Here is a 60,948-nt window from a genome sequence, read left to right as displayed (position 1 = left end):
TGTGACCTTCGCAGAGTCACAGCTAAAAGCAAAATAATCAGAAAATTCTCCCACCCCCTCCATGGAAATCAGCTCGGCTGTGAAGGCCCCAGCAGTCAAACAGCCAGTCAGCACTCGGGGCCTGGGCTCACACACGAGGTGGATGACCCTGGATGGCAGGCTGTGATCCCGAAGGAGTCAACACCCCGCAGGGCAAAGGGCAAAACCCTCAAACACATTAAACCAGGGGCTAGGAAAGGCTGATTTGTTTCATTCTGATTGGCTCAGAAAATGAGCGAGTCCAGCACCCAGACACTGAGGGATCAACTCACCCGCCCACCCAGACACTGAGGGATCGACTCACCTGCCCACCCAGACACTGAGGGATCGACTCACCCGCCCACCCAGACACTGAGGGATCGACTCACCTGCCCACCCAGACATTGAGGGATCGACTCACCCGCCCACCCAGACACGGAGGGATCGACTCACCCGCCCACCCAGACACGGAGGGATCGACTCACCCGCCCACCCAGACACTGAGGGATCAACTCTCCCTCCCACCCAGAGTGATCGACTCACCCGCCCACCCAGACACTGAGGGATCGACTCACCCGCCCACCCAGACACAGAGATCGACTCACCCGCCCACCCAGACACTGGGATTGACTCACCCTCCCACCCAGACACAGATGGATCTACTCACCAGGCACTGAGGGATCTACTCACCCACCCAGACACTGGGATCTACTCACCCACCCACCCAGAGGGATCTACTCACCCGCCCACCCAGACACCGAGGGATCTACTCACCTGCCCACCCAGACACAGGGATCTTCTCATCTTCCCACCAGACATCGAGGGGTCTACTCACACCCACCCAGAGGGATCTACTCACCCACCCACCCAGGTAGAGGGATCTACTCACCCTCACAACCAGATACGGAGGGGTCTACTCACACCCACCCAGATGGATCTACTCACCAACCCACCCAGACATACGGGTCTAGTCACCCGCCCACCCAGAGGGATCTACTCACCATCCCATCAGAGGGATCTACTCACCCACCCAGACACAGGGATCTACTCACCCCCCCACCCAGACACAGGGATCGACTTACCCGTCCACCCAGACACCGAGGGATTGACTCACCCTCACACCCAGACACCGAGGGATCTTCTCATCTTCCCACCCAGACGCCGAGGGGTCTACTCACACCCACCCACAAAGGAATCTACTCACCCTCACAACCAGACACGGAGTGATCTACTCACCAACCCAGACAGAGGGATTTACTCACCCTCCCACCCAGAGGGATCTACTCACCCGCCCACCCAGACACCGAGCCACCTGGTGGTGCAGTGATTTCTATCCCCCCACCTCGCAGCACGAGGGGGCTGCAGCCCTGAAAGGTGAGTTCCCAGGCCGGGGCCAGGCTATTTTGAGGGGTGGGTGGGGGGGGGAAAAGAGAGTGTAGGATCTTTTACAGGGTTGAGAAATGATCAGGTGAGGCACTGAATCGACTCTTGCAGCACTTCGAGGTCTTAGAATGGTGGTTTACACTGCCTCCATCTAACCAAGTGACAGTGCAGCTCCCATAACCTCGCCCCACAGATAAACATGTAACCATCAGGAATACAAACAGGGAACGCCGGGAATACACAGCAAGTCAGTCAGGAATATAAACAGGAAACGCTGGGAATACACAGCAAGTCCGCCAGGAATACAAATAGGAAATGTGGTTTATTCCCGAGAGGTTTGTGGTGCATATCCAACATTCCCAGTTTGCCTTCTTCCCTCGATCGGATGATTAAGGCAGTTTGGGGCAGGTCTGAGGAGAGCTGAGGGCGAGGTGCTGAGACACAGACTGAGGCAACGACCTGGGCAGAGGCACATTACTCGACTTCTGTCACTTGTGGGGGGACGGAGAGCTCACAGGGGGTGGGCAACAGGTTACAATGCAGCATCTGCCCGTCATTCAAATCACCTCCCAGGGAGCTCAGCCGCAGCCAGCTTTCCCAGGAGCGAGAGGGGACAGGAGCAGCATCGTGAGCGACACTGTATTCCACTCAGTCCACGGAGACGATCCGTTTCTCCAGCACAGCCGAGGAACCAGACCAGGCAGTTTAAAAGGCAAGTTCACTGGTGTGACTGATCAGGCCAAGAGGCAGCGAGCTGCCGAATAGTGAGATCAGAATACCTGGGGCAGGTGGCACAGGGGACCTCGGGATTTTTACCCATCGCGAATCGCCAGCTCCAGAAAGCCTCAGACGGAAGGGACTAAAAATAAACGAGTCGGAAAACTATTTTTACAGAAGTGTTGAACAAAAGAACGGATTGGACAAAGAGAGGACCCGAGCTGTGGCTGAGTGTGGAGCTGCCGGCCACTGGCGCAGGTTAGAGTTTGATCTTGAAAGCAGTGGGCTGGGCTGATGTCGAGGGGCCCGAGGATTTGAAAAGCGCTTTCAGGACGGTCTCCGGGTCGACCTCTGCCGGTGGCTGATTGGACGGGCGAGGCTTGGTCCTGGGGATCTCGGGCTTCTTCACCGCCGGAGTGTCACTCAGTCTCCTGCAGAGAAGGTCAGAGGTGATCAGCGATTGAAAAAGCACGCACCATTATTCGCCCATCAGCAGGCACTGACCCCTGACCCCCCTCAGTTGGCACTGACCCCTGACCCCCAGTTGGCACTAACCCCTGACCCCCCCAGTTGGCACTAACCCCTGACCCCTCCCCCAGTTGGCACTGACCCCTGACCCCCCCAGTTGGCACTGACCCCTGACCCCCCCCCAGTTGGCACTGACCCCTGACCCCCCCAGTTGGCACTGACCCCTGACCCCCCCCCAGTTGGCACTAACACCTGACCCCCTCACAGTTGGCACTGACCCCCGACCCCCCTCAGTTGGCACTGACCCCCGACACCCCCTCACAGTTGGCACTGACCCCCGACACCCCCTCACAGTTGGCACTGATCCCTGACCCCCCTCACAGTTGGCATTGACCCCCCTCACAGTTGGCATTGACCCCCCGACCCCACCTCAGTTGGCACTAACCCCTGACCCCCCCAGTTGGCACTAACCCCTGACCCCCCCAGTTGGCACTAACCCCTGGCCCACCCAGTTGGCACTAACCCCTAACCCCCCCCAGTTGGCACTAGCCCCTGACCCCCCCAGTTGGCACTAACCCCTGACCCCCCAGTTGGCACTAACCCCTGACCCCCCCAGTTGGCACTAACCCCTGACCCCCCCAGTTGGCACTGACCCCTGACCCCCCCAGTTGGCACTGACCCCCCCCCCCCATACAGTTGGCACAAACCCCCACGACAGAGTGAACCCATCTCCTGACGGGGCTGAATCAGCGATCCAGTTCTGCGCGAGAAACCACTCCGCGTCCAGCAAGCCCCGTACGCTTTAATGGCCATTAGAAGCAGCCAGCACAACACTGAGCCACACAGACCAAGAGGCCAGAGCGCATGTGGACCGAGCCCAGGCAGCAGGACGGGCAGTACGGTGGGCTGGAGAGAGTGAATCAGCCAGCTCCCCGATGCTGACTCCGGCTGGAGTGCTCAGATATCAGGAAGCACACGCTCGAGTGTGTCCCGCTGGTTTCTGAGCTGCAGCAGTGTGAGATCGCCCCGCACTCACCTCCTGTGTGCTTATGTTTTGGGGGAGAGAACAGTCCCAAGGCAGCTTCAATGTGAGCTCTTGCCAGCTCCTTCGCCTTGTCGTGATACGCTGACAGCTTTTCATCAGTGCTCGAGTCAGGGACCGCGAGCGGCAGGGGTGAGTGTAAACTCCCCCCACACAGAGCCAGGACACACCAGCCTCAGTCCGCAGGAGGTGCCCCAAACACAAGACAGGCAAAGGGGGAAAAGTGTGGGAGACCCCCAGGAAACAGCCTCTGCCCCCCCATTACTGATCGCGATTCAGCCAATGGGAGGAGAGTGAGGCAGTAAAAACCCTTCCCCCAATGCAGCCATCTCACCTCAGGAAGCTCAAATGTGACAGATGTTTTAACCCCACTCCCCCCTCACCAACTATCCCTGGGTTACAGATTCCAGCCACCCCCAGAGGGCTCAGCCGATGAGTGTCAGCAAGGGTGTGGTTCTACAGCAGCTAAAAATGCCTCAAACCGCCATCCAGTGAGAGTCACTGGGTACAAATCACAAACATGCACCCCAGCTGATCATCCTCCCCAGCCACAGAACTGAGGTGAAATGTAGCTTCCTCACCACTGCCCCAGCTAACTCAGCACAGACCAGGGACAGCGCTGGAGCCCTGCTGGTCTGTACGGCCAGAGCAGGGATGGAGCTGGGGCCCTGCTGGTCTGTACGGCCAGAGCAGGGATGGAGCTGGGGCCCTGCTGGTCTGTAGGGCCAGAGCGGGGATGGAGCTGGGGCCCTGCTGGTCTGTAGGGCTGGAGCGGGGATGGTGCTTCGGCCCTGCTGGTCTGTAGGGCTGGAGCGGGGATGGAGCTGGGGCCCTGCTGCTCTGTAGGGCCAGAGCGGGGATGGAGCTGGTCTGTGGGGGGTTCGGTATTGGAGCAAAAGTAAAGATACTCCAGTCAACTTACAATAGGATTGGCTGCTCTGAGGTGATGACATTTCCATTTACATGAAGGTTGCATTTCATTGGCTGACCTGTGGAGGGAAAAAAAAGGACACATTTAGTGAGAACCCACAAAACTAAGCCTGGGTGCCGCATCAATACAGCTCCCTGAACTTTCCTCTCACCGTCCCACAGCCCTCACCCTCTGTGCAGCATCAATACTCCTCCCCGAACTTTCCTCTCACCGTCCCACAGCCCTCACCCTCTGTGCAGCATCAATACTCCTCCCAAAACTGCCTCTCACCGTCCCACAGCCCTCACCCTCTGTGCAGCATCAATACTCCTCCCAAAACTGCCTCTCACCGTCCCACAGCCCTCACCCTCTGTGCAGCATCAATACTCCTCCCAAAACTTCCTCTCACCGTCCCACAGCCCTCACCCTCTGTGCAGCATCAATACTCCTCCCCGAACCGTCCTCTCACCGTCCCACAGCCCTCACCCCCTGTGCAGCATCAATACAGCTCCCCGAACCTTCCTCTCACCGTCCCACAGCCCTCACCCCCTGTGCAGCATCAATACTCCTCCCCGAACCGTCCCCTCACCGTCCCACAGCCCTCACCCCCTGTGCAGCATCAATACTCCTCCCCGAACCTTCCTCTCACCGTCCCACAGCCCTCACCCTCTGTGCAGCATCAATACAGCTCCCCGAACCTTACTCTCACCGTCCCACAGCCCTCACCCTCTGTGCAGCATCAATACAGCTCCCCGAACCTTACTCTCACCGTCCCACAGCCCTCACCCTCTGTGCAGCATCAATACAGCTCCCCGAACCACCACCTCACCGTCCCACAGCCCTCATCCTCTGTGCAGCATCAATACTCCTCCCCAAACCTTCCTCTCACCGTCCCACAACTTTCACCCGTACAGATTTCTCCGAGAGAGGGGGATTGGAGAGACACCAGTCAGTGTACAGACATCTCCCTGAGAGGGACTGAGAGACACCAGTCAGTGTACAGATATCTCCCTGAGGGAGAGGGACTGAGAGACCCCAGTCAGTGTACAGACATCTTCCTGAGGGAGAGGGACTGAGACCCCCCAGTCAGTGTACAGATATCTCCCTGAGGGAGAGGGACTGAGACCCCCCAGTCAGTGTACAGATATCTCCGAGAGGGACTGGAGACCCCAGTCAGTGTACAGATATCTCCCTGAGGGAGAGGGACTGGAGACACCAGTCCGTGTACAGATATCTCCCTGAGGGAGAGAGACTGAGACCCCCCCAGTCCGTGTACAGATATCTCCCTGAGGGAGAGGGGCTGAGACCCCCCCAGTCAGTGTACAGATATCTCCCTGAGGGAGAGGGACTGGAGACACCAGTCCGTGTACAGATATCTCCCTGAGGGAGAGGGACTGGAGACACCAGTCCGTGTACAGATATCTCCCTGAGGGAGAGAGACTGAGACCCCCCCAGTCCGTGTACAGATATCTCCCTGAGGGAGAGGGGCTGAGACCCCCCCAGTCAGTGTACAGATAACTTCCTGAGGGAGAGAGACTGAGACACCAGTCCGTGTACAGATATCTCCCTGAGGGAGAGAGACTGAAACACCCCAGTCAGGGTACTGGTGCTGGTCTGCGATTAGTTGGAGGCTGGGTCCATGTTTGTTGCCGTGTTCAGCCTACCTACCCTTCCACAACGAATGATGAACACATTTGTCTAACATCTTGCCTTTTTACAGGAGCTTTCAATAGTGATGGAGGGTGAAAAGCACAGGTTGGTGCTGAGCAGCCATTTGGGTCTAGGGGAGGGGACTCTGCTATTAAAGAAACGGTGAAATGAGCCTGGGCGCTCTCTCCACGCAGGTCCCAGTGCAGACCTGCCCTGTACTTCAGCACTGATGAGGGAGGGTGGGAAGGAGGGAGGGAGGGCAGGAAGGAAGGTTAGGAAGGAAGGTTGGAGGGAAGGAGGGAGGGAGGGAAGGAGGGAAGGGAAGGAGGGAAGGGAAGGAGGGAAGGGAAGGAGGGAAGGGAAGGAGGGAAGGGAAGGAGGGAAGGGAAGGAGGGAAGGGAAGGAGGGAAGGGAAGGGAAGGAGGGAAGGGAAGGGAAGGGAAGGAGGGAAGGGAAGGAGGGAAGGGAAGGAGGGAAGGGAAGGAGGGAAGGGAAGGAGGGAAGGGAAGGAGGGAAGGGAAGGAGGGAAGGGAAGGAGGGAAGGGAAGGAGGGAAGGGAAGGAGGGAAGGGAGAGAGGGAAGGAGGGAGGGGAGGGAAGGAGGGAGGGGAGGGAAGGGAGAGAGGGAGGGATCGCAGTAGTCACCCTCCCCATCACTCAATGGACATCACACCAGCCAGTAGGCCCCACACCAGCAGACCAGCTCCAGACACCAACCGGTGGACCTCATACCAGCAGGATGGGATTTCGAGCAGGGATTGCGATAAATGATTTACCGTCTAAACATCTGTTGTTGTACTTCTTGTAAGCTGTGATGGCGTCATCCTTTCTGACGAAGACGACTTCTGCGACCCCCGGATGTACGAGGCGGGCTCGCTTCAGCGCGCCACAGACACAGAACAACTCCTAAACACAGGAGGGAAGGGAAAGAGTGAATCAAGGAGTCCGTGCTCAGAGAAACCCGCTGCTCCTTCTGGCTCACTCCTCAGAACAGATCTCCGCTCTGCTCCCCTTGCCCATCCACCCCGGGCACTCACACAGCCTCTGTGACCAGACACCCCGGCCAGTACTGTGGGGGCAGGAACGTTTGGCGGCTTATACACGCACCACAACTAAAATCCACTCTCATTTCACAAAATTCACCGCCCTCCCCGGGAACAGAGTTAGACTGCACTCACTGCAATAACCCAACCCCCGGGGAACAGAGTTAGACTGCACTCACCGCAATAACCCACCCCCCGGGAACAGAGTTAGACTGCACTCACTGCAATAACCCACCCCCCGGGGAACAGAGTTAGACTGCACTCACTGCAATAACCCACCCCCCGGGAACAGAGTTAGACTGCACTCACCCCAGTAACCCACCCCCCGGGAACAGGGTTAGACTGCACTCACCGCAATAACCCACCCCCCGGGGAACAGAGTTAGACTGCACTCACCCCAGTAACCCACCCCCCGGGAACAGGGTTAGACTGCACTCACCCCAGTAACCCAAACCCTGGGAACAGAGTTAGACTGCACTCACCGCAATAACCCACCCCCCGGGGAACAGAGTTAGACTGCACTCACCCCAGTAACCCACCCACCGGGAACAGAGTTAGACTGCACTCACCGCAACAACCCACCCTCCGGGAACAGAGTTAGACTGCACTCACCGCAATAACCCACCCCCCGGGAACAGTGTTAGACTGCACTCACTGCAATAACCCACCCCCCGGGAACAGAGTTAGACTGCACTCACCCCAATAACCCACCCCCCGGGAACAGAGTTAGACTGCACTCACCGCAATAACCCACCCCCCGGGAACAGAGTTAGACTGCACTCACCCCAATAACCCACCCCCCGGGAACAGAGTTAGACTGCACTCACCCCAATAACCCACCCCCCGGGAACAGAGTTAGACTGCACTCACTGCAATAACCCACCCCCCGGGAACAGAGTTAGACTGCACTCACCCCAGTAACCCACCCACCGGGAACAGAGTTAGACTGCACTCACCGCAACAACCCACCCCCCGGGAACAGAGTTAGACTGCACTCACCGCAATAACCCACCCCCCGGGAACAGAGTTAGACTGTACTCACCGCAATAACCCACCCCCCGGGAACAGAGTTAGACTGCACTCACCCCAATAACCCACCCCCCGGGAACAGAGTTAGACTGCACTCACTGTAATAACCCACCCCCCGGGAACAGAGTTAGACTGCACTCACTGCAATAACCCACCCCCCGGGAACAGAGTTAGACTGCACTCACCCCAGTAACCCACCCACCGGGAACAGAGTTAGACTGCACTCACCGCAACAACCCACCCCCCGGGAACAGAGTTAGACTGCACTCACCGCAATAACCCACCCCCCGGGAACAGAGTTAGACTGTACTCACCGCAATAACCCACCCCCCGGGAACAGAGTTAGACTGCACTCACCCCAATAACCCACCCCCCGGGAACAGAGTTAGACTGCACTCACCGCAATAACCCACCCCCCGGGAACAGAGTTAGACTGCACTCACTGCAATAACCCACCCCCCGGGAACAGAGTTAGACTGCACTCACTGCAATAACCCACCCCCCGGGAACAGAGTTAGACTGCACTCACTGCAATAACCCACCCCCCGGGAACAGAGTTAGACTGCACTCACTGCAATAACCCACCCCCCGGGAACAGAGTTAGACTGCACTCACTGCAATAACCCACCCCCCGGGAACAGAGTTAGACTGCACTCACCGCAATAACCCACCCCCTGGGAACAGAGTTAGACTGCACTCACCCCAATAACCCACCCCCCGGGAACAGAGTTAGACTGCACTCACTGCAATAACCCACCCCCCGGGAACAGAGTTAGACTGCACTCACCGCAATAACCCACCCCCTGGGAACAGAGTTAGACTGCACTCACTGCAATAACCCACCCCCCGGGAACAGAGTTAGACTGCACTCACTGCAATAACCCACCCCCCGGGAACAGAGTTAGACTGCACTCACTGCAATAACCCACCCCCCGGGAACAGAGTTAGACTGCACTCACTGCAATAACCCACCCCCCGGGAACAGAGTTAGACTGCACTCACTGCAATAACCCACCCCCCGGGAACAGAGTTAGACTGCACTCACTGCAATAACCCACCCCCCGGGAACAGAGTTAGACTGCACTCACCGCAATAACCCACCCCCTGGGAACAGAGTTAGACTGCACTCACCCCAATAACCCACCCCCCGGGAACAGAGTTAGACTGCACTCACTGCAATAACCCACCCCCCGGGAACAGAGTTAGACTGCACTCACCGCAATAACCCACCCCCTGGGAACAGAGTTAGACTGCACTCACTGCAATAACCCACCCCCCGGGAACAGAGTTAGACTGCACTCACTGCAATAACCCACCCCCCGGGAACAGAGTTAGACTGCACTCACCGCAATAACCCACCCCCTGGGAACAGAGTTAGACTGCACTCACTGCAATAACCCACCCCCCGGGAACAGAGTTAGACTGCACTCACTGCAATAACCCACCCCCCGGGAACAGAGTTAGACTGCACTCACTGCAATAACCCACCCCCCGGGAACAGAGTTAGACTGCACTCACCCCAATAACCCACCCCCCGGGAACAGAGTTAGACTGCACTCACCCCAATAACCCACCCCCCAGGAACAGAGTTAGACTGCACTCACCCCAATAACCCACCCCCCGGGAACAGAGTTAGACTGCACTCACTGCAATAACCCACCTCCCTGGAACAGAGTTAGACTGCACTCACCGCAACAACCCACCCCCCGGGAACAGAGCTAGACTGCACTCACCGCAATAACCTCCAGCCCCACCCAGGCAGCGCTGGATCAAACTCACCACAATGTCCTCCTCAGTCACTCGTGGATGGAGATTATTGACGGTCATTTTTGTTCCTTCTAATGGGCTGAGATTGAGCTGTGAAAGAGCAGAGAGAGACGTGTTACACCTTCAGTAACGTGAGCAAGGGCACACCCAGGGCTGGTTATTGGCTCCTGTCTGTCGGTTAACCAGGGTGTGCGCAGGCAGGAGGCGGACTGAGCTGCTGCAACAATTCTCTGGGGGCTGACGTGAATCTTGCACCAGGGTCCACCCTGGGTCATCCCCAGTCTCAGTGCTCGAGTCCAAGGATGGCAGTGCCCTCAGATACCAGCATCAAACGCAGACTTCAGGAGATGGAGGAGCACAAGGCAGCGTGCCCACTCTTGGTCACTATCCAGTGGACCCCTGCTAGAAAGTCAGGTGATGTTGGAGTAGGGCCTTGATGTGATGCCCCATAAAGTCAAATAGTCTGCTGACTCACACAGGGGAGGAAAGGCCACTTGGTGAGGTACTGAAGTACTTGAAGTGCTGTAACCTACAGGGCTACAGACCAAGAGCTGGAAAGTGGGATTAAGCTGGAGAGCTCGTTTTCGGCCGGCACGGACACGATGGGCCGAATGGCCTCAATTCTGCGCCGTAAATTTCTATGATTTTAAATGAATCTATGAAGGGCGGTCAGCACCCGTGGAGCAACAGCCCAGAGCGAGTCGGGGTTTTGAGGGCGGGCGGGAGGGGGGCCTTGTAAGAGAGAGTAAATTGGAAAGAACCCCTCAGTGCTGAATAGTTTATAATCTAAAAGCATCACTCAATGTCGAGCATCCTGGACCCTTCACCAGCCAAGGACCCCACAGGAGGACAAGGAGAGAAACCCACTCGTTCACAGCTTCCTCCAGTCAGGCGTGAACGGAATACAGAAAGACCCCGAGTTGCGAAATACATTCCACCGTCAACGGCCTTGGGGCTATAATACAGAACCCGTGTCAGGAGGGAACCTAACCGCGACCGCTCGCTTTCATTAAAGGCCTGGCACACGGGCTCGCAGGAACCCACTGACGGAGGTACAGTGTTAATTGGACCGGGGTACCTCCAGAGGCGGCGCATCATCAGCCGGGTCCTGCTCTGCTGCCGTTCTCGATACGTTTGCCAGGGGTCTGGAGCGAGTGAGGGTGAGAGGCACCGGCGGAGGAGCAGTGTACGAGTCGTTCTGGACCACTTTTGTCAGAGGAACAGGCTTTCCAAGGGAGAGCTGCGAGGCCGTGAAACCAGGCTGCATGGAAAGAGCAGAGGGAATAAAAAAGGAGGGTTATTCCTGCTCAAATACTCCACAGTAAATCGAACCCACGTACACACCCCATCTCAGTGACTTGTGTGAATCACTCTGACTGGATGATTCTTTGGACAGTTATGGTTCTTCAAAGCTGAATATTTAACAATTTAAAAATATACTGACCTTGAAACGCAGGCCTGTAACGGAACGTGGCACTGACTGGGTCCCTGTTCGAAACACTACTCTCAACTATCTAACTAAAATCAGATTGTGTAGCTAGGAGTCTGCTGAAGGTCCCATCTCAAACAGTAACCTCTTCAGAGAGCGCTGGACCCGTTCTGCCTGCTCAGCATTCCCAGTTTTTAAATTCACATTTCCAGCATTCAGCCCTCTCCTTGCAATCTGTCGTCGCTTTACAAGTTCGGTAGTTTTAGACCATTTAATGTCACCTCTGCCCTCACCCCCTCCCGAACTGGTCTTCATTCCAATAATTTCAAATCAATCAGATGGGACTGAGGTCGGTATCGGATCAGTTACTGCCGACAACACAAGTCCAATGTACTGATCAGCATCTCCAGTGTAACATGTCCCGGGTGATAACACGAAGCTTCACGGCCAGGTGGAATGGGCCAGGGATGGCGGGTTTCCATTTGGGTCAGGAGTTTGCTATTTCGAGTAAGTTGGAGGTCTTCCCTTGTAGAGTAAAAAGAAAGTCCTGGGTAAACCGGTACGATACTTGCAGCCGAGACTGTGGGAACCTGACAAGGCAGGAAAAATCCCAGCAGGGAAGGTCAGAAAACCAGGAGAGGAAATCAAGGAACTGGGCAGCTGGGAAGGCAATGAAAGCAGAGGGGAATGGAGAATCAGTTCAGGACTTTGTGTTGGCCTGTGAGTTTTTGTGTTCGCGAAGAGGGAAAGGAAACATTTTCCACTGCAGGCAGCCTGTGTCAACACCAAGCACGTCCTGGACGGGTAGATACAGAGGAGAGTTCCGTGTTGTCCTCTGAGGAGAGATTGAGTAGATCGGGCCGATACTCTCTGGAGTTTAGAAGAATGAGAGGTGATCTCATTGAAACATACAAGATTCTGAGGGGGATTGACAGGGTAGATGCTGAGAGGTTGTTTCCCCCTGGCTGGAGAGTCTAGAACCAGGGGTCACAGTCTCAGGATAAGGGGTCGGCCATTTAAGACTGAGATGAGGAGGAATTTCTTCACTCAGAGGGTTGTGAATCTTTGGAATTCTCTGCCCCAGGCAAGTCAATGACTGAACAGTTTAAAAGGCTGATTTATTTGGATGGGGCGGGGGCAGGAGCAAGGTGAACAACATGCGGAAGAGGAGCATTAAGTTAGGGACCCCTCCCGGAATGAAATCCAGCAGCTGTACAGGAGGCCAGGGAACACAATGGGCCTGAAAGTTCCCAACATGCCCAGGCCTGGAGCCAGCCCCTCAGGGCCTAGCACAGTTCTTACTGCTTCACCACAAGGCCTACCTCCCCCACCCCCAGCAAGTGCAGCCCTCTCCTTCTGGGAGAAACACATCTGTTCTACCAGACATCACCCCACCCCCCCCACCCACTCTGGCCCCCAACTTTGAACACCACCCTAAGCCAACAGCAGCTTCCTTCCACATGGCTGGGCCTCTAATGTAACAACCTACCCCGGTGAGATCCCTTTCCTACACAGGTAAGATCCCTGACACCTGTCTGCTCCAGTCAAAAATCATAGAATGGTACAGTACAGAAAGGGACCATTCGGCCCATCGTGCCTGTGCTGGCTCTCCGAGAGAGCGCTCCAATTAGTCCCACTCACTGCTCTTTCCCCATAGCCCTGCAAATTTCTCTCCTTCAAGTATTTATCCAATTCTCTTTTGAAAGTTACTATTGAATCTTCTTCCGCCGCCCTTTCAGGCAGCGCATTCCAGATCACGACAACTCGCTGCGTAAAAAATGATTTTGCCAACGACCTTAAATCTGCGTCCTCTGGTTACCAATCCTCCTGCCACCGGAAGCAGTTTCTCCGTAATCATAAAATGATACAGCACAGGAGGCCATTCGGCCCATCATGCCGGCTCTATCAAAACCCTTCATGATTTTGAACACCTCTATTAATCTACATGTCCCTAAAAATGCGCACCTCCCAGTACTGTGCCAACAGCCCCAGTATGTCACTGTGTTCTCCTGTAACAAACCACAAAGGGACTTCACAACATCTCTGTATGTACTTGGTTCTCTGAACAAGAAGAATAAAAAACTGTCGCACCCTCTTCGGAGTGAGGTGGTTTGTCACAGTGGCGATTTTCACGGGGTTGTTTGTCACGGGTATTGAATGTAGAATATCCTCTTCCTCCTCCTCAATCTCAATATCCTCTTCCTCAAGAACCTGTGACAAAAATACAAACGTGAGACCACAACCAACCCTGCTTCATGGGGCTGTTCAGGGCTAGTCTGAACCCAACCAAACTGCTCGCAAACCACAGTCAGACTGCTTCACATGTTAGTCAGAATCCAGACCAGAGTCAGGCTGCTTGAACAGAGTTAGTCTGACTCCAGATCACAGTGGGCCCGGTCTGAATCCAGATCACAGTGGGCCCGGTCTGAATCCAGATCACAGTGGGCCCGGCCTGAATCCAGATCACAGTGGGCCCGGTCTGAATACAGATCACAGTGGGCCCGGCCTGAATCCAGATCACAGTGGGCCCGGTCTGAATCCAGATCACAGTGGGCCCGGTCTGAATCCAGATCACAGTGGGCCCGGCCTGAATCCAGATCACAGTGGGCCCGGCCTGAATCCAGATCACAGTGGGCCCGGCCTGAATCCAGATCACAGCGGGCCCGGCCTGAATCCAGATCACAGCGGGCCCGGTCTGAATCCAGATCACAGTGGGCCCGGTCTGAATCCAGATCACAGTGGGCCTGGCCTGAATCCAGATCACAGCGGGCCCGGTCTGAATCCAGATCACAGCGGGCCTGGCCTGAATCCAGATCACAGCGGGCCCGGCCTGAATCCAGATCACAGCGGGCCCGGCCTGAATCCAGAACACAGCGGGCCCGGCCTGAATCCAGATCACAGCGGGCCTGGCCTGAATCCAGATCACAGTGGGCCCGGTCTGAATCCAGATCACAGTGGGCCCGGTCTGAATCCAGATCACAGTGGGCCTGGTCTGAATCCAGATCACAGCGGGCCCGGTCTGAATCCAGATCACAGTGGGCCCGGTCTGAATCCAGATCACAGTGGGCCCGGTCTGAATCCAGATCACAGCGGGCCCGGTCTGAATCCAGATCACAGCGGGCCCGGTCTGAATCCAGATCACAGTGGCCCGGTCTGAATCCAGATCACAGTGGGCCCGGCCTGAATCCAGAACACAGTGGGCCCGGCCTGAATCCAGATCACAGCGGGCCAGGCCTGGCATGATTACTATTTTGGCAGTGATGGACTTTATAGAATTAAGAGCGATTACAGCATAGATGGAGGCCGTTCAGCCCATCGCACTATGCCGGTGCTAGCTATTCAACTGGAGCAGTTTACTGCAATCCCATTCCCTGCCCTCCCCGCTGCAGTAAAGCTTTGCACGCTCTGTGCAAGAATGTCTCTTCACTCTACCCCTTGTACAACTGATAATCCGCAGTCTCTGCTCCTTTGTTACGAGTTCACCAACCAGTGGAAACAAACTATTTACCCTCTCAAAACCCACCGAGAGAGATTACAAGTGAAAGAACGATGAACATAAAACAATAACCAGACTGACGTCACACTGCCAGATGGCGGGCGGGTGTCACTTTACTGGGCTGAGTGGAGCTCACAGTAGTGACCTGATTCACTCTCAATGAAATGCTCTTCGACGTGTGTGTCATGTATCCCCTTCCATGAAACTGGATAGAACAGTCGACTAACAGATATCTGAGCTCTACAGAAAAGGAAGGCGACTCCATCCCAGTTGAGACACAAATACACTCCCACTTCACACACACACACCCCTTGACTGTGGTGCCCTTCAGAGTCAATTAGATCGCCAACTCTCACCGTCTAGGGTCACACCTAAAAAATGACCGTTTAGAGAAGGTATTGGAGGGAGGCTGCCCATCCCAGCAACCCAGTGCTGCAACCCAGCAGATCTTACCCCAGTGTTAGACAGTGACAGACCTGTACCCACCGGTACTTTACCCCAGTGTTAGACAGTGACAGACCTGTACCCACCAGTACTGTACCCCAGTGTTACAGTGACAGACCTGTACCCACCGGTACTTTACCCCAGTGTTATACAGTGACAGACCTGTACCCACCAGTATTGTACCCCAGTGTTACAGTGACAGACCTGTACCCACCAGTACTGTACCCCAGTGTTACAGTGACAGACCTGTACCCACCAGTACTGTACCCCAGTGTTAAACAGTGACAGACCTGTACCCACCAGTACTGTACCCCAGTGTTACAGTGACAGACCTGTACCCACCAGTATTGTACCCCAGTGTTACAGTGACAGACCTGTACCCACCAGTACTGTACCCCAGTGTTAGTGACAGACCTGTACCCACCAGTACTGTACCCCAGTGTTAAACAGTGACAGTCCTGTACCCACCAGTACTTTACCCCAGTGTTACAGTGACAGACCTGTACCCACCAGTACTGTACCCCAGTGTTAAACAGTGACAGACCTGTACCCACCAGTACTGTACCCCAGTGTTACAGTGACAGACCTGTACCCACCAGTACTGTACCCCAGTGTTAAACAGTGACAGACCTGTACCCACCAGTACTGTACCCCAGTGTTACAGTGACAGACCTGTACCCACCAGTACTGTACCCCAGTGTTATACAGTGACATACCTGTACCCACCAGTACTGTACCCCAGTGTTAGACAGACAGACCTGTACCCACCGGTACTTTACCCCAGTTACAGTGACAGACCTGTGCCCACCAATATTGTACCCCAGTGTTACAGTGTCAGACCTGTACCCACCAGTACTGTACCCCAGTGTTATACAGTGACAGACCTGTACCCACCAGTACTGTACCCCAGTGTTACAGTGACAGACCTGTACCCACCAGCACTGTACCCCAGTGTTAAACAGTGACAGACCTGTACCCACCGGTACTTTACCCCAGTTACAGTGACAGACCTGTACCCACCAGTACTGTACCCCAGTGTTATACAGTGACATACCTGTACCCACCAGTACTGTACCCCAGTGTTAGACAGTGACAGACCTGTACCCACCGGTACTTTACCCCAGTTACAGTGACAGACCTGTACCCACCAGTACTGTACCCCAGTGTTATACAGTGACAGACCTGTACCCACCAGTACTGTACCCCAGTGTTATAGTGACAGACTTGTACCCACCAGTATTGTACCACAGTGTTATACAGTGACAGACCTGTACCCACCAGTACTGTACCCCAGTGTTATACAGTGACAGACCTGTACCCACCAGTACTGTACCCCAGTGTTATAGTGACAGACTTGTACCCACCAGTATTGTACCACAGTGTTATACAGTGACAGACCTGTACCCACCAGTACTGTGCCCCAGTGTTAAACAGTGACAGTCCTGTACCCACCAGTACTGTACCCCAGTGTTAAACAGTGACAGTCCTGTACCCACCAGTACTGTACCCCAGTGTTAGACAGTGACAGTCCTGTACCTACCAGTACTGTACCCCAGTGTTATACAGTGACAGACCTGTACCCACCAGTACTGTGCCCCAGTGTTATACAGCGACAGACTTGTACCCACCAGTACTGTACCCCAGTGTTAAACAGTGACAGACCTGTACCCACCAGTACTGTACCCCAGTGTTATACAGTGACAGACCGGTACCCACCAGTACTGTACCCGTTATACAGTGTCAGACCTGTACCCACCAGTACTGTACACCAGTGTTATACAGTGACAGACCTGTACCCACCACTACTGTACCCAAGTGTTATAGTGACAGACCTGTACCCACCAGTACTGTACCCGTGTTATACAGTGACAGACCTGTACCCACCAGTACTGTACCCCAGTGTCATAGTGACAGACCCGCACCCACCAGTACTGTACCCCAGTGTTATACAATGACAGACCTGTACCCACCAGTACTGTACCCGTTATACAGTGACAGACCTGTACCCACCAGTACTGTACCCCAGTGTTATACAGTGACAGACCAGTACCCACCAGTACTGTACCCCAGTGTTATACAATGACAGACCTGTACCCACCAGTACTGTACCCCAGTGTTATACAGTGACAGACCTGTACCCACCAGTACTGTACCCGTGTTATACAGTGACAGACCTGTACCCACCAGTACTGTACCCCAGTGTTATACAGCGACAGACCTGTACCCACCAGTACTGTACCCCAGTGTTATACAGCGACAGACCTGTACCCACCAGTACTGTACCCCAGTGTTATACAGTGACAGACTTGTACCCACCAGTACTGTACCCAAGTGTTATGCACTGACAGACCTGTACACACCAGTACTGTACCCCAGTGTTATACAGTGGCAGACCTGTACCCACCAGTACTGTACCCGTTATACACTGACAGACCTGTACCCACCAGTACTGTACCCGTGTTAAACAGTGACAGACCTGTACCCACCAGTACTGTACCCCAATGTTATACAGTGACAGACCTGTACCCACTAGTACTGTACCCCAGTGTTATACAGTGACAGACCTGTACCCACCAGTACTGTACCCGTGTTATACAGTGACAGACCTGTACCCACCAGTACTGTACCCCAGTGTTATAGTGACAGACCTGTACCCACCAGTACTGTACCCCAGTGTAATAGTGACAGACCTGTACCCACCAGTACTGTACCCCAGTGTTATACAGCGACAGACCTGTACCCACCAGTACTGTACCCCAGTGTTATACAGCGACAGACCTGTACCCACCAGTACTGTACCCCAGTGTTATACAGCGACAGACCTGTACCCACCAGTACTGTACCCCAGTGTTATACAGCGACAGACCTGTACCCACCAGTACTGTACCCCAGTGTTAGACAGTGACAGACCTGTACCCACCGGTACTTTACCCCAGTTACAGTGACAGACCTGTGCCCACCAATATTGTACCCCAGTGTTAGTGACAGACCTGTACCCACCAGTACTGTACCCCAGTGTTATACAGTGACAGACCTGTACCCACCAGTACTGTACCCCAGTGTTATAGTGACAGACTTGTACCCACCAGTACTGTACCCCAGTGTTATACAGTGACAGACCTGTACCCACCAGTACTGTACCCCAGTGTTAGTGACAGACTTGTACCCACCAGTATTGTACCCCAGTGTTATACAGTGACAGACCTGTACCCACCAGTACTGTGCCCCAGTGTTAAACAGTGACAGTCCTGTACCCACCAGTACTGTGCCCCAGTGTTAAACAGTGACAGTCCTGTACCCACCAGTACTGTACCCGTGTTATACAGCGACAGACCTGTACCCACCAGTACTGTACCCCAGTGTTATACAGTGACAGACCTGTACCCACCAGTACTGTACCCCAGTGTTATACAGCGACAGACTTGTACCCACCAGTACTGTACCCCAGTGTTAAACAGTGACAGACCTGTACCCACCAGTACTGTACCCCAGTGTTATACAGTGACAGACCGGTACCCACCAGTACTGTACCCGTTATACAGTGTCAGACCTGTACCCACCAGTACTGTACACCAGTGTTATACAGTGACAGACCTGTACCCACCACTACTGTACCCAAGTGTTATAGTGACAGACCTGTACCCACCAGTACTGTACCCGTGTTATACAGTGACAGACCTGTACCCACCAGTACTGTACCCCAGTGTCATACAGTGACAGACCCGCACCCACCAGTACTGTACCCCAGTGTTATACAATGACAGACCTGTACCCACCAGTACTGTACCCGTTATACAGTGACAGACCTGTACCCACCAGTACTGTACCCCAGTGTTATACAGTGACAGACCAGTACCCACCAGTACTGTACCCCAGTGTTATACAATGACAGACCTGTACCCACCAGTACTGTACCCGTGTTATACAGTGACAGACCTGTACCCACCAGTACTGTACCCGTGTTATACAGTGACAGACCTGTACCCACCAGTACTGTACCCCAGTGTTATACAGCGACAGACCTGTACCCACCAGTACTGTACCCCAGTGTTATACAGCGACAGACCTGTACCCACCAGTACTGTACCCCAGTGTTATACAGTGACAGACTTGTACCCACCAGTACTGTACCCAAGTGTTATGCACTGACAGACCTGTACACACCAGTACTGTACCCCAGTGTTATACAGTGGCAGACCTGTACCCACCAGTACTGTACCCGTTATACACTGACAGACCTGTACACACCAGTACTGTACTCGTGTTATACAGCGACAGACCTGTACCCACCAGTACTGTACCCCAGTGTTAAACAGTGACAGAGCTGTGCCCACCAGTACTGTACCAGTGTTATACAGTGACAGACCTGTACCCACCAGTACTGTAACCCAGTGTTATAGTGACAGAGCTGTACCCACCAGTACTGTACCCGTGTTAAACAGTGACAGACCTGTACCCACCAGTACTGTACCCCAATGTTATACAGTGACAGACCTGTACCCACTAGTACTGTACCCCAGTGTTATACAGTGACAGACCTGTACCCACCAGTACTGTACCCCAGTGTTATACAGTGACAGACCTGTACCCACCAGTACTGTACCCCAGTGTTATAGTGACAGACCTGTACCCACCAGTACTGTACCCCAGTGTAATAGTGACAGACCTGTACCCACCAGTACTGTACCCCAGTGTTATACAGCGACAGACCTGTACCCACCAGTACTGTACCCCAGTGTTATACAGCGACAGACCTGTACCCACCAGTACTGTACCCCAGTGTTATACAGCGACAGACCTGTACCCACCAGTACTGTACCCCAGTGTTATACAGCGACAGACCTGTACCCACCAGTACTGTACCCCAGTGTTATACAGTGACAGACCTGTACCCACCAGTACTGTACCCCAGTGTTAGTGACAGACCTGTACCCACCAGTACTGTACCTGTGTTATACAGCGACAGACCTGTACCCACCAGTACTGTACCCCAGTGTTATACAGCGACAGACTTGTACCCACCAGTACTGTACCCCAGTGTTATACAGTGACAGACCTGTACCCACCAGTACTGTACCCGTGTTATACAGTGACAGACCTGTACCCACCAGTACTGTACCCCAGTGTTATACAGTGACAGACCTGTACTCACCAGTACTGTACCCGTGTTATAGTGTCAGACCTGTACCCACCAGTACTGTACACCAGTGTTATACAGTGACAGACCTGTACCCACCAGTACTGTACCCCAGTTATAGTGACAGACCTGTACCCACCAGTACTGTACCCGTGTTATAGTGACAGACCTGTACCCACCAGTACTGTACCCCAGTGTTATACAGTGACAGACCCGCACCCACCAGTACTGTACCCCAGTGTTATACAGTGACAGACCCGTACCCACCAGTACTGTACCCCAGTGTTATAGTGACAGACCCGTACCCACCAGTACTGTACCCCAGTGTTATAGTGACAGACCTGTACCCACCAGTACTGTACGCCAGTGTTATACAGTGACAGACCTGTACCCACCAGTACTGTACCCGTTATACAGTGACAGACCTGTACCCACCAGTACTGTACCCCAGTGTTATACAGTGACAGACCTGTACCCACCAGTACTGTACCCCAGTGTTATACAGTGACAGACCTGTACCCACCAGTACTGTACCCCAGTGTTATACAGTGACAGACCTGTACCCACCAGTACTGTACCCCAGTGTTATACAGCGACAGACCTGTACCCACCAGTACTGTACCCCAGTGTTATACAGCGACAGACCTGTACCCACCAGTACTGTACCCCAGTGTTATACAGCGACAGACCTGTACCCACCAGTACTGTACCCCAGTGTTATACAGTGACAGAGCTGTACCCACCAGTACTGTACCCGTGTTATAGTGACAGACCTGTACCCACCAGTACTGTACCCCAGTGTTATACAGTGACAGACCTGTACCCACCAGTACTGTACCCGTGTTATACAGTGACAGACCTGTACCCACCAGTACTGTACCCCAGTGTTATACAGTGACTGTACCCCAGTGTTATACAGTGACAGACCTGTACCCACCAGCACTGTACCCCAGTGTTATACAGTGACAGACCTGTACCCACCAGTACTGTACCCCAGTGTTATACAGTGACAGACCTGTACCCACCAGTACTGTACCCCAGTGTTATACAGTGACAGACCTGTACCCACCAGTACTGTACCCCAGTGTTATACAGTGACAGACCTGTACCCACCAGTACTGTACCCCAGTGTTATACAGTGACAGACTTGTACCCAGCAGCCATACATGTGCAGCTTTGTGATATTCACACCTCCTTGTTTTACATTTCATTAAAGTCTCAGTGGAGACAGCGGAGGTATGGAGTTAATGGCTCTCAATTTCCCGTCTACCTGCGGTGCTGTAATGCCAGCGAATGCTCACCTGGCCTGGGCTCTGGTCATTCACCACGTTGATTCGCATTCCCAAGGGATGAGACAGCACAGGAGCAACAGGTTTTTTCTGTGAATGTGAAATGAAAACACTCCAGTTATTACGTTAAGTACAGCAGCAGCTTTGTGCAGCCGACCAGAGGCACAGCACAAGCTGGAGAAATTGAAGAAAGACTTGCATTTCTATAGCGCCTTTCACGACCTCATGAAATCCCAAAGCGCTTTACAGCCAATTAAATACTTTTGAAGTGTAGTCACTGTTGTAATGTTAGGAGAAGCGACAGCGAATTTGCGCACATAAGATCCCACAAACAGCAATGATGATCTGTTTTGGTGATGTTGGTTGAGGGATAAATGTTGACCAGGACACCGGGGAGAACTCCCCTGCTGTTTGAAATAGTGCCACGGGATCTTTTATGCCCATCTGAGGGGGCAAAGCAGGTCTCAGTTTAATGTCTCATCCAAACGACATCACCTCCGACAGTGCAGCACTCCCTCAGCACTGCACTGGGAGTATCAACCTAGTTTATGTGCTCAGGTCTACGGAGTGGGACTTGAACCCAGGACCTGCTGACTCAGGGGCGAGGGTGCTACCCACTGACCCACAGCTGGCACCCGACACCCACACTGACTGATTTACACTGGTGCCCAGCAACAGTCCTGCCTGTATAAGGGACCGGCCCCAGTGTAAGGCATGCCCCAGTTGATCAGGTTGAAAACCCCACTTTGTACAGGAAACTTTCCGATATCCGGCACTGACGGGACCGAGCTGGTGCCGTACCATCAAAACTGCCGTACAAACCAGCGCTAATGTTAAAACATATGGAGCTTTGTGCTTCAAAACAGTCGGCCGCAGCTTAAAAGCGTCTCTGTAGCTAAGCAACAGCTTCAGCTAGACCTTGCAGAGCCTGACTGGGGAAAAAAAAAAGCAATGAGAAGTAAAAAAAACCTTATAGGAAACGGCTCCTGAATTTTGCTGGTAGATAGAGCTTTCCGGACATTTAACCTCTGGTTAAAGGAAAGTTTCCTGTATGGAGTTGTCCCGTCACAACCACCCATAAAATCACAAGTACAGCAACTGTGTGAGCAATGCAGGCTCGAAGGGCCAAATGGCCGACTCCAGCTCCTAGTTCTTATGTTGAAACTGTACCAAAGCTCATGTCCGTATACCCCTCCTCTCAGTGCTGTGATTACATGTTCTCATAACCCCCCCCCCACAAACCCCGGTCCAGTTTCCCCACTAAATCTCTATCCACAGATGGACACAGGAGGCTCACAACCATCTGGGGCCTGGAGGGAAGCAAAGGCTACTCAAGGGGCTGCTCTTCCAAGTCCCCTCCTTTCCTAAAGGTGTTGCCCCAAGCTGGGGTACAGTTCCCTGGGTGTTAGGGGCCTTCCAAGTCCACCCCATGTGGCCGTTTGGAACATAGGAACAGGAGGAGGCCATTTAGCCCCTCGAGCCCGTTCTGCCATCAATGCGATCCTGGCTGATCTGTGCTCTAACTCCATATCCCCGCCTTTGCCCCATATCCCAATACCTTTGGTTAACAAAAATCTATTAATCTCAGGTTTAAAATTAATAACTGATCTAGCATTAATTGCCATTTGCAGAAGAGAGTTCCAAACTTCTTCTACCCTTTGTGTGTAGAAGTGTTTCCGAACTTCACTCCGGAAAGGTCTGGCTCTAATTTTTAGACTCTGCCCCCAGTCCTAGACTCCCCAACCAGCGGAAATAGTCTCTCTCTATCGACCCCATCAGTTCCCCTTAATATCCTGAAAACTTCAATCAATCACCCCTTAACCTTCTAAATTCCAGGGAATACAACCCTAGTTTGTGTAATCTCTCCTCATAATTTAACCCTTGAAGTCCGGGTATCTTTCTGGTAAACCTACGCTGCACTCCCTCCAAGGCCAATATATCCTTCCTAAGGTGTGGTGCCCAGAACTGCTCACAGTGCTCCAGGTGTGGTCTAACCAGGGCTTTGTACAGCTGCAGCATAACTTCTACCCCCTTGTATTCTAGTCCTCCAGATATAAAGGCCAGCATCCCATTAGCCTTTAAAAAAAATCATTTTCTGTACCTATCCAGGACATTTTAAAGATCTATGTACAAAGGCGCCCAAGTCTCTTTGGACCTCCACTGTTTCTAGCTTTTAGAAAGTACTCTGTTCTATCCTTTTTTGGTCCAAAGTGGATGACCTCCCACTTGCCTACACTATCATTTGTCACAGTATTAATATCGCTTTGTTCTAGTGGAGTGAAGGTGCAATTTTCCAACCTAAAGGAAGGGTTTCTGAATCGAGAGAACTTTGGAAGATCACAGTTAGGGCGTCTGCAATGTTCTCACCGACTTCCCTTAAAACCCTGGGATGGAAACCATCTGGTCCTGGGGATTTGTCACTCGTGCCACTATTTTCTTTATTACTGTTAATTTGCTTACGTTAACTTTGGCCAGTCCCTGTCCCCGATTCAATATTGGTTTCTTTGGGATGTCCGGCATGCGATCCATGCCAACCTGTTGCACCAAATTAGAATGGAGGGGCAGCTGCGACCCGTAGCCTGCAATTCGTGCGCCACGTGGAAACTTCAGGACGCTTCGTGTGCCCCGGAGGCCCATGTTTGCAGCAAGTGCTCAAACTCGCGCTCAGGATTTCTGAGCTTGCGGGGCAGTTGGATTCACTGGAGGGCAATACGGGTGGCTGACTGTTTCCCTGATTGCAGGTTCTAAGTGGCGGTCACCCCACAGCCAGATAGAGTTCAGAATGGCAAGTGGGTGGCCACGCGGAAAGGTGGGAAGAGACAGGCAATGCAGGACTCCATTTGGAGCGTGGCACTCTCAAACTGATATTCAGCACTGAATACCAGTGAGGGTGACGACCCCTCGAAGGAGCGCAGTCCCGAGCCTGGCACTGTGAGGCAAAGGACTGCACAGGAGGGGTACAGCAAAGTGCAGGAATCCAGTAGTAATCGGGGATTCGATAGCCAGGGGACAGATGAGGAGTTCTGCTACCGTCGACGTGAGACCCATACGGTATCTTGCCTCCCTGGTGCCAGGGTAAGGGACATCACGGAGAGGGTGCAGAACATTTGGCGGGGGGGGGGGGGGGGGGGGGGAAGACCCAGAGGTTGTGGTCCATGTCGGAACCAACAATATAGGGAGGACAAGGGTTGAGGTCCAGCAGTCAAGAGTTTAAGGAGCTAGGGAGGAAGTTAAAAAGCAGGACCTCAATGGTAGTAATGTCTGGATTACTCCCAGTGCCACGCTCTAGTGAGAGTAGAAATACGAGGGTATGGCAGGTTAATGTGTGGCTACAGACGTGGCGCAGGAGGGTGTGTTGAGAATTTTCTTGATCATTATGTTTCCTGCCCAATGAAGGAGGCGGCATTGCTGGATCTAGTCCTGGGGAATGAAGTGGATCAAGTGGAGAATGTCGCAGTCAGGGACCATCTTGGGAATAGTGATCATAAGGTTTAGATTAGTTATGGAGAAGGACAAGGAGAAATCTAGAATAAAACTGGAGGAGGTCTAATTTCAGCGAATTAAGGAGGGATTTGGCCCGGGTAAATTGGAGTCAAAGACTGGCAGGCAGAAATATAATGGAGCAATGGGCAGCCTTTAAAGAGGAGATGGTTCGGGTACAGTCGAGGTACATTCCTACAAGGGGGAAATGGAGGGCAGCCAAAGCCAGAGCTCCCTGGGTGAAGGAGTTAGAGGGTAGGATGAAGCAGAAAAAGGGGACGTATGACAGATGTCAGCTTGATAATACAAGGGAGAATCAGGCTGATTATAAAACATACAGAGGAGAAGTGAAAAAGGAAATAAGAGGGACAAAGAGACAGTACAAGACTAGATTGGCGGCTAACATAAAAAGGAATCCAAAGGTCTTCTATAGGCATATTAACAGTAAAAAGGTTGTCAGAGGAGCGGTGGGGCCGATTAGGGACCAAAATGGAGATCTACTGGTGGAGGCAGAGGGCTGAGGTACTAATTGAGTACTTTGCATCGATGTTTACCAAGCAAGAGGACTTTGCCAAAGCTATGGTAAACAAGGAGGTTAAAGTAGATAAAGCAGAAGTACAGTATTAGAAAGTCTGGCAGTACTTAAAGTAGATGAGTCACCCAGTCCGGGTGCATCCTAGGTTGCTGAGGGGAGCAAGGGTAGAAATTGCAGAGGGGCTGGCTCCCCCTCATATTTTTTTGGGTGTGCGGCCCCTTTAACGCGGGAAACGCGCAGGACTGGCCGGGAGCTGTGCGGCCGCGCAGTTTCGAGGGAACATTGGTACTGGCCACAATCTTCCAATCCTCTGTAGATACAGGGGTGGTGTCAAAGGACTGGAGAATTGCAAATGTTACATCCCTGTTCACAAAGGGGAGAAGGACAAACCTGGCAATGACACGCTAGCCAGTTTAACGTCGGCGGTGGGGAAGCTTTAGAAACAATAATCTGGAAGAAAATTAACAGCCACTTGGCCAAGCATGGATAATAAAGGATTTCGAAAGGGCAAATCGTGTTTGACCTGCATGATTGAGTTGTTTGAGGAGGTAACGGAGAGGGTGGGTGAGGGCAGTGCAGTTGATGTTGTGCACATGGACTTTCAAAAGGCGTTTGAGAAAGTGCCACATATTGGGCTTGTTAGCAAAGTTACAGCCCCTGGGATCATGGATACAACATTGGCCAAGGGGCAGAAAGCAGCGCGTTGTGGTGAGCGGCTGTTTCTCAGACTGGAGGGAGGTATACGCTGGTGTTTCCCAGGGCTCAGTCCTTGCACCACTGCTGTTTTTGATAGATGTTAATGACTTGGACTTGGGGGTACAGGGCACAATTTCAAAAGTTGCAGGTGACACGAAACCTAGAAGTGTTGTAAACAGTGAGGAGGATAGTAATAGACTTCAAGAGGACACAGCCAGGCTGGTGGAATGGGCGGACACGTGGCCGATGAGATTCAATGCAGAGAAGTGTGAGGCGAGACATTTTGGGAGGAAGCGTGAGGCGATACATTTTGGGAGGAAGAGTGAGGCGATACATTTTGGGAGGAAGTGTGAGGCGAGACATTTTGGGAGGAAGGGTGAGGCGAGACATTTTGGGAGGAGTGAGGCGAGACATTTTGGGAGGAAGCGTGAGGCGAGACATTTTGGGAGGAAGCGTGAGGCGAGACATTTTGGGAGGAGTGAGGCGAGACATTTTGGGAGGAAGCGTGAGGCAAGACATTTTGGGAGGAGTGAGGCGAGACATTTCGGGAGGAGTGAGGCGAGACATTTTGGGAGGAAGAGTGAGGCGAGACATTTTGGGAGGAAGCGTGAGGCGAGACATTTTGGGAGGAAGCGTGAGGCGATACATTTTGGGAGGAAGCGTGAGGCGAGACATTTTGGGAGGAGTGAGGTGATACATTTTGGGAGGAAGTGTGAGGCGAGACATTTTGGGAGGAAGCGTGAGGCGAGACATTTTGGGAGGAGTGAGGCGAGACATTTTGGGAGGAAGTGTGAGGCGAGGCATTTTGGGAGGAGTGAGGCGAGACATTTTGGGAGGAGTGAGGCGAGACATTTTGGGAGGAAGCGTGAGGCGAGACATTTTGGGAGGAAGTGTGAGGCGATACATTTTGGGAGGAAGAGTGAGGCGAGACATTTTGGGAGGAAGCGTGAGGCGAGACATTTTGGGAGGAAGTGTGAGGCGATACATTTTGGGAGGAAGAGTGAGGCGAGACATTTTGGGAGGAAGTGTGAGGCGATACATTTTGGGAGGAAGAGTGAGGCGAGACATTTTGGGAGGAAGAGTGAGGCGATACATTTTGGGAGGAAGCGTGAGGCGATACATTTTGGGAGGAAGTGTGAGGCGAGACATTTTGGGAGGAAGTGTGAGGCGAGACATTTTGGGAGGAAGCGTGAGGCGAGACATTTTGGGAGGAAGCGTGAGGCGAGACATTTTGGGAGGAAGTGTGAGGCGAGACATTTTGGGAGGAAGCGTGAGGCGAGACATTTTGGGAGGAAGCATGAGGCGAGACATTTTGGGAGGAAGTGTGAGGCGAGACATTTTGGGAGGAAGTGTGAGGCGAGACATTTTGGGAGGAAGCGTGAGGCGAGTCATTTTGGGAGGAAGTGTGAGGCGAGACATTTTGGGAGGAAGCATGAGGCGAGACATTTTGGGAGGAAGCGTGAGGCGAGACATTTTGGGAGGAAGCGTGAGGCGAGACATTTTGGGAGGAAGTGTGAGGCGAGACATTTTGGGAGGAAGTGTGAGGCGAGACATTTTGGGAGGAAGCGTGAGGCGAGACATTTTGGGAGGAAGCGTGAGGCGAGACAGTTTGGGAGGAAGTGTGAGGCGAGACATTTTGGGAGGAAGCGTGAGGCGAGACATTTTGGGAGGAAGCGTGAGGCGAGACATTTTGGGAGGAAGCGTGAGGCGAGACATTTTGGGAGGAAGCGTGAGGCGAGACATTTTGGGAGGAAGCGTGAGGCGAGACAAGACAAGCTCAATGGTACAGTTTTAAAGGGGGTGCAGAGAGAGCGACCTGGGCTTTTTAAACATTTTTATTTATTCATTCCTGGGATGTGGGCGTCGCTGACAGGCCAGCATTTATTGCCTGTCCCCAATCGCCCTCCTCGAGAAGGTGGTGGTGAGCCGCCGCCTTTTGAACAAAGTCAGTGAAAAAAGACTTGCATTTATATAGCACCTTTCACGACCACCAGACGTCGCAAAGCGCTTTACAGCCAATGAAGCACTTTTGGAGTGTAGTCACTGTTGTGATGCGGCAGCCAATTTGCGCACAGCAAGCTCCCACAAAGAACAATGTGATAATGATCAGATAATGTTTTTGTTTTGTTGATTGAGGGATAAATATTGTCCAGGACACCGGGGAGAACTCCCCCTGCTCTTCCTCGAAATAGTGCCATGGGATCTTTTCCGTCCACCTGAGAGAGCAGGTGGGGCCTCAGTTTAACGTCTCATCTGAAAGACGGCACTTCCGACAGTGCAGCACTCCCTCAGTACTGCACTGGAAGTGTCAGCCTAGCTTTTTGTGCTCAAGTCCCTGGAGTGGGACTTGAACCCACAACCTTCTGACTCAGAGGCGAGGGTGCTGCCCACTGAGCCACAGCCGACACTGGGGTGAAAGTATTCCCACAGTGCTATTAGGGAAGGAGTTCCAGGATTTTGACCCAGTGTCTGTGAAGGAACGGCGATATATTTCCAAATCAGGATGGCGTGACTTGGGAGGGGAACTTGGAGGTGGTGGTGTTCCCATGCGCCTGCTGCCCTTGTCCTGCTAGGTGGTAGAGGCCGTGGGTTTGGGAGGGGCTGTCGAAAATCTTTGAAGGTGGCAGGACAAGTTAACAAAGCAGTTAGGGGTCCTGGGCTTTATAAATAGAGGCAGAGTACAAAAGCCAGGAAGTTATGCTGAACTTATATGAAACACTAGTTCAGCCCCAGCTGGAGTACTACAACCAATTCTGGGCCCCACACTTTAGGAAGGATGTGAAGGCGTTGGAGAGGGTACAGAAGAGATTTACGAGAATGGTTCCAGGGCTGAGGGATTACAGTTACGTGGATAGACTGGAGAAGCTGGGGTTGTTGTCCTTAGAGCAGAGAAGGCTAAGAGGAGAATTGATGGAGGTGTTTAAAATCATGTAGGGTTTAGATCGAGTAAATAAAGAGAAACTGTTTCCAATGGCTGAAGGGTCGATAACCAGAGGGCCCAGATTGAAGGTGATTGACAAACGAACCAGAGGCGACAGGAGGAAAACCGATTTTATGTAACGAGTGGCGAGGATTTAGAACGCATTGCCTTCAAAAGGGAATTAGATAAATACTTGGAGAAAAAATGCAGGGATATGGGGGAAGAGCTGGGAGTGGGACTAACTGGATTGCTCTTCGAAAGAGCCAGCCCAGACTCGATGGGCCGAATGGCCTCCTTCTGTGCTGTACTGTCCTGTGATTCTATGATTACGCCAACCTGTTGCACCATAACTGCCACCTAATTTCTTGCCCCCTCTCCACAGCCCCATAACCCTTCCCTCTCCCTTTCAAACACCCGAATTTCCTCTGGCCCTCGAGAGCCGTGCACCCCACAGCCTCCTCCCTGGGTGAAGAAATCTTTAACTGGCTTAGTTCAAATTCTAAGACTCCGTCCCCTTGTTCTGGATTTCCTTACGCAAGGTGAGGGTTGTTCCATATCCACCCTGTCAAACCCGATCACAATCAGCTTTCAACCTAATCATCTCCAGGGATCAGCCAATCTCCACCACTTACAATGTCCGTGTGCGATTTGCTTCTCTCCATCTCGATTGACTGTACCTCCCAGCTTAGCAAACTTGAATATGCCCCCTCTATGGTGAATTCCAGGTCATTTATATGTAAGTGAAGCATAGAAACATAGAAGATAGGAGCAGGAGTAGGCCATTCGGCCCCTCGAGCCTGCTCCGCCATTCAATGCGATCATGGCTGATCATCCAAATTCAGTACCCTGTCCCTGCTTTCTCCCCATATCCCTTGATCCCTTTAGCCTTAAGAAATATATCCAACTCCTTCCTGAATATATTTAATGAACTGGCCTCCACCGCCCTCTGTGGCAGAGAATTCCACAGGTTCACCACTCTCTGGGTGAAGAAATTCCTCCTCATCTCAGTCCAAAATGGCTTACCCCTTATCCTTAGACTGTGACCCCTGGTTCTGGACTCCCCGACCATCGGGAACATCCTTCCTGCATCTAGTCTGTCCAGGCCTGACAGAATTTTATAGGTTTCGATGAGATCCCCTCTCAATCTTCTAAACTCCAGTGAGTATAAGCCCAATCGACACAATCTCTCCTCATACGTCATTCCTGCCATCCCAGGTATCAGCCTGGTGAATCTTCGCTGCACTCCTTCCATGGCAAGAACATCCTTCCTCAGGTAAGGCGACCAAAACTGCACACAATACTCAAGGTGCGGTCTCACCAAGGCCCTGTACAACTGTAGCAAGACATCCTTGTTCCTGTACTCGAACCCTCTCGCTACGAAGGCCAACATACCATTTGCCTTCTTAACCGCCTGCTGCAGCACTGAGGAACCATGTCAAATTGCATGGTATTATTCACCCACTGGCCCTCCTCTCTCCATGACTCTATAACACAGATCTCTACCGGTTGACATGGCCTACCGCTCACTAAACATGCCCGCTCTCCCAAATCAACTTACACTTTACAATTGCACACTTACTCTGCCCTTGGCAGCGGACTCGACCAATTTTCCAATTACTGTGGTTAAAGTCTCTGGTCAGTAGTTACTTGGTTTGTTCGGTTGGGTCATGTTTGCTCCCTTCTAACCCCCGATATTACCCCCAAATCAAGACGCTTGCTGCAAGATTCTAATGACTGCACCCCCAGTTTCTCCTTCAGCCTCTAGAGATCTACCTCGCTGTGTATATTGTTCGACCAGCGCCACAGACAGCGGGCACTCCGGTGATACCAGCCCCACAGACAGCGGGCACTCCGGTGATACCAGCCCCACAGACACCGGGCACTCCGGTGATACCAGCGCCACAGACAGCGGGCACTCCGGTGATACCAGCCCCAGACAGCGGGCACTCCGGTGATACCAGGGCCACAGTCATAGAATCATAGAATGGTTGCAGCACGGAAGGCGGCCATTTGACCTGTCAAACCCGTGCCGACTCTCAGCTAGTCCCACTCCCCCGCCCTTTCCCCGGAGCCCTGCAAATGTTTTTCCTTCAGATTCTTATCCAACTCCCTTTTGAAAGATAAGATTGAGTCTGCCTCCACCCCCCTTTCAGGCAGTGCATTCTGGATCTTAACCACTGGCTGTGTAAAAAAGTTTTTTCTTACGTCACCTTTGGTTCTTTTATCAATCACCTTAAATCTGTGTCCTCTGGTTCTCGACCCTTCTGCCAATGGAAACAGTTTCTCTCTATCTACTCTGTCTAGACCCCTCATGATTTTGAACACCTCTATCAAATCTCCTCTCAACCTTCTCTGCTCCAAGGAGAACAACCCCAGCTTCTCCAGTCTATGCACGTAACTGAAGTCTCTCGTCCCTGGAACCATTCTCGTAAATCTTTCCTGCACCCTCTCTAAGGCCTTCACATCCTTCTTAAAGTACGGTGCCCAGAACTGGACACAATACTCCAGTTGAGGCTGAAGCAGTGTTTCAGCCTCAACTGCGGACCTGCGAGGGAGCAGTGAGCAGCTGAGGAGTTTAAAACTGGCGGCAGTTGAAAAGCGGCGGCTGATTCAGCGAACGAGGCCTGACCAATTCAGCAGCAGGGGAGAGAGGTAAAAAGTAATCCAAGTGTGACGTCACCAGGAAGCAGGTAAGTGATTGGTTGGTGAGTATTTCTTTCTTTCTCCTTTACATTACAAGCTTAAATTCTGCGGTTTATATTTTCTTGGGTCTCTGTGGTGTAGTGGGGACAGTTGGTAAATAAGCGCCCTAGAGTATATCTTTAACTGGTGGTATTGAATTAATTTAAATTAATTAAAGGGGTAAGTCATGCCAGGAGAGCCCAGCCCCGTGTTATGCTCCTCTTGCTCTATGTGGGAATTCAGGGACGCTGCCAGTGTCCCCGACGACCACGTGCCAGAAATGCATCCAGCTGCAGCTACTAACGGGCCGTATGGAGGCGCTGGAGCTGCGGTTGGATGAGTTGTGGAGCATTCACGATGCTGAGAGGGTTGTGGATTACACGTTTGATGAGTTGGTCACGCCGCAGGGTAGGGCTGCACAAGCAGAAGGGAAATGGGTGACCACCAGGTGGAGCAATAGAAGCAGGCAGGTAGTGCAGGGGACCCCTGTGGCCATCCCCCTTTCAAACAGGTATACCAATTTGGATACTGTTGAGGGGGATGACTCACGAGGGGAAGGCAGCAACAGCCAACTTCCTGGCACCAGGGGTGCTTCTGCTGCTCAGGAAGGGAGGAAAAAGAGTGGGAGAGCAATCGTGGTAGGGGATTCTATCGTAAGGGGAACAGATAGGCGTTTCTGTGGCCGTAGGCGTGACTCCAGGATGGTTTGTTGCCTCCCTGGTGCCAGGGTCAAGGATGTCACTGAACCGCTGCAGGGCATCTTGAAGGGGGAAGGTGAACAGGCAGAAGTCGTGGTTCACATTGGGACCAACGACATAGGTAGGAAGAGGGATGAGGTCCTGCAGCAAGAATTTAGGGAGCTAGGTAGCAGATTAAAGAGTAGGACCTCAAAGGTTGTAATTTCTGGATTACTCCCGGTGCCACGTGCTAGTGAGTATAGGAATAGGAGGATAGAGCAGATGAATGCGTGGCTAATGAGTTGGTGCAGGAGGGCTTTAGTTTCCTGGATCACTGGGCCTGCTTCTGGGGAAGGTGGGACTTGTACAAGTCGGACGGGTTACACCTGAACCAGAGCGGGACAAATATCCTTGCGGGGAGGTTTGCTAGCACTGTTCGGGGGGGTTTAAACTAAAATGGCAGGGGGTTGGGAACCTGAGCAGGGAGACAGAGGAAAGGAAAACAGGGATAAAAGCAAAAGATAGGAAGGAGAAAAACAAAAGTGGCAGCCAGAGAAATCAACGGTTTAAATCAAACGTGGCCACAGTAAATAATAATTCTAATAGGTCTAAGAGCGTTAAAAAAACAAGCCTGAAGGCTTTGTGTCTTAATGCGAGGAGCATTTGTAATAAGGTGGATGATTTGCCTGCGCAAATAGAGGTAAACGAATATGATTTGGTTGGGATTACGGAAACATGGCTCAAGGATGGCCAAAGACTGGGAACTCAACATCCAGGGGTATTCGATATTCAGGAAAGATAGGCAAAAAGGAAAGGGAGGTGGGGTAGCATTACTGGTTAAAGAGATTAATACAATTGTAATGAAGGATATTAGCTCTGATGATGTGGAATCTGTTTATGCTAATATTTATTTATTAATATTTATGCTAATATATATGTACAAATGTATGTTGAAATGTTTAAGTGTCCTAATCCAAATTGTACACTCTCGGGAGCCGCAAGCCTACATTTCGTTGTACTGCACTTGTGCACTAACAATGACAATAAAAGTTGATTTGATTTGATTTGATTTGATTTGATTTGGTATGGGTAGAATTGAGAAATACTAAGGGGAAAAAAACATTAGTGGGAGTGGTTTATAGACCTCCAAACAGTAAGGCGGAGGTTGGGGATGGCATTAAAAAGGGAAATTAAAGAAGCGTGCAATAAGGGCACAGCAGTCATCATGGGTGACTTTAATCTACATATAGATTGGGCCAACCAAATTAGTAACAATACTGTGGAGGAGGAATTCCTGGAGTGTTTATGGGATGGTTTCCTGGACCAATATGTCAAGGAACCAACCAGAGATCAGGTCATCTTAGACTGGGTATTATGTAACGAGAAAGGATTAATTAGCAATCTTGTTGTACGAGGCCCCTTGGGTCGGAGCGATCATAATATGATCGAATTCTTCATTAAGATGGAGAATGAAGTAGTTGACTCAGAGACAGGGGTCCTCAATTTAAATAAAGGAAACTACGATGGTCTGAGGAGCGAGTTGGGTAGAATTGATTGGGGAATGGCACTCAAAGGGTTGACGGTGGATAGGCAATGGCAAACATTCAAAGACCGAATGGATGAGCTACAGAGTTTGTTCATCCCAATTTGGCATAAAAATAAAACAAAAAAGGTGACTCAACCGTGGCTAACAAGGGAAATTAGGGATAGCATAAGATCCAAGGAGAGGACATATAAATTGGCTAGAAAAAGCAATAATCCTGAGGATTGGGAGTTTAGGTTTCAACAAAGGAGGACAAAGGGATTAATTAAGAAAGGGAAAATAGAATGAGAGTAAGCTAGCAGGGGACATAAAAACTGACTGTAAAAGCTTTTATAGGTATGTGAAGAGAAAAAGATTGGTGAAGTCAAGCGTAGGTCCCTTACAGTCAGAATCAGGGGAATTTATAATGGGAAACAAGGAAATGGCAGACCAACTAAATATATACTTTGGTTCTGTCTTCACAAAGGAGGACACAAATAACCTCCCAGAGATGCCAGAGAACATAGGGTCTAATGAGAGGGAGGAACTGAAAGAAATCAGTATTTGTAGGGAAATGGTGTTAGGAAAATTGATGGGACTGAAGGCCGATAAATCCCCAGGGCCTGATGGTCTACATCCCAGGGTACTTAAGGAAGTGGCCCTAGAGATAGATGCATTGCTGGTCATCTTCCAGAACTCGATAGACTCTGGAACAGTACCCATGGATTGGAGGGTAGCTAATGTTACCCCACTATTCAAAAAAGGTGGTAGAGAAAAAGCGGGGAATTATAGACCGGTAAGGCTGACATCGGTAGTGGGGAAAATGCTAGAGTCTATTATAAAAGATGTAATAGCAGAGCACTTGGAAAGCAGTGACAGGATCAGACAAAGTCAACATGGATTTACAAAAGGTAAATCATGTTTGACTAATCTACTGGAATTTTTTGAGGATGTAACTGGTAAAATAGATAAGGGAGAACCAGTGGATGTGGTGTATTTGGACGTCCAGAAGGCTTTCGATAAGGTCCCACATAAGAGATTAGCGTGCAAAATTAAGGCACATGGGATTGGGGGCAAGGTATTGACTTGGATAGAGAACTGGTTGGCGGACAGAAAGCAAAGAGTTGGTGTAGTGTATGTACCTTTAAGAGCCCGTGTACTGTAATACCGGTAGTGACCACTCGGGTATATAAGCCTGTATAGCGTCTTGTATCTTTTAGTTCACCTCCAGACTTTGTTCAGTAAACACCTGTTAAACCAACTCCTGCATTCGAATGTGGCGACGAATTGGAAATGGACTTACCTGCAATTTGGCAGCACCTCAAGGAGATCGATTCCTCAGACGAAGGTCGAAGAAAAAAAAACTGAGTTCACCAGCTAGCCGGGCTGGTGGCAGGTACTGCACTAATCCTTCCTGGGCGGCAGGCTGGGGCTCGATCGGGTGGCTCTGCAGCGGGGCCGAGCAGCGAGGCTTTCAGTGTGGCTGTATCATACGGGCTGTTACGAAACTTAATCACTCCAGCCAAACCGATGGACAAGAATTTTAAGGAGATTGTTGATGCCCTACAGGAGCACTTAAACCCAACACCGCTGTGGTCTCCTAAGTGAAGGAACACAGAAAAGGCTACTTTCTGAGAAAGATTTGACACTGGACAAGGCTTTCAGTGTGGCTGTATCATACAAAGCAGCAGCAAGAGGAGCTGCAGAGATACAGCAAAAGCCACAGGACTTCGGCACCCATGAAATGACACGGGGTCCCTGTTGTATACAACGGCAAGGAAATACAGAAGTTGTATTTACACGTTCTGCAAGATTGTGGTCCACCGCTGTTGGAACGTGAATGGATCAGGAAGATACGTTTAGACTGGCACTCCATTCAGGCAGTGACGGTGACCAGTAAGAAAAAAAATGATGACGTCATACCTGAACGATTAAAAGACATCTTGGCCAACGCCAAAGAAGTGTTTCAACAGGAAATAGGAACCTTGAAAGGCGTCACCACCTCAATAAAAGTAGAAGATGCGGCAATTCCCAAGTTTTTTAAGGCAAGGCCGGTGCCATACGCAATTCGTCCAGCAGTCGAGGCAGAGCTGGAGAATTTGGAAAAGGCAGACGTGTTATCCAAGGTAGATTGGAGCGAGTGGGCAACACCCATCGTCCCGGTCATGAAGAAAACGTTGAATAATGATAAATCTGAAGAACAGAGAAAAATTTGCATCTGTGGGGACTTCAAGGTGACTGTAAAGCCGGTCCTTCACACGGTACAGTATCCTCTTCAGAGGATAGAAGATATTTTCGCCTCACTATCCGGAGGGAAACGTTTCACCAAAATTGACTTGGCACAGGCATATCTACAGATGGAGGTTGAGGAGGCCTCTAAAAAGTATCTCACGATAAATACACACAAAGGCCTGTACCAGTACAATCGACTGGTTTTCGGAGTAGCATCAGCTCCAGCTATCTGGCAAAGAGCTATGGAGCAAGTCCTGCAAGGGATTCCGGGGACTCAATGCTACCCAGACGACATCCTTGTAACAGGAGAAAACGACAACGAGCACCTTGCCAATTTGGAGCAGGTGCTCACTAGGCTAAGAGAACGGGGCCTACGAGCAAATCGCCCCAAGTGCGAATTTTTCCAGAAACAAATATCATATTGTGGCCATATAATTAACGAAGAAGGGTTGCATAAGTCACCTGAAAAAATTGAAGCGGTCATAAAAGCCCCAGCACCTGAAAATGTCTCACAATTAAGGTCGTTCCTGCAATTGATAAATTACTATCATAAATTTTTACCGAACTTGTCAACTGTTCTGCACCCTCTTAACGCACTGCTACAAACGGGAGTAATTTGGAAATGGAGCGAAGACTGTAAACGTGCCTTCCATAAATGCAAAGGCTTGATCACGTCCAAGGAAGTGTTGGCTCATTACAACCCATCACTACCAATCAGACTGGCGTGCGATGCATCCCCTTACGGCGTAGGAGCGGTATTATCGCATAGATTCCCTGATGGCTCGGAGCGGCCGATAGCTTTTGCGTCACGCTCATTGAACTCAGCTGAGCATAACTATGCCCAGATCGACAGGGAAGCACTCAGCCTGGTGTGGGGAGTGAAGAAATTCAACCATTACCTACACGGACAAAAATTTACCTTGTTGACTGACCATCAACCCCTCGTCTCCATATTCAACCCTAAAAAGGGCGTTCCCATTATGACAGCGCAAAGGCTACAGAGGCGGTCCCTTTTCCTAGGGGCACACCAATATGACATAGAATACAAAGGATCAAAACAGCATGGGAATGCTGATGGTTTATCGCGCCTACCGTTGCCAATGGTAGAAGAGGCACCTACAGTGGAGATGTTCCACTCAACCATAGTGGAATGTCTACCAGTAACAAATTCTACCATTGAAAAGGAAACGAGAAATGACCCGACTCTCTCACGAGTCTACGATTTAACGGTGAAGGGATGGCCAGCACATGGCGAACCACTGTTGCCAGCATTCTCGCAAAGAAGAGAACAGCTGTCAGTGTGCCGAGGAACCTTGATGTGTGGATCCAGAGTGGTGATTCCACCCAAACTCCAGGATAAAGTGCTAAAGGAGCTTCACGAGGGGCATCTGGGTGGAGTGAAAATGAAGAACCTAGCCAGAGCGTTTGTGTGGTGGCCAGGTATCGATGGAGACATCGAAGAAATGACCAAGAGCTGTCTAGGATGCCAGAAGGTCCAAAACGCCCCACCACAAGCCCCTCTACATCCATGGGAGTGGCCCTCATCTCCATGGCAAAGGGTACATATCGACTTTGCTGGTCCATTTATGGACTCAATGTTCTTAATCGCGGTTGATGCACACTCCAAGTGGCCGGAGGTAATAAAGATGTCCTCCACCACCACGGAAAAAACCATCACAGTATTAAGGACCATATTTGCCAGGAATGGGCTGCCTGAACAGATTTGTTCTGATAATGGACCGCAATTTGTGTCCGAAGAATTCAGGAAGTTCTTAAAAAACAATGGGGTTAAGCACTACACGTCCGCCCCATACCATCCCGCCACCAATGGATTAGCTGAAAGGTTTGTCCAGACCTTCAAGAAGGCCATAAAGGGCATGGGTAATGAAGACATAAATCTACAACATAAGGTAGATAACTTCTTCTTTGCATACAGGAATGCAACACATGTGGTTACAAACCAAACTCCCGCCATGATGTTTTTCAATAGAAGACTAAGATGCCGGCTGGATTTGATCAAGCCAAACATCAGAAGGGACGTAGAGAACCGGCAATTTCAAGGCATGAATGAAAGGCCAACTAGAACCTTCCAGATAGGTGAACAAGTTTTGGCCCGGGAGTACCGTACCGAGAAACGGCAGCCTGGAACTATTTGCACACGACTAGGACCGCTGATGTATACCGTGGAAATTGGAGAAAGCATAATAAGGCGCCATGCTGACCAGATCATAGAGTCATCCGAAAAGGGACAACCTACACCACAACTCTATACGCCTAATGATGAAGCAGAGATACCCATAATATCTACCTCCGATCCGGTGATACTGGAACCAGATGAACCCGACACTGGCATTCAAGCCGAATCGACCTTGCCAAAAGAACCTACTACCCCACCGAAAACTACTACACCACCGAGGCGTTATCCGGACCGAGTCAGGAAGCCTCCAGAGAGACTGACTTATAATTGATTAACTGCAGCAAATGTGTAGATTATTGTTCTTGTAAACATGTTAATTAATGATTACTTAAAATGTTATGTACTAATTATCTAAAAGGGGAGGAATTGTAGTGTATGTACCTTTAAGAGCCCCTGTGTACTGTAATACCGGTAGTGACCACTCGGGTATATAAGCCTGTATAGCGTCTTGTATCTTTTAGTTCACCTCCAGACTTTGTTCAGTAAACACCTGTTAAACCAACTCCTGCATTCCGTGTCTCCATTAACACACGGATACAACAGTTGGAATAAACGGGTCGTTTTCCGATTGGCAGGCAGTGACTAGTGGGGTACCGGAAGGATCGGTCCTAGGACCCCAGCTGTTCACAATATATATTAATGATGATCTGGATGAGGGAATTGGATGTAATATCTCCAAATTTGCAGACGACACAAAGCTGGGTGGGAGGGTAAGCTGTGAGGAGGATGTCATGAAACTCCAGTACGATTTGGACAGGTTGGGTGATTGGGCAGAAACATGGCAAATGCACTATAATGTGGATAAATGTGAGGTTATCCACTTTGGTGGCAAAAACAGAAAGGCAGATTATTATTTGAATGGCAATAGATTGGGAGAAGGGGAAGTGCAGAGAGACCTGGGTGTTATTGTGCACCAGTCGCTGAAGGTAAGCATGCAGGTGCAGCAGGCGGTTGAGAAGGCAAATGGTATGTTGGCCTTCGTAGCAAGAGGGTTCGAGTACAAGAACAAGGATGTCTTGCTGCAGTTGTACAGGGCCTTGGTGAGACCGCACCTTGAGTATTGTGTGCAGTTTTGGTCACCTTACCTGAGGAAGGACGTTCTTGCCATGGAGGGAGTGCAGCGAAGATTCACCAGGCTGATACCTGGGACGGCAGGAATGACGTACAGGAGAGATTGTGTCGATTGGGCTTATACGCACTGGAGTTTAGAAGATTGAGAGGGGATCTCATCGAAACCTATAAAATTCTGTCAGGTCTGAACAGACTAGATGCAGAAAGGATGTTTCTGATGGCCGGGAGTCCAGAACCAGGGGTCATAGTCTAAGGATAAGGGGTAAGCCATTTAGGACTGAAATGAGGAGGAATTTCTTCACCCAGAGAGTGGTGAACCTGTGGAATTCTCTGCCACAGAGGGCAGTGGAGGCCAGTTCATTAAATATATTCAGGAAGGAGTTGGATATATTTCTTAAGGCTAAAGGGATCAAGGGGTATGGGGAGAAAGCAGGGACAGGGTACTGTATTTGGATGATCAGCCACGATCTCATTGAATGGCGGAGCAGGCTCGAAGGGCCGAATGGCCTACTCCTGCTCCTATCTTCTATGTTCTATGTTGATCATCATTTCCACACTTTTGTACTCTATACCTCTATTCATGAAGCCCAGGATCCCGTAAGCTTTTTTAACCGCTTTCTCAATCTGCCCTGCCACCTTCAACGATTTATACCCCCAGGTCTCTCTGCTCATGCACCCTCTTTAGGATTGTACCCGTTAGTTTATATTTCCTCTCCTCATTCTTTCTACCAAAATGTATCACTTCACACTTTTGTGCGTTAAATTTCATCTGCCACGTGTCCGCCCATTCCACCAGCCTGTCTATGTCTCCCTGAAGTCTATCACGCTCCTCCTCACTGTTCACTATACTTTCAGATTTTGTCTCATCTGCAAATTTTGAAATTGTACACCCACGTCCAAGTCATTAATCATATATATCAAGAAAAGCAGTGGTCCTAGTACCGACCCCTGGGGAACACCACTGTGTACCTTCCTCCAGTCCGAGAAACAACCGTTCACCACTGCTCTCTTTCCTGTCAGTTAGACAATTCTGTATCCATGCTGCCACTGTCCCTTTTATCCCATGGGCTTCAACTTTGCTGGCAAGCCTATTATGTGGCACTTTGTCAAACGCCTTTTGGAAATCCATGTACATCACGTCAACCGCATTACCCTCATCAACCCTCAATCTTCCCCACTAGCTGGTGGTCTATAGAATACACCTAGTAGTGTAATGGCCCCTCTATTATTTCTTAACTCTAGCCATATAGATTCTGTCCTTGACCCCTCCAGGACATCCTCCCTCTCTAGCACTGTAACATTCTCCTTAACCAATACTGCCATACCACCTCCTATCTTTCCTTCCCCATCTTTCCTGAACACCTTATAACCAGGAATATTTAATACCCAATCCTGCCCTTTTTTGAGCCATGTCTCAGTTATTGCCACAACATCATATTCCCATGTGGCTATTTGACCTGCAGCTCACTTACCTTGTTTACTTCGCTTCGTGCGTTCACATACATACACTGTAAACCCATCTTAGACCATCCTGTATTCTCGCTTAGTTGGACCCCACCTAATACCTTACTATTTCTTACTTTAGCGCTCTCTGCCTCTCCCAATCCTTTGAGCACTTTATTTCCCCTTTCTAATGTTACATCCTGGTGCCCATCCCCCTGCCAAATTAGTTTAAACCCTCCCCAACAGCACTAACAAACCTCCCCGCGAGGATATTGGTCCCGGCCCTGTTGAGGTGCAACCCGTCCGGCCTGTACAGGTCCCACCTCCCCCAGAACCGGTCCCAATGCTCCAGGAATCTAAAGCCCTCCCTCCTGCACCATCTCTCCAGCCACGCATTCATCTGCTCTATCCTCCTATTTCTAAACTCACTTGCAGAGATTGACTACCTTCGAGGTCCTGCTTTTTAATCTCTTTCCTAGCGCCTTAAAATCTGCCTGCAGGAGCGCATCCCTCTTTCTACCTATAATACTCCGGTAATACCAGCCGCATAATCGCCGAGCACTCCAGTAATACCAGCGGCACCGGGCACCCGTGTAAGGAATATACCACATGATAAGAGATTGATTGAAACAGTAAACTTTTTTGTGCCAAATATACCAAGGCCGCGGGTTAAAAGTTTCCACCTGTGGTACTTGGATTGTTTTGGTTATCCTGCCGCCTGTGTTGACGGTTCCTTCAGTTGGAGCAGTGGCTGCAGCCGGAACGCTTCTCCTAGCGCGCAGTCGCTCCCGTGCATCCAATACTTTTTTCACCGCCGGCCCTTTCTCATTCACATCCTGGACCTTCCTCGAATTGATCATTTCCCGTGCGTCGAGAACCTTCGCGGAGCCCCCAGTTATTTGTGAGCGCCTGTCCTTCTGTCCCAGGCGTTCTCGAGCGTCTCTCATCGTTAACCGTTGCCGAGCATCTGTGACGCCGATCTTCTGCCGCGCGTCAAAAGTCTGTTGAAAGCCGGCGATGGGCCGGCTCGTGCTCAAGTTTACAAACTGATCTCCAATCCGCGATTTAACGCCACCAACAACTGGCCTGGCACTCGGTGCCAGTCTGCAATGAAACAAGCAGCACAAGTAACAGTCCAGCAGTCAAAACAAAACTGAGCAAAGCAACCCCAGCTCTAGCAAGTCAGGTCACCACTGCTCTGGATACCTCCAGCACTGATCATTACAGGCACTGGGAGTTCAGTGAGCGCATCGCAGGTGGACGACGTTTTCACACTACCTCTGTTGCATCACCCAATAACGCTGGGGTACAAAAATTGACCGTGTGGTTGATAATGAAGAAGAAAGCTGCAGGAAGATATCTATGGACTGGTCAGGTGGGCAGAACAGTGGCAAATGGAATTCAATCCGGAGAAGTGCGAGGTAATGCATTTGGGGATGGCTAACAACACAAGGGAATACACAATAAATGGTAGGACACTGAGAAGTGTAGAGGATCAGAGGGATCTAGGAGTGCATGTCCACAGATGGCAGCAGGACAGGTAGATAAGGTGGTTAAGAAGGCATACGGGATACTTGCCTTTATTAGCCGAGGCATAGAATAGAAGAGCAGGGAAGTTATGCTTGAACTGTATAAAACTCTAGTTAGGCCACAGCTAGAGTACTGCGTGCAGTTCTGGTCACCACATCACAGGAAGGATGTGATTGCACTGGAGAGGGTGCAAAGGAGATTTACGAGGATGTTGCCAGGACTGGAGAATTTTAGCTATGAGGAAAGATTGGATAGGCTGGGGTTGTTTTCTTTGTAATAGAGGAGGCTGAGGGGAGACTTGATTGAGGTGTATAAAATCATGAGGGGTTTAGATAGAGTGGATAGGAAGGACCTATTTCCCTTAGCAGAGAGGTCAATAACCAGGGGGCACAGATTTAAAGTAATTGGTGAAAGGATTAGAGGGGATTTGAGGAGAAGTTTTTTCACCAGAGGGTGGTGGGGGTCTGGAACCCACAACCTGAAAGGGTGGTAGAGGCAGAAACATCATCACATTTAAAAAGTACTTGGATAAGCACTTGAAGTGCCGAAACCCACAGGGCTGTGGACCAAGTGCTGAAATGTGGGATGGCTCTTTTTTGGCAGGCAAAGACACGATGGGTTGAATGGCCTCCTTCTGTGCTGTAAATGTCTATAATTCTATGTTCTGGTACTGCTGGGTACAGGCCTGTCACTGTATAGTGCCGTATACAGGGTCCGGACAAAGGAGGAGTGCGGCATTCAAGGCACTGGGCCCGGGGGTGAGGGCGGTTTACAGGGCACAGGAGTGAGTGCAGTATTCAGGGCACTGAGCCCGGGGGTGAGGGCGGTATTCCGGTTCCGGGGTCCTGGGGTCAACAGGCTCTGGAGAGTGCACTAGATAGGGTCCAGGGCATACAGCATCGGGGCCCAAAGAGATTGTGGTGTACCAGGTGAGTGTGGTGTATAGGACACTGGGCCCAGGGTAAGGGCTGTATTCCGGGGGGGGTGGGGGTGAGCGGGGTATTCAGGGTCCTGGGGGGGGGGCGGTTGTTGAATGCGGTATTCAGGGTCCCGGGGTGGGGGGGGGGGGGGGTGTTGAATGCGGTATTCAGGGTCCCGGGGTGGGGGTGGGTGTTGAATGCGGTATTCAGGGTCGGGGGGGGGGGGGGGGGGGTGAATGCGGTATTCAGGGTCCTGGGGGATGAAGTGAATGCGGTATTCAGGGGTCCGGGGGAGGGGGTGAATGCGGTATTCAGGGTCGGGGGGGGGGGGGTGAATGTGGTATTCAGGGTCCTGGTCCTGGGGGATGAAGTGAATGTGGTATTCAGGGTCCTGGGGGATGAAGTGAATGCGGTATTCGGGGGTCCGGGGGGAGGGTGTATGCGGTATTCAGGGGTCCGGGGGGGGGGGGGGGTTAATGCGGTATTCAGGGTCCTGGGGGGGGGGGGGGGGATATGCGGTATTCAGGGTCCTTGGGGGGGGGGGGGGAGATGCGGTATTCAGGGTCCTGGGGGTGAATGCGGTATTCAGGGTCCGGGGGGGGGGGGGGGGGGGGTGAATGTGGTATTCAGGGTTCGGGGGGGTGAATGTGGTATTCAGGGTTCGGGGGGGGGTGAATGTGGTATTCAGGGTCCCGGGGGGGGGGGGGGGGGGTGAATGCGGTATTCAGGGTCCTTGGGGGCGGGGAATGCGGTATTCAGGGTCCCGGACGGGGAACAATAGCGAACCCTCTCCCGGGCCCCCACCCCCGCGGGAGCGACGGGGGCCAGCAGCCAATGAGAAGGCAGCGCGCTCCGCCAAGTGCCGGCGCGGGACGGGCAGCGAGCGCGGATTGAAGGGGGGGGGCAGCGAGCAGGATCGAGCCGGGGGCCCGGCCGCTCACTCCACCCCACCCCACCCTTGCTGAGGTAAGTGATTGACAAGGGCACCAACCAACCAGGGCGGCGTTTGGCCCGCCGGCCGCCAATCAGCGGGCGGGCCGACAGGTTCGGTTGCGCCGCGCGAGCCAAACTTCCGTTTTGCCAACGGGTTTGAAAACAGAGCCCGAGGCCCGGCCCGGAGCTCCAGCCCCAGCCCCAGCCCGCAGTCCCCGGCCACCCGCTCACCGGCCACCCCCTCAGCTCGCTCACCTGCCCTTAACGCGCAGCCCGCGCCTCCGAATGATGTCGTCCAGCGAGCAGTCCGCCATGGCCGAGCGAGCGAGTGGGCCGAGGGGGAGGGGCACGGCGGCCCGCGCAGGACAGGAAGTGGCGCCGGGCACACCGCACAAAAAAAAAGCGCAACCGGATCAGGATTTCGAAATCACAGCCTGGAGAGTAGGCCCAAAAACTAGCAGAGGGACACCGAGCACCACACTGACCTGGGGGGGGGACACCGAGCACCACACTGACCTGGGGGGGGGGGACACCGAGCACCACACTGACCTGGGGGGAGGGAGGGACACCGAGCACCATACTGACGTGGGGGGGGGGACACCGAGCACCACACTGACCTGGGGGGGGGGACACTGAGCACCACACTGACCTTGGGGGGGGGACACCGAGCACCACACTGACCTGGGGGGGGGGAGGGAGGGACACCGAGCACCACACTGACCTGGGGGGGGGGGGGGACACCGAGCACCACACTGACCTGGGGGGGGGGAGGGAGGGACACCGAGCACCACACTGACCTGGGGGGGGGGGGGGCACCGAGCACCACACTGACCTGGGGGGGGGGCACCGAGCACCACACTGACCTGGGGGGAGGGAGGGACACCGAGCACCACACTGACGTGGGGGGGGGGGACACCGAGCACCACACTGACCTGGGGGGGGGGACACTGAGCACCACACTGACCTTGGGGGGGGGACACCGAGCACCACACTGACCTGGGGGGGGGGGGGGGGGACACCGAGCACCACACTGACCTGGGGGGGGGGAGGGAGGGACACCGAGCACCACACTGACCTGGGGGGGGGGGGGGCACCGAGCACCACACTGACCTGGGGGGGGGGGACACCGAGCACCACACTGACCTGGGGGGAGGGAGGGACACCGAGCACCACACTGACGTGGGGGGGGGGGACACCGAGCACCACACTGACCTGGGGGGGGGGACACTGAGCACCACACTGACCTTGGGGGGGGGACACCGAGCACCACACTGACCTGGGGGGGGGGGGGGGACACCGAGCACCACACTGACCTGGGGGAGGGACACCGAGCACCACACTGACCTGGGGGGGGGGGGACACCGAGCACCACACTGACCTGGGGGTGGGGGGGGGACACCGAGCACCACAATGACCTTGGGGGGGGGGGACACCGAGCACCACACTGGCCTTGGGGGAGGGGGGGGGACACCGAGCACCACACTGACCTGGGGGAGGGAGGGAGGGGGACACCGAGCACCACACTGACCTGGGGGTGGGAGGGAGGGGGACACCGAGCACCACACTGACCTGGGGGGGGGGACACCGAGCACCACACTGGCCTTGGGGGAGGGGGGGGGACACCGAGCACCACACTGACCTGGGGGAGGGGGGGGGGACACCGAGCACCACACTGGCCTTGGGGGGGGGGGGACACCGAGCACCACACTGGCCTTGGGGGAGGGGGGGGACACCGAGCACCACACTGACCTGGGGGAGGGGGGGGGACACCGAGCACCACACTGGCCTTGGGGGGGGGGGGGACACCGAGCACCACACTGACCTGGGGGTGGGAGGGAGGGGGACACCGAGCACCACACTGACCTGGGGGTGGGGGGGAGGGGGTCACCGAGCACCACACTGACCTGGGGGAGGGGGGGGGGACACCGAGCACCACACTGACCTGGGGGAGGGGGGGGGACACCGAGCACCACACTGACCTGGGGGAGGGGGGGGACACCGAGCACCACACTGACCTGGGGGTGGGAGGGAGGGGGACACCGAGCACCACACTGACCTGGGGGTGGGGGGGAGGGGGACACCGAGCACCACACTGACCTGGGGGAGGTGGGGGGACACCGAGCACCACACTGACCTGGGGGAGGGGGGGGGACACCGAGCACCACACTGACCTGGGGGAGGGGGGGGACACCGAGCACCACACTGACCTGGGGGAGGGGGGGGGACACCGAGCACCACACTGACCTGGGGGAGGGGGGGGACACCGAGCACCACACTGACCTGGGGGAGGGGGGGGGGACACCGAGCACCACACTGACCTGGGGGAGGGGGGGGGACACCGAGCACCACACTGACCTGGGGGAGGGGGGGGACACCGAGCACCACACTGACCTGGGGGAGGGGGGGGGGACACCGAGCACCACACTGACCTGGGGGGGGGGGGGGGACACCGAGCACCACACTGACCTGGGGGAGGGGGGGGACACCGAGCACCACACTGACCTGGGGGGGGGGGAGGGGGACACCGAGCACCACACTGACCTGGGGGAGGGGGGGGGGACACCGAGCACCACACTGACCTGGGGGAGGGGGGGGACACCGAGCACCACACTGACCTGGGGGAGGGGGGGGGGACACCGAGCACCACACTGACCTGGGGGAGGGGGGGGACACCGAGCACCACACTGACCTGGGGGAGGGAGGGGACACCGAGCACCACACTGACCTGGGGGAGGGGGGGGGGACACCGAGCACCACACTGACCTGGGGGGGGGGGGGGGGGGGACACCGAGCACCACACTGACCTGGGGGAGGGGGACACCGAGCACCACACTGACCTGGGGGGGGGGGGGGACACCGAGCACCACACTGACCTGGGGGGGGGGGGGGGGACACCGAGCACCACACTGACCTGGGGGGGGGGGGGACACCGAGCACCACACTGACCTGGGGAGGGGGGGGGGACACCGAGCACCACACTGACCTGGGGGGGGGGGGGGGACACCGAGCACCACACTGACCTGGGGGAGGGGGGGGGACACCGAGCACCACACGGACCTGGGGGGGGGGGGGGACACCGAGCACCACACTGACCTGGGGGAGGGGGGGGGGACACCGAGCACCACACTGACCTGGGGGGGGGGGGGGGGACACCGAGCACCACACTGACCTGGGGGGGGGGAGGGACACCGAGCACCACACTGACCTGGGGGGGGGGGGGGGGGGGACACCGAGCACCACACTGACCTGGGGGGGGGGGGACACCGAGCACCACACTGACCTGGGGGGGGGGGGGGGACACCGAGCACCACACTGACCTGGGGGGGGGGGGGGGACACCGAGCACCACACTGACCTGGGGGGGGACACCGAGCACCACACTGACCTGGGGGGGGGGGGACACCGAGCACCACACTGACCTGGGGGGGGGGGGACACCGAGCACCACACTGACCTGGGGGGGGGGACACCGAGCACCACACTGACCTGCGGGGGGAGCAGAACCAGAGAGTCCCAGTGACAGGCTGCGCCGTTATTGAGGCCCATTAGGAACAGCAGCGGCCATTCAGCCCCTCCCTGCTCTCCCATCAATCAGATCACATCTAACCTGCACCTGCACTGTCATTGATCTGGATTTTCAAAAGGCCTTCGATAAGGTCCCCCATAATAAATGTGAGAAGTCACACAACACCAGGTTATAGTCCAACAGCTTTATTTGAAATCACAAGCTTTCGGAGCGCTGCTCCTTCGTCAGGTGAAGCTGTGTCTTTATGCATCTCTTCACTTCACCTGACAAAGGAGCAGCGCTCCGAAAGCTTGTGACTTCAAATAAAGCTGTTGGACTATAACCTGGTGTTGTGTGACTTCTCACATTTGTCCACCCCAGTCCAACTCCGGCATCTCCACATCATGGGTACCCCATAATAGACTGATGAGCAAGGTCAGAGAATGCGGAGTCAGGGGACAAGTCTTGACAAAGAGTTTGACTCGAAACATTGACTCTGTTTCTCTCTCCACGGATGTTGCCCTGGCCGGCTGAGTTTTTCCAGCATTTTCTGTTGTTATTTTGGATTTCCAGCATCCGCAGTATTTTGCTATCGTAGCAGAAGGGATAGCGGGCTGGCTTCAAGACAGAAAGCAGAGAGTAGGAGTAAAGGGTAGCTATTCAGAGTGGCAGAAGGTGGGTAGTGGTGTTCCACAAGGATCAGTGCTGGGACCACTGTTGTTAGACTTTGGAATCAAAAACACAATTCCCAAATTTGCAGATGATACCAAATTGGGGGGGACAGTCAATACTGAGGAGGACTGCAACAAATTACAGGAGGACATTCATAAACTTGCAGAACGGGCAAATAATTGGAAAATTAAGTTCAACACAGATAAATGTGAGGTATTACATTTTGGTAGGAAGAATAGGGAGGTCACTTACACAGAAACATAGAAGATAGGAGCAGGAGTAGGCCATTCGGCCTCTCGAGCCTGCTCCGCCATTCAATGAGATCATGGCTGATCATCCAAACTCAGTACCCTGCCCCTGCTTTCTCCCCATACCCCTTGATCCCTTTAGCCTTAAGAAATATATCCAACTCCTTCTTGAATATATTTAATGAATTGGCCTCTACTGCCTTCTGTGGTAGAGAATTCCACAGGTTCACCACTCTCTGGGTGAAGAAATTCCTCCTCATCTCTGTCCTAAATGGCTTACCCCTTATCCTTAGACTGTGACCCCTGGTTCTGGACTCCCCCGCCATCGGGAACATCCTTCCTGCATCTAGTCTGTCTAGTCCTGTTAGAATTTTATAGGTTTTGATGAGATCCCCTCTCATTCTTCTAAACTCCAGCGAGTACAAGCCCAATTGACCCAGTCTCTCCTCATACGTCATTCCTGCCATCCCAGGTATGGCACTTCTCACTTGGAGGGTGCCAGTCTGGGTGGGGTAGAGGAACAAAGGGTTCTAGGAGTACAAATACACAAATCACTAAAATTGCGACACAGGTTAACAAGGCCATAAAAAAGCAAACCCAAGCACTAGGGTTTATTTCTAGAGGGATAGAATTGAAAAGTAGGGAAGTTATGCTAAACCGGTATCAAGTCTTAGTTAGACCACACAGAGTATTGCGTGCAGTTCTGGTCGCCATATTATAAAAAGGATATAGAGGCATTGGAGAGGGTGCAGAGAAGATTTACAAGGATGATACCAGAAATACGAGGTGTAAGATCTTAACGATCTCTGAGTTCTTGGACAAGACACCAATAGGCAGCAGCCAGTATGTTTGAGCAATAGATCAAGATTTATTAAGCATACAGCATAATATACTTAATATTAGGTGATAGTTTTAACGAGTAGCTCACAGCCCTTGGTCTCTGGAACCTCTCGGACACAGATGACGTCGTCTTAAGTCTGTTCCTTTGTTCTCGCAGTGCGTCTGTGTGAAGTTGTTCTTTGAGTATCGAGGTTTTAACCCTTTTCTTATCAACAGTTGGTTTGGCCAGTGTCCATATATGGTCTTCAACAAAATCACCTTTTAGAATTGGTTCTAATGGTCAAAATACCATTGTCACTCAGACTAAGGTAGCATCCCGCCTTTCCAGTATTTTTCCACCAACTTTACCATGTTCAGTGTTATCTTCTTTATAGTTTTTCACCCCATTGGAATTTACTTTATCTCTTTCATTCCTAGCTTCCCTGGTACAAGGCCTTTATACCAAGGGCCCATATCAGCGCTGTTTCACTAGTCTTGAGGTATCCAAACTATCTCACTTTAATCTACCAGATAAATACCTTATCTCCATGATCTCTCTCATTTTATGTCCTTATACTAATTATTTTTTAAATTTTGTTGCAATTAGTTTTGGTAAGCGAATTCTAATTTCTACTTAGCATCATATTTTTTTTTTAGCAATTTAACCTTCACTCGCAGTCTATGGCTGTTTGTTATCAAAACTTAGTCAAAACTGCTTTTGACTGTGCAGCTACATTTTGAACAAGTCTCAGCTTTTTAGTTACCCAGGAGTAATTATGGGTAATATTATTTGGTCAATGGCTACACTTGAAGTAATACATATATGATTCTCGTCTACTAAATATCTTTAAATATCAGGCTTTTGTACAGAGGGTGTACCTATCAGGAAAGGATGAACAGGCTGGGTCTCTTTTCTCTTGAAAAATGAAGGCTGAGGGGTGACCTAATAGAGGTCTTTATAATCATGAAAGGTTTTGATAGAGTGGATACAGAGAGAATGTTTCCACTTGTGGAGAAGAGCAGAACTAGAGGCCATCAATATAAGATAGTCACCAAGAAATCCAATAGGGAATTCAGGAGAAATTTCTTTATCCAGAGAGTGGTGAGAATGTGGAACTCGCTACCACAGGGAGTGGTTGAAGCGAATAGTATAGATACATTAAAGGGGAGGCTGGACAAGCGTATGAGGGAGAAGGGAATAGAGGGTTATGCTGATAGATTTAGATGAGGAAAGACAGGAGGAGGCTCGAGTGGAGCATAAACGCCGGCATGGACTGGTTGGGCCGAATGGCCTGTTTCTGTGCCGTATATCCAATGTAATCAACGCCATTGACCCGCCTTTGCTCCATACCCAGCAAAAATCTACCGCTCTCAGTCTTGAACGCTCCAATTGACCCCCCAACATCCACAGCTTTTTCGGGGAGAGCGTTCCAGATTTCCCCCAAGTGTCAGCTGTGGCTCAGTGGGCAGCACTCTCGCCTCTGAGTCCGAAGGTTGTGGGTTCAAGTCCCACTCCAGAGACTTGAGCATATAATTTAGGTTGACACTCCAGTGCGGTGCTGAGGGAGTGCTGCACTGTCAGAGGTACCGTCGTATGGTTGAGATGTTAAACTGAGGCCCCGTCTGCTCTCTCAGGTGGACACATAGATTCCATGGCACTATTTTGAAGAAGCGCAGGGGAGTCCTCCCCGGGGGCCTGGCCAATAGTTATCCCTCAACCAACATCTGTAAAAACAGATTATCCGGTCAATGTCTCAGTGCCGTTTGTGGGAGCTTGCTGTGCGCAAATTGGCCGCCTGCATTACAACAGTGACTACACTTCATTGGCTGTAAAGTGCTTTGGGACACCTGGTGGTTGTGAAAAGCACGATAGATATGCAAGTCTTTCTTTCATAAGCGGCCTGGCTCTTTGTTCTGGACTCCCCGCACCGGGGGAAATACTTTCTCTCTATCTAACCTATCAAGTTCGTTTAACATTTTAATCATCTTGATCAGATCACCCCTTAATCTTCTATACTTAAGGGAATACAAGCCAAGGTTATGCGACCTGTCCGCAGGATATAACCCTCTAAACCGAGATATTATTCTGGTCGATCTGCGCTGCACCGCACTGCACTGCACTGAATTTGATGGGGTACAGTGTGTGTGAGGGTGGGGAGTTGGATGGGGTACAGTGTGTGTGAGGGTGGGGAGTTGGATGGGGTACAGTGTGTGTGAGGGTGGGGAGTTGGATGGGGTACAGTGTGTGTGAGGGTGGGGAGTTGGATGGGGTACAGTGTGTGTGAGGGTGGGGAGTTGGATGGGGTACAGTGTGTGTGAGGGTGGGGAGTTGGATGGGGTACAGTGTGTGTGAGGGTGGGGAGTTGGATGGGGTACAGTGTGAGTGAGGGTGGGGAGTTGGATGGGGTACAGTGTGTGTGTGAGGGTGGGGAGTTGGATGGGGTACAGTGTGTGCGAGGGTGGGGAGTTGGATGGGGTACAGTGTGTGTGTGAGGGTGGGGAGTTGGATGGGGTACAGTGTGAGTGAGGGTGGGGAGTTGGATGGGGTACAGTGTGTGTGAGGGTGGGGAGTTGGATGGAGTACAGTGTGTGTGAGGGTGGGGAGTTGGATGGGGTACAGTGTGTGTGAGGGTGGGGAGTTGGATGGGGTACAGTGTGTGAGGGTGGGGAGTTGGATGGGGTACAGTGTGTGCGCGAGGGTGGGGAGTTGGATGGGGTACAGTGTGTGTGATGGTGGGGAGTTGGATGGGGTACAGTGTGTGTGAGGGTGGGGAGTTGGATGGGGTACAGTGTGTGTGTGAGGGTGGGGAGTTGGATGGGTACAGTGTGTGTGAGGGTGGGGAGTTGGATGGGGTACAGTGTGTGTGAGGGTGGGGAGTTGGATGGGGTATAGTGTGTGTGAGGGTGGGGAGTTGGATGGGGTACAGTGTGTGTGAGCGTGGGGAGTTGGATGGGGTACAGTGTGTGTGAGGGTGGGGAGTTGGATGGGGTACAGTGTGTGTGAGGGTGGGGAGTTGGATGGGGTACAGTGTGTGTGAGAGTGGGGAGTTGGATGGGGTACAGTGTGTGTGAGGGTGGGGAGTTGGATGGGGTACAGTGTGTGAGAGGGTGGGGAGTTGGATGGGGTACAGTGTGTGTGAGGGTGGGGAGTTGGATGGGGTACAGTGTGTGTGAGGGTGGGGAGTTGGATGGGTTACAGTGTGTGTGAGGGTGGGGAATTGGATGGGGTACAGTGTGTGAGGGTGGGGAGTTGGATGGGGTACAGTGTGTGTGGGGGTGGGGAGTTGGATGGGTTACAGTGTGTGTGAGGGTGGGGAGTTGGATGGGGTACAGTGTGTGTGAGGGTGGGGAGTTGGATGGGGTACAGTGTGTGTGTGAGGGTGGGGAGTTGGATGGGGTACAGTGTGTGTGAGGGTGGGGAGTTGGATGGGGTACAGTGTGTGTGAGGGTGGGGAGTTGGATGGGGTACAGTGTGTGTGAGGGTGGGGAGTTGGATGGGGTACGGTGTGTGTGAGGGTGGGGAGTTGGATGGGGTACAGTGTGTGTGAGGGTGGGGAGTTGGATGGGGTACAGTGTGTGTGAGGGTGGGGAGTTGGATGGGGTACAGTGTGTGTGAGGGTGGGGAGTTGGATGGGGTACAGTGAGTGTGAGGGTGGGGAGTTGGATGGGGTACAGTGTGTGTGGGGGTGGGGAGTTGGATGGGGTACAGTGTGTGTGTGAGGGTGGGGAGTTGGATGGGGTACAGTGTGTGTGTGAGGGTGGGGAGTTGGATGGGGTACAGTGTGTGTGCGAGGGTGGGGAGTTGGATGGGGTACAGTGTGTGTGAGGGTGGGGAGTTGGATGGGGTACAGTGTGTGTGAGGGTGGGGAGTTGGATGGGGTACAGTGTGTGTGTGAGGGTGGGGAGTTGGATGGGGTACAGTGTGTGTGTGGGGGTGGGGAGTTGGATGGGGTACAGTGTGTGTGAGGGTGGGGAGTTGGATGAGGTACAGTGTGTGAGGGTGGGGAGTTGGATGGGGTACAGTGAGTGTGAGGGTGGGGAGTTGGATGGGGTACAGTGTGTGTGGGGGTGGGGAGTTGGATGGGGTACAGTGTGTGTGAGGGTGGGGAGTTGGATGGGGTACAGTGTGTGTGAGGGTGGGGAGTTGGATGGGGTACAGTGTGTGTGAGGGTGGGGAGTTGGATGGGGTACAGTGTGTGTGAGGGTGGGGAGTTGGATGGGGTACAGTGTGAGTGAGGGTGGGGAGTTGGATGGGGTACAGTGTGTGTGTGAGGGTGGGGAGTTGGATGGGGTACAGTGTGTGTGTGGGGGTGGGGAGTTGGATGGGGTACAGTGTGTGTGTGAGGGTGGGGAGTTGGATGGGGTACAGTGTGAGTGAGGGTGGGGAGTTGGATGGGGTACAGTGTGTGTGAGGGTGGGGAGTTGGATGGAGTACAGTGTGTGTGAGGGTGGGGAGTTGGATGGGGTACAGTGTGTGTGAGGGTGGGGAGTTGGATGGGGTACAGTGTGTGAGGGTGGGGAGTTGGATGGGGTACAGTGTGTGCGCGAGGGTGGGGAGTTGGATGGGGTACAGTGTGTGTGATGGTGGGGAGTTGGTTGGGGTACAGTGTGTGTGAGGGTGGGGAGTTGGATGGGGTACAGTGTGTGTGTGAGGGTGGGGAGTTGGATGGGTACAGTGTGTGTGAGGGTGGGGAGTTGGATGGGGTACAGTGTGTGTGAGGGTGGGGAGTTGGATGGGGTATAGTGTGTGTGAGGGTGGGGAGTTGGATGGGGTACAGTGTGTGTGAGCGTGGGGAGTTGGATGGGGTACAGTGTGTGTGAGGGTGGGGAGTTGGATGGGGTACAGTGTGTGTGAGGGTGGGGAGTTGGATGGGGTACAGTGTGTGTGAGAGTGGGGAGTTGGATGGGGTACAGTGTGTGTGAGGGTGGGGAGTTGGATGGGGTACAGTGTGTGAGAGGGTGGGGAGTTGGATGGGGTACAGTGTGTGTGAGGGTGGGGAGTTGGATGGGGTACAGTGTGTGTGAGGGTGGGGAGTTGGATGGGTTACAGTGTGTGTGAGGGTGGGGAATTGGATGGGGTACAGTGTGTGAGGGTGGGGAGTTGGATGGGGTACAGTGTGTGTGGGGGTGGGGAGTTGGATGGGTTACAGTGCGTGTGAGGGTGGGGAGTTGGATGGGGTACAGTGTGTGTGAGGGTGGGGAGTTGGATGGGGTACAGTGTGTGTGTGAGGGTGGGGAGTTGGATGGGGTACAGTGTGTGTGAGGGTGGGGAGTTGGATGGGGTACAGTGTGTGTGAGGGTGGGGAGTTGGATGGGGTACAGTGTGTGTGAGGGTGGGGAGTTGGATGGGGTACGGTGTGTGTGAGGGTGGGGAGTTGGATGGGGTACAGTGTGTGTGAGGGTGGGGAGTTGGATGGGGTACAGTGTGTGTGAGGGTGGGGAGTTGGATGGGGTACAGTGTGTGTGAGGGTGGGGAGTTGGATGGGGTACAGTGAGTGTGAGGGTGGGGAGTTGGATGGGGTACAGTGTGTGTGGGGGTGGGGAGTTGGATGGGGTACAGTGTGTGTGAGGGTGGGGAGTTGGATGGGGTACAGTGTGTGTGAGGGTGGGGAGTTGGATGGGGTACAGTGTGTGTGTGAGGGTGGGGAGTTGGATGGGGTACAGTGTGTGTGTGAGGGTGGGGAGTTGGATGGGGTACAGTGTGTGTGCGAGGGTGGGGAGTTGGATGGGGTACAGTGTGTGTGAGGGTGGGGAGTTGGATGGGGTACAGTGTGTGTGAGGGTGGGGAGTTGGATGGGGTACAGTGTGTGTGTGAGGGTGGGGAGTTGGATGGGGTACAGTGTGTGTGTGGGGGTGGGGAGTTGGATGTACAGTGTGTGTGGGTGGGGAGTTGGATGAGGTACAGTGTGTGAGGGTGGGGAGTTGGATGGGGTACAGTGTGTGTGAGGGTGGGGAGTTGGATGGGGTACAGTGTGTGTGGGGGTGGGGAGTTGGATGGGGTACAGTGTGTGTGAGGGTGGGGAGTTGGATGGGGTACAGTGTGTGTGAGGGTGGGGAGTTGGATGGGGCACAGTGTGTGTGAGGGTGGAGAGTTGGATGGGGTACAGTGTGTGTGAGGGTGGGGAGTTGGATGGGGTACAGTGAGTGTGAGGGTGGGGAGTTGGATGGGGTACAGTGTGTGTGAGGGTCGGGAGTTGGATGGGGTACAGTGTGTGTGAGGGTGGGGAGTTGGATGGGGTACAGTGTGTGTGAGGGTTGGGAGTTGGATGGGGTACAGTGTGTGTGAGGGTGGGGAGTTGGATGGGGTACAGTGTGTGTGAGGGTGGAGAGTTGGATGGGGTACAGTGTGTGTGAGGGTGGGGAGTTGGATGGGGTACAGTGTGTGTGAGGGTGGGGAGTTGGATGGGGTACAGTGAGTGTGAGGGTGGGGAGTTGGATGGGGTACAGTGTGTGTGAGGGTGGGGAGTTGGATGGGGTACAGTGTGTGTGAGGGTGGGGAGTTGGATGGGGTACAGTGTGTGTGAGGGTTGGGAGTTGGATGGGGTACAGTGTGTGTGAGGGTGGGGAGTTGGATGGGGTACAGTGTGTGTGAGGGTGGAGAGTTGGATGGGGTACAGTGTGTGTGAGGGTGGGGAGTTGGATGGGGTACAGTGTGTGTGAGGGTTGGGAGTTGGATGGGGTACGGTGTGTGTGAGGGTGGGGAGTTGGATGGGGTACAGTGTGTGTGAGGGTGGGGAGTTGGATGGGGTACAGTGTGTGTGAGGGTGGGGAGTTGGATGGGGTACAGTGTGTGTGAGGGTGGGGAGTTGGATGGGGTACAGTGTGTGTGGGGGTGGGGAGTTGGATGGGGTACAGTGTGTGAGAGGGTGGGGAGTTGGATGGTGTACAGTGTGTGTGAGGGTGGGGAGTTGGATGGGGTACAGTGAGTGTGAGGGTGGGGAGTTGGATGGGGTACAGTGTGTGTGAGGGTGGGGAGTTGGATGGGGTACAGTGTGTGTGAGGGTGGGGAGTTGGATGGGGTACAGTGTGTGTGAGGGTGGGGAGTTGGATGGGGTACAGTGTGTGTGAGGGTGGGGAGTTGGATGGGGTACAGTGTGTGTGGGGGTGGGGAGTTGGATGGGGTACAGTGTGTGTGAGGGTGGGGAGTTGGATGGGGTACAGTGTGTGTGAGGGTGGGGAGTTGGATGGGGTACAGTGAGTGTGAGGGTGGGGAGTTGGATGGGGTACAGTGTGTGTGAGGGTGGGGAGTTGGATGGGGTACAGTGTGTGTGAGGGTGGGGAGTTGGATGGGGTACAGTGTGTGAGGGTGGGGAGTTGGATGGGGTACAGTGTGTGTGAGGGTGGGGAGTTGGATGGGGTACAGTGTGTGTGGGGGTGGGGAGTTGGATGGGGTACAGTGTGTGTGAGGGTGGGGAGTTGGATGGGGTACAGTGTGTGTGAGGGTGGGGAGTTGGATGGGGTACAGTGTGTGTGAGGGTGGTGTAATGAAATCTGTATTCGTTCTTGCCTGTATTCGTTTTGCACTCATGTATATTACCCTCCCCCACACGGTGTATAGTTTCACTTCCTATTTCCTGACTAACCTGGAAGGTTCCAGGTCTTGGCTCTTGGCTCCGCTCCTGACTTCTCTTACATAAACATCCCAGGATCTGTATGACTCATTCCTGCGAGCCAGTCAGTGTGTTGAGATGTTTGCTCTGATCTTAGTGATTAAAAGCCAACTTGTTAAAGTCTATAACTTCTAGTTTTGTGGTTATTGAAGGCACATCAATTTAATCACAAACAGGACATTGAAAGGGCTGCACTGTGTGCAGTGGACGAAAGCATTCCCTTTCAAGTCGAAAGCGATGCGTCAGACTTTGCTTTAGCTGCGACCCTCAATCAGGCTGGGAGACCTGTGGCCTTCTTCTCCCGAACCCTTCAGGGACCTGAAATCAGGCACTCTTCTGTCGAGAAGGAGGCACAGGCTATAGTGGAGGCAGTGCGGCACTGGAGACACTACCTAGCCGGCAAACGTTTCACCCTGCTCACCGACCAGCGGTCGGTGGCTTTCATGTTTAATAACAAACAAAGGGGGAAAATCAAGAATGACAAAATACTCAGGTGGAGGATCGAACTATCCACGTTCGACTATGATATTATGTACAGGCCGGGAGCCCTTAATGAACCCCCAGACGCCCTATCGCGGGGAATGTGTGCCAGCATTCATACGGACAAATTACAGGGTCTCCACAACGACCTCTGTCACCCAGGGGTCACCTGACTATACCATTTTATAAAGTCCTGCAATCTGCCCCACTCCATCGAGGAGGTCAGGGCAATGACCAGAGCCTGCCGCATCTGTGCGGAATGCAAGCCTCGTTTCTACAGGCCTGACCGTGCACACCTTATCAAAGCCACACGGCCATTCGAGCGCCTAAGTCTGGACTTCAAGGGACCCCTTCCCTCTGCCGACCGTAACGTATACTTCCTCAATATAATCGATGAATATTCCCGCTTCCCCTTCGCCATTCCCTGCCCAGACATGACCAGTGCCACGGTCATCAAGTGTCTCGGTAATCTATTCTGCATGTTTGGCATGCCGAACTACATACACAGCGATAGGGGGACGTCATTTATGAGTGACGAACTGCGCCAGTTCTTGCTCTCGAAGGGGATAGCCACTAGCAGAACCACTAGCTACAACCCCCGGGGTAATGGGCAAGTGGAAAGGGAGAATGCTACTGTTTGGAAGGCTGTCACGTTAGCCTTAAAGTCAAAAGGCCTTCCGACCTCCCGCTGGCAGGAAGTCCTCCCAGACGTGCTCCACTCCATAAGGTCTCTGTTATGTACAGCCACTAACGCTACCCCTCACGAAAAGATGTTCGTTTTCCCCCGGAAATCGACCTCGGGCATATCTCTACCCGCGTGGCTGACGTCTCCGGGGACAGTACTATTGCGGAAGCACGTGAGAGGCCATAAAACGGACCCCCTTGTGGAAAAGGTACAGCTCCTCCATGCAAACCCTCAGTACGCCTATATCGAATACTCTGATGGGCGAGAGGACACTTTCCATAAAAGACCTCGCTCCCTCGGGGAGCGGAGAGAACAATGAGAGACTACCCGAGGAAGACCTACACCAAAAAGAGACAGGACGCCCAGAGGTATCAATACCCAACTTTAACCTGGAGGACACTGCAGATAACCTGGAAGACACTGCGGAGGCCCGGACAGCGGAGGAACCAGAATCCACTCCCCTAGATGCACCCCAACAGGCTTTGCGCCGATCACTGAGAACCGCAAAACCTCCTGACAGACTCACTTATACCAACTTTTAAGAAACATCACCCCGATGGACTAAATCGAAAGAAGGGGTGAATGTAATGAAATCTGTATTCGTTCTTGCCTGTATTCGTTTTGCACTCATGTATATTACCCTCCCCCACACGGTGTATAGTTTCACTTCCTCTTTCCTGACTAACCTGGAAGGTTCCAGGTCTTGGCTCTTGGCTCCGCCCCTGACTTCTCTTACATAAAGATCCCAGGATCTGTATGACTCATTCCTGCGAGCCAGTCAGTGTGTTGAGATGTTAGCTCTGATCTTAGTGATTAAAAGCCAACTTGTTAAAGTCTATAACTTCTAGTTTTGTGGTTATTGAAGGCCCATCAGGTGGGGAGTTGGATGGGGTACAGCATGTGTGTGAGGGTGGGGAGTTGGATGGGGTACAGTGTGTGTGAGGGTGGGGAGTTGGATGGGATACAGTGTGTGTGAGGGTGGGGAGTTGGATGGGGTACAGTGTGTGTGAGGGTGGGGAGTTGGATGGGGTACAGCGTGTGTGTGAGGGTGGGGAGTTGGATGGGGTACAGTGTGTGTGAGGGTGGGGAGTTGGATGGGGTACAGTGTGTGTGAGGGTGGGGAGTTGGATGGGGTACAGTGTGTGTGAGGGTGGGGAGTTGGATGGGGTACAGTGTGTGTGAGGGTGGGGAGTTGGATGGGGTACAGTGTGTGTGAGGGTGGGGAGTTGGATGGGGTACAGTGTGTGTGAGGGTGGGGAGTTGGATGGGGTACAGTGTGTGTGAGGGTGGGGAGTTGGATGGGGTACAGTGTGTGTGAGGGTGGGGAGTTGGATGGGGTACAGTGTGTGTGAGGGTGGGGAGTTGGATGGGGTACAGTGTGTGTGAGGGTGGGGAGTTGGATGGGGTACAGTGTGTGTGAGGGTGAGGAGTTGGATGGGGTACAGTGTGTGTGAGGGTGGGGAGTTGGATGGGGTACAGTGTGTGTGTGAGGGTGGGGAGTTGGAGTTGATATCCTGTGGAGCGATAGATGGAAGCTGGGTTCTGGATTCATAGAAACATAGAAGATAGGAGCAGGAGTAGGCCATTCGGCCCCTTGAGCCTGCTCCACCATTCAATGAGATCATGGCTGATCATCCAAATTCAGTACCCTGTCCCTGCTTTCTCCCCATATCCCTTGATCCCTTTAGCCTTAAGAAATATAACCAACTCTTTCTTGAATATATTTAATGAACTGGCCTCCACCGCCCTCTGTGGTAGAGAATTCCACAGGTTCACCACTCTCTGGGTGAAGAAATTCCTCCTCATTTCAGTCCTAAATGGCTTACCCCTTATCCTTAGACTATGACCCCTGGTTCTGGACTCCCCGGCCATCATAAACATCCTTCCTGCATCTAGTCTGTCCAGGCCTGACAGAATTTTATAGGTTTCGATGAGATCCCCTCTCAATCTTCTAAACTCCAGCGAGTATAAGCCCAATCGACACAATCTCTCCTCGTATGTCATTCCTGCCATCCCAGGTATCAGCCTGGTGAATCTTCGCTGTACTTCCTCCATGGCAAGAACGTCCTTCCTCAGGTAAGGCGACCAAAACTGCACACAATACTCAAGGTGCGGTCTCTACAGAACCTTTACAGAAGGTTCCTTCTGTATGAGTGAACATTAAGCGAAGGTGAAACTCAGTTGGTGTGAATGAAACTGCATTCACTTGAAAAATTACAGGCTGCACATCAGAAGGGGCTGGGACTTCAGTGATTGTAGAGTCGATTGTTGG

At 52.8% G+C, this 60,948-nt stretch overlaps 1 protein-coding gene across 1 annotated transcript; it reads right to left on the bottom strand.

Annotated features, from left to right (window-relative positions):
• Nucleotides 1-1,704: 1,704 nt before the first annotated feature.
• poldip3 (polymerase (DNA-directed), delta interacting protein 3) lies at nucleotides 1,705-45,037 on the bottom strand. The gene is made up of 9 exons (XM_085969431.1): nucleotides 44,915-45,037; nucleotides 41,960-42,380; nucleotides 21,834-21,911; nucleotides 13,547-13,666; nucleotides 11,105-11,287; nucleotides 10,039-10,116; nucleotides 6,964-7,093; nucleotides 4,551-4,617; nucleotides 1,705-2,549 (listed from the first exon to the last, which is right to left on the bottom strand). The coding sequence occupies exons 1-9, from the start codon at nucleotides 44,971-44,973 to the stop codon at nucleotides 2,378-2,380; spliced, it is 1,308 nt and encodes a 435-aa protein (XP_085825557.1). The 5' UTR covers nucleotides 44,974-45,037; the 3' UTR covers nucleotides 1,705-2,377.
• Nucleotides 45,038-60,948: the final 15,911 nt, after the last annotated feature.

Source organism: Somniosus microcephalus, chromosome 28 (assembly GCF_052327205.1).
Source record: "Somniosus microcephalus isolate GS21.2 chromosome 28, FLI_Smic_1.0, whole genome shotgun sequence".
NCBI lineage: Eukaryota > Metazoa > Chordata > Chondrichthyes > Squaliformes > Somniosidae > Somniosus > Somniosus microcephalus.
The sequence above is the reverse complement of the archived record's forward strand: the minus strand, read 5'-3'. Positions and strand labels throughout refer to the sequence as shown.

What these genes read in the sequence shown, in the direction of transcription:
- poldip3 (XM_085969431.1), bottom strand. Translation starts at nt 44,973, where the DNA reads ATGGCGGACTGCTCGCTGGACGACATCATTCGGAGGCGCGGGCTGCGC. An exon ending in GGGCTGCGCGTTAAGGGCAG is followed by an intron (nt 42,381 to 44,914) that starts GTGAGCGAGCTG and finishes GTTTCATTGCAG; the next exon opens with ACTGGCACCGAGTGCCAGGC. An exon ending in TGACTGAGGAGGACATTGTG is followed by an intron (nt 7,094 to 10,038) that starts GTGAGTTTGATC and finishes TCCTGTGTTTAG; the next exon opens with GAGTTGTTCTGTGTCTGTGG.